General features: G+C 40.9%; 1 protein-coding gene across 1 annotated transcript; it reads right to left on the reverse strand.

The window, feature by feature from the left end:
* Positions 1–26,752: 26,752 nt before the first annotated feature.
* Iqcj (IQ motif containing J) lies at positions 26,753–49,062 on the reverse strand. Its single transcript, XM_052180961.1, is given in 5 exon segments — positions 26,753–26,847; positions 26,850–26,995; positions 35,960–36,040; positions 42,343–42,407; positions 48,925–49,062. Coding segments are annotated over 5 exon segments (525 nt in total).
* Positions 49,063–72,089: the final 23,027 nt, after the last annotated feature.

Here is a 72,089-nt window from a genome sequence, read left to right on the forward strand (position 1 = left end):
CCCAGGACCTAAAGGGTAAGGAAAATTAGGAAATTTATAAAATGTAAAACTTACCTTTGTAAGTCCTGAGGACAAGATTAATGGATATCATGGTAACTAAGATATAGTGATTAATAACATATTGCTTGCTTGAAATGTGGTAAGAAGGCAGACTTTAAGCATTCTAACCACCCAGACAAACAAGACAATAATTATTGGTAATAAGAAATGATAACCAATTGTATGGTCGTAATCAGTATATAATACTTATGTGCATCAAATCTTCATGCTGAATAATATATAGACAACCTTTTGTCAGTTACATAATTTAAAGCAAAATGCTCAATGGTTAAAAGCATTTATGGCTTTTGCAAAGGTTCCAGGCACCACCACAATGGTGGCTCACAACTGCCTGTAACTCTGTCTACAGAGGATCTGACACCCTCTTTTGGTTGTGAGCCTAACCTTTAACAGCTGAGCCATCTCTCCAGCCTGACACCCTCTTTTGATTTTGACTGGCACTACATACTTGTGGTGCATGAACATATAAGAGGTAAAACATTCACACACACACACACACACACACACACACACACACATATATATATATATATATATAATCTGTTACTATATGAACTAAGTTTGGTTTACATATTCTTGATTATAAATTATGAAAACTGCCTCCCTAAATCTTGCTTTCTTTCTTCTCTCCCAGTCTCAGGAACATCTCTTTTTATTGAAAATTGAGATTTGGTACAGTAAAATATAATTGCACAACCTGGCACACAACCCAAATTTTGGTGATATCTGAGGTAGCTAGTCTTTCTGTGTCCCCCTCATATTTATCCTTCATTTTTGCTTGAATATTTCAGCAACTAGAATACACAGGCACATTATTTATTACATATTAAGGTTAACCTAATGCAAGGAAATTCCACTAAAATGTATGCAACATTTACTCTGTAAGATTTCTCAGAGATGATACAGTGGCTAACACCCACCACATCTGCCATCGAGTCGCAGTCCAGAAGGAAGAGCCTGAACACGTACAACTGTTCACAACGTCCGTACAACACGTACACTCAAGAGAATGGCAATGGAAAGCCAGGCCTATCACACTGGACAGACAGCTCTGGGAGCAAGAGCATTTGCTGCACAAATAGAAGGACCTGAGTTTGAATCACAGTGCCTGCATAGAAATCTTCCCTCTCTCCTTCGTCCACCTCTCTTCTCACCACTCACCCCTCTTTTCCCTCCTCCCGTCCTCTATTCTTTCCTCCCTCTAGTGGTGTTCTGGTTTGAGATCTATTATAAGATTCTTAGTCCCTGTGTTCCTAACTCTATGGACCAGACCGACATGATACATAAAATATCCATAGTGACTTGAGTCTTGGTTGCAAATGAAGGCTAATTGCTAGCCTAGTCCTTTGGACCCAAGACCTACTTCTAAGTTTTGTGGGTAAAGACAGAAGCCTGTTTTTTTTTTCTTCCCATTCAGTCTTTCCTTCTTTGAGCAGTTGGGTCTTGATTCTCTCTGAAGATTTTAAAATGTTTTGAAGGGAGAATCTGAAAAATAACTGTAAATATACTTGGCAGGATTTGAATAATTTTTCAACTTTCTGCAGTGTATGCAGACAGCAGACAAATAAAATTATAAATCATGGCATGCCACTCGAGAGTTTTGTCAAATGAAAAATGTCGTCTCAAACCTTAGCCAAAAGGTGGGCTATAAATAAATGCCCACATATTCTGAAGTTAAAATTTCTGAAGCTGTTTTTTTCATGGGGGTGGTGGGTATTTTTAAAGTATCTCATTAGCAAACTTTGCTTGTAAGAGCTTATGGAAAAACCCAAACCAACATGGTGAGAATAGTATTTGTCATTTCTTGTTGATGAGAAGGTGGAAATACATAGACATTGGATGCTGCTAGGGTGAAACTTCACTGCTTTAAACAAATGCATGTGGCTTTTGGAAATGTACCAATGTCCTGGCTTAGGACACAAAGCCATCAGAGTAGCACTTCTGAAAGGTCATAAGAAGCAGCCAATCTAAACTTCTCATCATACCAGTGTCAACACCAGCTCCTGTACTGCATCAATACTTGGTCCACACTGTTCAGCACCACATGGATGATCACACAGCTCTGAAGTCACAATCACACATTTTCAGAGGCATGCTTCTGTAGAGTATGATCTCTGGCATAGGACCCAGCCTGTTCCCTGGCTTCTAAAGTGTGGATTTTAAAGCGCGGATCCCCCATTAATCCTTGGTCCTGTTTGATTCTCGGCAGTCTCCCACGTTGCTTTGTTTTTCTCTAAAGAGAATAATTACATGAAGAAAAAAGGGACATCTCTCTTCATTGCATGCTTTCTGTCTACTTCTTCCTTTCCAGCTTGAGGGGGATGGGTACTCTCTATCTTAACTATTGAATTAATGAGTCTAAAGGCATCCTGAGTATGACAGGTTCCCAATCTCCAGAAGCTAATTTGATATTAGGACAATAAACAGAGAGAAGGATGTAGAGAAAGACTATTGCCTCTGACTTTGTCTGAGATTCCGCTTGCATTAACCACCTGCGCCTTGCAGCATTTATGATTCCTCTGGACAGACTGCTCCTTTCTTTGCATCATTAACAGTGATGTCACAGGATTGCAGCTGTGCTTCAGACCAGGTTAGAACAGAAGCAAAGCTGACCATCACTCCGGGATCTTCTCCTCCACTTTACCCCTTCTTGCCTCTTCATAAACATGGGTCCTCACCAAGATGAAGGGGTGAAGCAAATTTGGCAGCCTCGGGGACATCCTTTCAGCTTTTTTGGAGATGTCTTTCTTCTCTTTGGATTTGGTAGAATGTGGAAGCACAGTCAATTCCTTATTTAACAAGACAGCAATATTCAAACAAGTAACTTTAAAAGTGAGATTGGAGTTTGTTCTAGCTTGTTGGGAGGGAATATTTTGGTAAGTCTTCATGCATCCATTAACCAGATCAAACAACTATCAAGACCTTCACACCCTTCCTGTCCCTCTTTTCCACAGCTCCCCATGATTTTATGTACATGACATGAATCCTGTGACTTCCTAAGAATTCTCAATAGAAATTGATACAAATGCTTAGAAGTCTGCATGCTGGATGAACACACCAATGAAAATTCAAATTCATAGAATGGAGTAGTCTGAAATATCAGAAAATCACTTTAGTTTTCTAAAGTTTGTTTACATTCTAGACACTACCACGAGCTTGGAAGACTAACTTGTTAGTCCTTGTGGCTTCCCTACTAGAAATATGCAAAGCCACTGCTTAGTTCTGCTCTCTTACACTACAGCAATGCAACTCCCCCTTTACTTGACATTTATTTAACTCCTCCTTTAAAACTTATCATAGTTCTAATATTGTCATTACAAATGAGTGGAAAAGACAAAGAAGATGTATATCACTTACAACAAGTTAATTATCTCAATTAACTAGTCACCTATCCAAGATCCTTAGCTCAGGGTTTATTGTTGGTGCATATCCTGTAATACCATGTGAAACATTTGTCAACTAGTCTGTGTGAGCAATGTCGAGAGCACTGTAATCTAGTAGTGTGGCTCTAAAGATCTTTCTTTTTCTTTTTTTTTTTAATGAAAAATCAGTGAAGATAAAGGAGTTGATAACAGCCCAAAGAGCATTTTTAACTGGAGTCCTATCAGTCTAAAAAAAATGGCATAATCACTAATGATTAATCATACTGAGTACAGTTGTGTTTTGTTTCATTTTTCTCTACAGTCTGTACTTCAGACTCACAGAGCAGAGGGAATAACAGACTGGAACTCCTGTGACGTGACTTTAAATAGTTCCAGTTCATGTAATGTATCTCAATGTGAAATTGAGAAGATTAAATCAGACTCCATCCATCACTCATGACACATCTCAGCTTTCCCCCCTTTTTTCTTCATTTCCTTTGCCCAGGAAGCTCCACTTTCATCAACTACACGATATTCTGACAATGCTTCAGAAATTGATTTTTGTATATAAAATGTTGCATTAAACTCTACAGAAAGCCATTGAATATTAGTCATTTACTTTCCCATTTTAAATTAGAAAATTTATTTATTTGTCCATTTTGGGGGTCTAGGCACAAAAGCAAAGAAGAAATAAAGTTCTAAGTCAGTCTACCTTTCGGTTGTGTCTCTTAGTAACCATGTAGCTAGGGAAAGTTACACTTAGATTATTCACCAGTAAGAGGAGTCTACAAGATCGACTCCACAGGACGCTGGGAAGAGTCAGTGCACATCACATACTTAGAGGAATAGCAATCCTCTATGTGGTTCATCTACTACAACTGTTACCATAGCTATATGCTAGACAGTAATTGAAAGGAGATTCTATCCTACCCTTTTATCAAAATTGTCCAAGCATCAAGAGCTCTTTTTCTTAAAAGTTCCTATTAACAGCACAAAATATCAAAGACAGTGAAAGACTTTTTATAGAATATTCAGACTCAAGAATCCTATACCAAGCCCTGATACAATTCATTCATAAAAACTAAAAAAAAAAAAACCCACATTCATATTCAAGTAATTTTAGAGTGTTTTAGAGGAGAACATAAATAGAAATAAGGATAGTAAAAGTGTAGTGTAAACAGTGGCAAAAGCAGGAGAGCGGCTGGCAGGCAGTAAGAAAGACTAAACCTCATTATAAATGTGCATGAAACTTTCAAAGAGAAAAAGATGAATTTTAAACAAAATAAATAATATATATTAAATCCAGTTTGTTATTGTGATCTCTAGAAACAGAATATAAATATCAAAAGCATAGTTCTTGCAAATGCCAAATTTACATAGTTCTTAATGACATAGGGACAATTAATGAAATCTGAGAGGTAAAATAAGCGGTAATGAGATGGGGAAATTATTGACAGGAATCAGAACAGCATCCCTGAGGAGTCCACCGGACTTCTAGCATTGACCACTGTCCAGGGAGGGGCAGAACCTCAATAGCATTCCTCAGATAAGTGAAGACTTACTAAAAATATTGCAAAGAGGTGACTAATGGGTGCAATTTCATGTTTATTTTTAAAGTCATATATGTATTTGTAACTACCAATTGGGATGAAATGTAAACAGAATAACTGCAGAGTAGCTCTAGAGTTGTGACAATATTTACGAATGTTTTGAAAATGTTGTAAAAAAAAAAACAGTCTGATACTCATGATGAGATCTTAAAACAAAATGGACACATAAAATCTAGGAATATCCCTAGTGGTATAGACATTGATTAACAATGGCATCCTTAGTTCAATGGCTTATATAGCACGTGTGTTCATGTAACTATTGTTCCTATAGCCTAAAGGATTGAAAATGTTTTTGATGGCAACCAACAAATTGGGAAAGGATCTTCACCAAACCTACATCTGATAGAGGGCTAATATCCAATATATACAAAGAACTCAAGAAGCTAGACTCCAGAGAGCCAAATAATCCTATTAAAAATGGGGTACAGAGCTAAACAAAAAAATTTCACATGAAGAACTTCGAATGGCTGAGAAGCACCTTAAGAAATGCTCAACACCATTAGTCATTAGGGAAACGCAATCAAAACAACCCTGAGATTTTACCTCACACCAGTCAGAATGGCTAAGATTAAAAACTCAGGAGACAGTAGGTGTTGGCGAGGATGTGGAGAAAGAGGAACACTGCTCCACTGCTGGTGGGAATGCAAGTTGGTACAACCACTCTGGAAATCAGCCTGGCGGTTCCTCAGAAAACTGGGCACCTCACTTCCAGAAGATCCTGCAATACCACTCCTGGGCATATACCCAGAGGAGCATGCAATAAGGACACATGCTCCACTATGTTCATAGCTGCCTTATTTGTAATAGCCAGAAGCTGGAAATAACCCAGATGTCCCTCAATGGAGGAATGGATACAGAAAATGTGGTGTATATACACAATGGAATACTATTCAGCAATTAAAAACAATGAATTCATGAAATTCTTAGGCAAATGGTTGTATTTGGAAAATTTCATCCTAAGTGAGGTAACCCAATCACAAAAGAACACACATGGAATACAGTCACTGATAAGTAGATATTAGCTCAGAAACTCTGAATATCCAAGGCACAATTCACATATCAAATGACTCCTAAGAAGGAAGAAAGAGAGGTCCCTGGTCCTGAAAATGCTTGTTCCAGCATTGTAGGGGAGTACCAGGACAGAGAAGTAGGAGGGGGTAATAGGAGAATGGGTGGAGGGAAGAGGGCTTAGGGAACTTATGGGGAGTGGGAACTGGGAAAGGGAAAATCATTTTGAATGTAAGCAAAGAATATTGAAAATAAAAAGTTTAAAAAAAAAAAAAGAAAGCAAGTACCCAGTGCAATTTAGATATTGAGATTGAGGCCAGCTGAACACAGAGCCCAAAGGAAGTGATTAAAAAAATGGATTGCAATGGTCAGTCATTATCTATTCAGCTCTTGATTAGCTTTGGATCAATGCTGCCAAAACTGAGACAAGACACATGGCAAGCAGATTATTGCAAGACTATATAGAGTTATTGGTCTCATTAATTCATATGATAAAACTATACCTATCTCAAAAAAGAAAATGTTTTTGATAACAGAAATGAAAAATTGATCTTTATTTTTACTCTTTTTAAAGTTAAGTTTATTTTATTAACTGATAAATGAAAGTGAAACAGGCTCACGTAAGTTTACATGTGATGTTTTGTTTTATATACATTGTTTAATGCTTTGCTATTGAGTAAAAAGTACAGCCCAAAATACTGCAAATACTTCCTTCAGGCCATAAAAATATAGAGATTCCATCTTCCCAAAGTCATAGATTTAATTCCAGGGAAATCTATCAAAATACTAAAACCAGTGATCCATGTTTGATTAAAGTTGAAATAGTTTATTGAGCTTTGTTTATATTTCCTGAAATGAAGATAGATACATAGTATAACTGTAAATCAATAAACATTGATTTAAATGAGACAGGAATTTTTATAGTATGGAAACTACTCTCAAAATGAATTGACCCCGGAGTCAAAAAAAAAAAAAAATCCCAAAAAGTGTGTCCACTGAAGGAAGATAGCTTCCGCTATTGACATATTTCAGTTATGAAGAAGCCCCACTTCTTAAAAAGCTTTAGGTAAATCTATGGCCACTGCACTTTTCTGTAAAATGTAAACAGCATTCTCAGACCTGGCAATCTTAATGAAGATGTGAAATTCACTTAAATTAATAAATATGATTCTGAAGGAGAGGGGTGGGAATGCTGTAAGGGTCCAAGGTTATGGAAGACTGAGGCAAGACAGTGTTTTCTGAACATAAGAAGGGCTTTGAACTCACGAACTCACAGAAGCTGTGGTTGCCTGTCCAAGACTCACACAGGGTGAAGACAGTCAATATTCCAGCATGGGTGGGAGAGAGACCATGTGGGAGATCCACATGCTCCCACTACTAAGTGAGAGGCAATGGGCAATTGATGAATGCTAGGGGAGGGAGAACCAGTTTTCCTTAGGGGTGTGGTTCCCTGTAAGTTAATCGTGCTGTGGACAGCACCACACCCAAGCTCTATGCCCAGATCCAGTTGGTTTATTTTATTAAAAATAAGAAAAATGAATTTGGGCGTGGGTCAAGTTGGGTGGGAGGAGTAGGGCATGATTATGATTGAACTATATTTGTCACATGTCAGATTCTCAGAGTTAAACAATAAAGAACAAGTCGGTTCCACACAGTGCCATGTAGCCCCTGGGACTGAGATTCTTCCTAACAGTTTACTCTCTGACAGATCAGTATTCTAAAATCTAAGTTAGTTCATTTTCAGGTACAAATATGGACACCTAAGGATTGAAAATTAATCCCATTGAAACCGAGGAAGCCATTTGGATCCAGCTCCTCTGGATCCAGCAAGTTTTCTTACTTTCTCTCTTCTAAAATCATTAAGTTCCAAAAGGATGAACATCTCTGCTGTATATTTTAATTAGCCTACTCTGTAGTTGAGTTTCCAGTGGCGACGCTCAAAAGCCTATAAAGTTCTGTGACTGTTGGTAGGGTTCACATGACCGCTCAGAAGCCACCCACCATAAACAGCCCACAGGGCACAGGGAACTTCCATGACACATGAATGTGTGGATGGCTGCTTCCCCAGCCATAGCCTCCTGGCACAAGTCGGAGGTGCTATTCCAAGTGTGATCAGTGGGCGCCATCAGCGATTTACAGGGTGTGACTGTTCTGTGACTGTTGGTGGGCGCTGAACTGGGCCTGGCACAGTTCACTCCTCACAAACGCTGAATGCCATCCCCTGGGGACAGGACCATCAGGAGCCCAGAAAAACACAGCTTTTAGTTCCTTGGTGCTGAAAACTTCAGGCAAGATTCCAAAAGCCCTCAAAGCTAACGTCGAGTTGACAAAGTGCCAAAAACCTCTCTGGCATTAAATTTCCACTCTTTCTTCCCCCCACCCCCACCCCCTTCAGGTTAACAGCTTGTGGAAATAATAATGTGATAATGCCACCCTGTGCTCCAAATATCTCGAAGCACCATCTTGTTAAGCCTGGTGTCCCTTTGAGACTAATGGGAATGGAGCCGACTTTTTCATTCTACAGATGAGAAAACCCCACAGGAGATGGGTCAAATGTCTGGGCAACAGCCAAGCCGTCTTATCACACAGGTCGCAGGTCTGAATTAAGTTCTCAAACAAGGCCAAGTGTTGTAGAAAAGTGCCTGAAAAACTCAGCTAGCATCAGAAAGGGCCAGAGCTGGACTCGCAGGATGTGAGATGGATTAGGGTAATCAAGTGGTGGAAGTGATCAAAACACATCCTAGGAGAGGCAATGAGGCTGAGGCTTAGGCACAGCAATAAAGCGGTTTGGGCGGATGGCCAACTGGAAGGGGTGAGAACCAACATGGGCCATCACTAGATCTAATGAGGTAGCAAGGGACTCTTACAGCCTCAGGCACAGCAGTGGTGTGTGTGTGTGTGTGTGTGTGTGTGTGTGTGTGTGTGTGTGTGTGTGTGTGTGTGTGTCTGAGTTCCCCTTTCTTGGGATTGCAGAGCCTATTAGGAAAATTACACTTGGAAGAAGAACCCCACAGAAACATCTTTCTCTTCCTGAATTTTAGCAATCGAAGCCAGTAATGCTACCTGGTTGAGCTCAAAAATCTTTGATCTGAATGAACTGTCTCTCAGAGAAACAAGTAACACTTTAGAATACCGTGGCCATTGCATCCAATGTACTTAAGCAATATTGGCCCTTGCCTGGGGTTCTGAGTAATCAAATTCTTTAGTTCCCATTTAAGTCTTAAGGCTCATTTCCCAGAATTACTGTTTTAAAAGTATCACTTTTTTTTTTTGTCTGCAATTAACCAGGGTCAGCTTCTGTATTTAGCAACATGACTGACTGATGCAGACACAGGACAGAGTTCAAGGTGTGGAAGAAAGCATTAAGTGCTCTAAAATGCTGTTCCTCTTCATATTGCTCTGGAAATAAGAAATGCATTTCTGAGTCTTCCCTACAGTTAGCTGTGCTGTGGGTCTGGGGGTCAGTCAGGGATAACGCGGGGGCAGTGGGATGCTTGCTTTCCAAAGAGGGTCACTCAGGCCTCCCACATGAACCACTCTCCTGTGCTGTCACTCCTGGTTTTCTGGAAGGAAGGTAACTGCATGCTGGCTTTGAGAACTGTGTGTTAGAGAAGGCAGAGCGTGTGCTATATTGGGTTTTCTGAAGAACGGCAGGAGGAGATACTGCTCTGCAGACTTGTTCATCAATCCAGTGCTAATGTCTAATTATAACGGAAACCTCTGGGTCAAGGCTATGGCTCAGCAGACAGACACATTAGCCACACAAGACCGATGACCTGAGTTCCATCCCCAAACCTGTGCCCAAGGATGGATGTGAATGTGAATCTGTAATCACAGCATTTCTACAGCAAGATGAGAGGAGCAGCCAGGAGAACTGGCCAGAAGCTCACAGGCCAGCTATCCAGAAGGGCGCACAGCAGCAGCAGAAACAAGAAAGACCCTGCCTCAGCAAGAGGAAAAGTCAGAACTGACTCCCAAAATTTATCCTCTGACCTTCATTATTCTTAGAGCATTGCAGACTTTCATTTATTGATGTCTTGGTGAATGCAATCATAACTCTAATTGAATATAGTTGCATTGATTAAATAGCCTTACCAATGAAGTGTTAACTAAGAATCTGAGTGACATTGGGTCAAGTCTCTCAGTGCATGTTATGTGTATGGAAGTGTGTCCATGCAATCATGTATGTGCTCATGCTCCTATGTCCATGTATGCATGTGCATGTGATGGAGTAAATAATCCCTAAGGTCCTCTCCAATTTGAACATAGAGGCGAAGCTATATTGTCTCACTTAAAAGATAAAGAGCGGGTGAGGTGACTCAGCAGCAAAGAGCTCTTGTGCTCTTGCAGAGGACCCAATTTGGTTCCCAGCACCCATGTTGGTAGCTCACAACTGCCTCTAACTGCACCTCCAGGGAATCTGATTTCCTCGTCTGTACTCTATACAGACACACACATTAATTAATGTTTTGGGGGTTCTATTTGTTGTGAATGAGCCCAGAATATTCCATGTATTTTAAAAACAAACAGATAAACTGTTAATCGAGCAGAAATTCACATTCAGAGCAGAGCTTGTGGATTGGTAGCACATGGCTTCGGAATTTCTCTTCAGTATAAAAGGAAGTGTGGGCAGCTGGGACTCTCTCTGTCTACCATTAGCTCTAGGCACATGGAGTGGTCAGCTGCAGACAAAGGATGAAAATGGACGCCAGGAGGTTGTGTCTACCTGAGGTGGTCAGAGATCAGGATGTTTTAGGTTTGTTTCTCTTCCACATATCCCATCATCTATGTAGTGGAAATACTAAAGACATAAATTGCATTTCTGTCTCTGCTCACTCCCTTTTATTCCGTTGTTCGCCTTTTCCAGGAGCTCCGAGTGATACATCTCACTCTGCTTCCTAGACATTTTCCAGCTCCCGAGCTTTAAAACACACCCTCGGGTTTATTTTAACTCACTTCTCAATCTGCCTCTTTCTTACTCACTCTTAAGCTATTGGTTTCTTCGGGGCTCAGGAATAGTCAGTTAGTCATGTTAGTCCTTACTTTGATACAGTGATCAGAAAACATAACTAGTAAAGGGTAACTGATTAAAGGTTTGTTTTCTATTTTTAAATTTTTATTCTCTCTCTGTCTCTATCTCTGTCTCTCTGTCTCTGCCTCTGTCCCTGTCTCTGTCTCTGCCCCCCCCTCTCTCTCTCTCTCTCTCTCTCTCTCTCTCTCTCTCTCTCTCTCTCTATGTGTGTGTGTGTGTGTGTGTGTGTGTGTCTTGTGTACCTATGGAAGCCAGAAGAGGAAATCAGATTCCCTGGAGGTGCAGTTAGAGGCAGTTTTGAGCTACCAACATGGGTGCTGGGAACCAAATTGGGTCCTCTGCAAGAGCACAGGAGCTCTTTGCTGCTGAGTCACCTCACCTGCTCTTTATCTTTTAAGTGGGACAATATAGCTTCCCCTCTATGTTCAAATTGGAGAGTACCTTAGGGATTATTTACTCCATCACATGCACATGTATACACGGACATAGGAGCATGAGCACATACATGATTGCATGGACACACTTCCATACACATAACATGCACTGAGAGACTTGACCCAATGTCACTCAGATTCTTAGTTAACACTTCATTGGTAAGGCTATTTAGCAACAAAACTATATTCAATTAGAGTTATGATTGTATTCACAAAGATGTCAAATAATAAGAGTAAATTTATATACAGTGCCTGCATCTAGAGTCCTCATAATCCCAATACAAATGAAACATGGAAAGATTGTGTAGCTTTCTCTAAGACATTGAAGTCTTTTGTCTTTGTCTAATTACTCTCAAATCTTTAGACTCAACAAATCATGGATAACTTGGAAAGCCATATTGATACATTATGGAGAGTCAAAATGCTACCTATAACAATACTTCATTTTTCCTAGTACAGTCTTATCAATCCCAACCCACCCAAAACAAATCCAAGTGGAGAAATGTTTCTTCCCTGCCATTGTGGTGAATAAATTCCTGAGATGAAAGCTTCAAGACACATCCTGGAGATGACTAAAACTGATGCCACTGTAGAGTGCTAGATTCTGAATGCATATCACTCAAAAGATGCTTTTAACAGAGCCAGGTTGTGTGTGGCAATGTGTTTGGTGCAGAAGTGTGGATAAGAAAAAGCAATCCAAGTCAGATGTGACTTCAGAACATGCAATACGTCATGTAAGATGGAAATAGTGTGTATACATTCTAAGGACTAGCTCTAACTGCTTGGGTTTAGGTTTATGCATTCTGAATTATCACTAGATGTTTGTTTATTTTTATGAGAGAGAATCAGGTTCGCTTACAGGATCCAGTATGCAAAATACAAATTAAAATGAGAAAAACGTGATATCAAGACTTAGGTCTGATTTTTAATCTTTCAGCTGCAAAGATGACCTCCATGGAAAGTCTCTAAGTTCTTTTGAGTTCAACTCTCTGAAACAGTTCAGATGACACCGTTATTTCTAATAATGACTAATATAATCCCAAGTTTATATTGCATGAGTATATTTTTAATTTATGTAGGTCTAGCATGAAAGATGAAATCAGAATGTTTCTTATGTGTATAACTGGGGAACTGAAAAAGTAGCACAAAAATTCAGAAATCAAGATAAAACTCACTGGAGAACCTGCAGTTGAAATATTCCCAGGCCTAGATTCTTCAAAATATAAGACGTTTTGAGTAGTAGCAACATGTCATGCCATGGAATTATTTAATGCAAAAGATGTTTGAAACATTTAGATTGTCTTTGGATTATATAAGTTAATTGCATGTTTAAAATTGAGTCCAAAGTTCAAAATCTGCAGTGCCGGGAATTGCAGTTAATGGGTGCTCCATGTGTGAAAGTTGAGTGACTCTAGACTGATGTATAAGTTCAGAGATATTCTTTGGAAAACTGGGTTCTGATCTTCAGGCCCCAACATTCACTGAGTGCCATTAGTGGCAGAAAGCTTTTAAATTAAGTCAAGAAATCATTTGTGACCAACCAACATCCTAATATAAATAATCTCAGGAATTCAGCATATTTGTAAATACCTATTTCCTTTACCCCAACCTATTCTCAAGCTCTCCCCCATGAGGAGGACTCTGCTGTTACTGTAACTCCCAGATATGTCACATCTGGAAGAAGCCCTGATGGAGATGGATCCAACAGTAAGAACCATTTCCAGGTTTCAAGAAACATTTCTAAGACCAACTTCTCTGAAGGATTAAAAGTGTTAAAAAAACAGGGAAAACATATCTATCATTCCCATCCATGTTCAGCATCCCTACAAAGAATTTTAACTACAGTGGATTTTGCTAAACAGATACACCCCCCCCCATTTTTTTCAGCCAAAGGTTATAGAGCCCTGCAAGGGTGGGTGGACCACAAAACTGTGAACATATTTTTACGTTGGCAAGGAAAACAAAATGTCAGTCAACTAAATTTAAGATTGTTCACACACATCTGCTACCAACAGAATGCTGTAAAAAAGGAAAAAGAAAAAGGACAAAATGGGAAATGCTCACAGTCTAAATAGCATTGCGTGTCTTCTGTTGTTTGGATGATTTGCACTCTTTCAATAATGATTGAAAGGCTATCAGACCCGAAGCTACCATCTGTTGGTGGTTTGTCATGTAGCAACAATTTCTAGTTAAGCAAATATATAAACAACCATATCTCAAACTGTCTAAGCTAGGTAGCTGTGGTTATAAATATATCACTAAAAATGTTTTCCAAAGAGGAACAAATGTAAAATGTTACACTCCTGACAATATCATACTGCATCATGTCCTTGAGAGACTGAGAGCAAGGAAAAGATTGACAGATAACAGATCTCTGGATCTAACAAGCCTCAAATACCCAATGCTGGAACGTACGGCAGGCACAGGTTATGACACCAACCTCACATTGTCTGTATTATTGAAGGATAGTCTTACCGCTTGGAGAGACTTGTTCAGGGTCCACTACCACTAGGGAATAGACATAGCTCATGATGAAAAGGATATTAAAATTTAAAGTCCCCCAGTATACTTACTATGGGGAAAAACACCACTTCCTCCTAAAATGTGTGCAGAAACATAAAATCCAAGTGAACAAAACTAAATGAGCTGGGTGATAAAGCTAGGTTTCACACATTTCAAAACACTTAGTTCTTTTAAATAGTGAGATCGATTTAGGAAAGCTCTAGTGTATCCACTAAGAAAAGCTGACAAAATATATTTAACAATATCACCTTAATGCAAAATTAAGCTATGTCTTTTAAAATTATACATTTCACATACTGTCAAGAATAAGTACCATTTATCTAAAAATCAAGTACCAAGTTACTGAAGAGTTAAGATGAACAGCAATTCAGCTGAAAATAATATATAATAGAAAGAAATATCTATGCTTGATGTTTTCAAATATAAGAACCATTGAGAGAAGTAAGTTTTATATCATAATAACATTAAAAGAGCTTCATTATACTTTAAAGTAAAGGGTTCAACATATGTGTCTGAAACTATATTTAACTGGCCTTAAAAAATATATTTCTTAAATTATGTTTTAAATGGCCCTATGTTCTCCTACACAGTTCTGCACAGAAAATCAGAATATCTGCTGGGGTCATTATTGGTAGTAATTCAGAGGATCTTCTCCCTTGGTTACGTGAGGTTATAATATACAGTTCTCCAGGGATGTTAGGAGGTGGCTAAAGAATGATTTGGGGGGAATAAGTTTGTTGCTGTTGAGTTTCTGATTTAAACAGTTAAGTTGGAAGTTTTGAAAGTAAATGAATATATATATAGTGATACTAAAATAGCAATTTCAATAGCCCATATGTAATCATTTTATTTTTTTAAAGCTGCTTATAACTTCCATCCGTTTTCACTGTGTGTATTTGATGCAAATAAACGCCAGTGCTTTAAGTCACGACCACCACCTGTGTGCTTGAACGTCAGAATAGCTAAGTGCTCTTCTGGAATGGAAACTATGATCTATGGTCTAAGAGTTTAACTGTTCTTCAGGTTAATGACAAATCAGAAATCCCCTGTAAATAGAATCTTCTGTTTACAAAGAGCAGCAAACTGCACATTTAAATTATCTACGTATGCTTATAAATTGATATTTCCAAAACATCTGGTTTGTCTGTTTGCAGTGTAATTAATTGGTGTTGGATTTTTAACTTTCTAAGCTCTCAAAATTCAAACTATAGACATTCACATCAAAGAAGGCAGTATTTTCTTTAAATTAGTGTATTAGCTTTCTCTGTAAAATAACATTTACGTGGTTGTTTCTAAACTTTAAAATGCAGTGAAGAGCCTATCTTTTATAGTGCCGGTTTTATCAGACTTCTCCCCCCATGTCTAGAATGTGATGGGTGAGTACACAAGATTGGATGTGGAAAACTTACTCTGTCAGATTGCTTGCCTGGGTCGCGGTCCCACACGGCCTTTAAACGCTGCTCAGACCTCTCCATGGTGCTGAAGATCTACCCTCGTCCATTTGAGAAGGAAGAGCGTTCACTGTAACTGGTTTGGAAAGGAATCCAGAGGGCCACCCTGTCAGCAGGTAAAGTCACCTGGAGAGTTTCTACAGCACATGCTGCAAGGTGGGGTGTCTCCCTTCTAGCTAACAACCCAGGAAGCTTAAAGAAAATTTTGAAGCAGAAATCTTCAAAATTGAAAGAAAAGGGTAAGTTCCCCAAGAGAAGAAACTACCTGGTTTTTGTCCTCATTCCTCAAATTGGGGGGTGGGGAGTGGGGCATACGAAGATGGCCAGGCTCCTTGGAGAACAGAGAAGTCCAAACAGAGAAGTTCTTGACCTTTATGAAGAGAAAAAGCCCCTGCTATTCTGAAGCACTTGATTCACTTCATCTTCATTAACATAAAAAATAATATGAAAATAAAGCTGAGAATTCCACAAGGCTCCATTGTGGAATTCCACGACACACACTGTGCAGGCGGCTCTGCCTCCCTCTAGTCACAGCTTCTGTCTGTTGAAGATTCTCACAGCAAAGATCAGGCTCTTCTGCCTCTCGTAGAGCACCTCTTTCTGAGGTTGGAATGTATAAAGAGCCACATGACGCCCAATGATGTCATCTTGAAAGCAGGTCACAGTTGCTGCCGTATGCAGATGAAATCCTTCTATTAAGTGTTTAGCATAATGATTTTCTTGAAAATCTATTTGCATCAAATAACTTGGTCTTCCACCAAGATGGTTAACCCTATCAACAGAATGCCTCAAAGAGATCGATTCACAGCTCACATGGGAAGCAGTCTCTGGGTGAGCTGGGATGAGCTTCTGGTATTGCCTCAAGAAATAAATAATTGTGATCAACTCATGAGGAGTATGACGCCCCTTCTCTGCTCCCCAGGAGCTGCCGTAGAAATGGGAAGATTTCTTCAGACACAGAATCTACTTTGAAAACAACTCAGAATGTCTAGCACATTTAAAAAAAAATGTAATCTTTTAAAAGTCGGCTCACCATGACTGCTAAATAAAAGCTAAAGCAACTCCCTTCAACTCCTAACACTATTTTATTTAATGGAATAGAACATTTCAAAAGAGTTAAAAACTTACTACTTCTGAAAAGATTTGATTTTTATTTTCAAAAAGTTGGTAGAGAACTTTTTTTAATTATCCACAGATGTTTTAAATTCAGAATGAAGAAATAATTGAAATGTATTCTATATATCCTGAATAAGTCACTGTAACAGATAACATACAGATATAGTTGTAAGGGACTTAGGATGAGAGTGTCTATTTTTATAAAGCATGCTTCTTTTCTATTTCTAGTTAGCCATGTATCCTAATTAAAGATTTTTTTCAGTCATGATTAACAAATCTTCCATTATGTGGACTCAGTAGGTTATAAGAGGGGGGTGCATGCTTGAAAGGATAAATAAAAGGCAGAGGGAGGAGAAGCATTGCAGAGGAAAAAACAGAGGTGGATATGGTCAAAACACTTTAAACACACTTACAAAATTATCAATTAAGTTGTCACAAATGTTCATATTAATACAACACTGAAATAATTAGTATATCAAATTGTATATAAACATACAAAAGTGAAAGCAAATAAAAAATAAGAATGCTTTGCAACCGGATGCAGAGACAAAATATTATTGCATGGAGTTTTGGATTGTCTTCTTCCAACCTCAAGTTTCCCTAAGGGAGCACTTTCCTAAAAGCCCCATGCCCACTGATGTCCTTTCTATCCTCCTCTCCAGGGAGCTGAGAGAAATTGTTCCGGCTGAAGGATTAGGAACTAAGGCCTCTCTGGTCCTGATTTGCCTCCATGCTCAGGACTCCCTTGGCCCTGCTTGTGGATGAGGCCAGCAGCTTCCAGTGCTACCCATGGCTGCTAGCAGTTGATTCTAGAGTCTAGTGCGACCCATGGCTGCTAGCAGTTGATTCTAGAGTCCAGTGCTACCCATGGCTGCTAGCAGTTGATTCTAGAGTCCAGTGCTACCCATGGCTAGCAGTTGATTCTAGAGTCCAGTGCGACCCATGTCTGCTAGCAGTTGATTCTAGAGTCCAGTGCTACCCATGGCTGCTAGCAGTTGATTCTAGAGTCCAGTGCTACCCATGGCTGCTAGCAGTTGATTCTAGAGTCCAGTGCTACCCATGGCTGCTAGCAGTTGATTCTAGAGTCCAGTGCTACCCATGGCTGCTAGCAGTTGATTCTAGAGTCCAGTGCTACCCATGGCTGCTAGCAGTTGATTCTAGAGTCCAGTGCTACCCATGGCTGCTAGCAGTTGATTCTAGAGTCCAGTGCTACCCATGGCTGCTAGCAGTTGATTCTAGAGTCCAGTGCTACCCATGGCTGCTAGCAGTTGATTCTAGAGTCCAGTGCTACCCATGGCTGCTAGCAGTTGATTCTAGGGTCCAGTGCTACCCATGGCTGCTAGCAGTTGATTCTAGGGTCCAGTGCTACCCATGGCTGCTAGCAGTTGATTCTAGGGTCCAGTGCTACCCATGGCTGCTAGCAGTTGATTCTAGGGTCCAGTGCTACCCATGGCTGCTAGCAGTTAATTCTAGGGTCCAGTGCTACCCATGGCTGCTAGCAATTGATTCTAGAGTCTAGTGCTACCCATGGCTACTAGCAGTTAATTCTAGAGTCCAGTGACTTCCTGCATGGCCTTGCCTTTGTCTGAATTATACCTGGGATTCTAATGTTGGTCTCAGATATAGATCCCCTTCTCCCTACTACTCTTACTTCCTTGAAAGAAGTTCCTAAATCAAGAGGGGGAAAGGTGCTATCTACTAGCTTCTGAAACCCACCTTCCAATAGCATTGATTTGTTGGCTAGACTTGTCTGCTTTAAAGCATGTATACATATTCATATATATTCTGAGTCAGTTGATGTAAGAAGTTTTATGTGCAAACTAACTAACTAAAACTTTCATTTGTATAATATAGCTCTATAATATAGGTCTATAAAGGGGGTTGCCAAAGTCTTAACTAGAACTATTACACAATGCACTATTCAACTCATATTAATGTTAGTACTGAGCCACTGAGTTCCATAGATCAATTTCCTGTTAAGATAAAATTAATGATGTCTTTTATAGAGAAAGAAGCTTGGAAATGTGGGAAAGTGGCTCTTTTTGCATATTCAAGTCTGTGATGGCACAACAGATATGTACAAAGTCCTATGGTGAATAAATTGACTATCTCATCTTCCTTCCAAGAAACATCTGCTAATATCTATAAAAAGTATTATTTCTGGCGGCAGGTTCTGGAAATTCTACTCTAGAAGAGGTTGTGGCAGTTAGATTTTATTAATAAGAAAATATTTCAAATTTCTACACAAGTAATTAAAAAAAATCTGAGTATCTCTCTTAAGTTGCTAGTATATTTGTTACAAGAACTGCCAGTCATGCCTAGGGAATTATATAGATTCTGTGCAGGTATACAAGTAGTAAGGTTTACTTGGTTTAGTAGTGATCACTGTGTCCCAGGGTCCTAGTGCAGTAGCAAGGTGCACAATAGGCCCTCAGATAGTTGCAGAAAGAGCGTGGAATTAACAAGGTAGATTTTAATCCAGGATGTGAGTAACTCTGCCTTTTTTTTTAAATTATTGAATATATTCTTCATTTACATTTCAAATGTTATACTCTTTCCTGGTTTTTCCCCTTCCCAGAAAACCCCCAACCCATCCTCTCCCCCTGCCTCCAAGAAGATACCCCTCCTCCCAACCCACTCCCACCTACCCCCTACCCCTTGATTTCCCCATGCCCTCATATCTATCAAGCCCTCATAGGACCAAGGACCTCTCTTCCCACCAATGCCTAACAAGGCATTCCTCTCCCACAATTGCAACTGGAGCCATGTGTATCCCTTGGTTGTTGGCTTAGTCCCTGAGAGTCCTGGGGGGTCCAGTTGGCCAACATCATCGTTCTTCCCATGAGGCTGCAAACCATTTCAGCTCCTCCAGTCCTCCCTCTAACTCCTCCATTGGGGACTCTGCACTCAGTTCAATGGTTGGCTGCTAGCATCTGCCTCTGTATCTGTAAAGCAGGGCCCCTCAGGACACAGTCATAACAGACTCCTTTCAGCAATCATTTCTTGACATCCACAATAGTGCTGGGGTTTGGTGACTGTTTATAGGATGAATCTCTATGTAGGACAGTCTCTGGATGGCCTTTCCTTCAGTCTCTGCCCCACATTTTGTCTCCATTATTGTTCCTGAAAATATTTTGTTCCCTTTCTCAGAAAAACGGAAGCACCCACACTTAGATCTTCCTTCTTCTTGAGGTTCATGTGGTCTGTGAATTGTATCTTGTTTATTCTGAGGTTTTGGGCTGATATCCACTTATCAGTGAGTGCATACCTTGTGTGTTCTTCTGTGATTGGGTTACCTCACTCATAATGACATTTTCTAGTTCCATCCATCCCTTTGCCTAAGAATTTCATGAATCCATTGTTTTAAATCGTAACTCTGCCTTCTTATCCCACCACAGACATCTCAGTTATAATAGGCAAACCTAGAGAACCCAGGGACCAAAAGATTTCCAAAGAAAGTAGCTATGAGAGTGGGACACATCCAGTCCCCCCCACATCCCACTGCTCTTTGGACCCTAGAACGTTCTTCATGCTCATGAAATGAACACAGTAATCTGCTGAGATTGTACATGTAAGACAAAGAGTCACCATTTTCTATCACTTACGCTGTAGAGCATGGACAAGACCATGGTGAGGACAAGTGTCTACAACCAAGTGAGATTTCTTTTTTACTGTGTTTATACTTTGTGCCTGGTGCTCTGCCATCCACACATGAGCCTTGATATTAGCTTTTAGATCCCAAAGGCACCTTCATCATATTAGGAGAATAAATGAGTCAGTGATCAATGATGTCACAATTTTGTATATCCGTCAATGTTTAGAGTTAGCAGTTTAAATTTTTTATTTATTTCTGGTTTTTAAAATATTAGTTTTAAGTTTAGAACTGTATTATTAACAGTAACAATAATTATTTTATTTTATTTATATGGGGTTTTGCCTGCATGGATATATGTATGTGAACCACATCCATGCCTAGCACCTGCGGAAGCCAAGAGGGCATCACATCCCTCCAGGGCTCATCCCATACCCTCCCAAACATGGCCTCGTTTTTCTTATTATTGGTGTGTGTGTGTGTGTGTGTGTGTGTGTGTGTGTGTGTGTGTTCATAAATATACAAATGCAGTCTGCTAAGTCAGTTTAGTGTTGCCTGTACTTCAATGATTTGGGGATAAACACTAGGTGTTGGGTAACCAATTAGAGGCCCATCCCTAGGGGAGACTAATTCTCCATCCTTCAGCTGTCTTTACTTGCTGCAGTTCCTGGTCTAGGGATGAGGCCCCATGAGAATTTTGCCTTCGATATTCGCATGTCTATTGGTGTTGCTATTGTTCATGTCTTGTTGAAGTCGCCATGTTGTTGAAGTATCATAGTTTCCTTGTTATAGCTAGGAGACAAAATCTCACAGCAGAATTTCTGACCCTTTGGCTCTTACAATCTTTTCCCCTGCTTTTTCCACACAGTGTTCCCTGAGCCTTGACATTTTTAAAGCCCCAAACCAAAACAGCTTGCTCATGTTTTAAAACCTGCCAGGGGGAAAATATCTTCAAACAATAAAGTTAAGGAATCTTGGGGAAATGAGTCTGTATTATCAGTGAATATTCAAAGATTTAAAGGGAAATGTGTGAAGACATTTTTATACAAAATATCTGTTGGACACTGTAATACATTGTTAATTATTGTTAAAATAATTTCTGAAACTTGGCAAATTTTCAATCACTCAGGTTTCAAGAGAGCTGTGTCTGCTCTATGTAAATAAGAATCCCTCCCTTTTTCTTCTTATGGTTTCTCTGTTCTCTGTGCTATTTATGGGTCTGAGACACAGGGTAGGAGATGAAATTTGTATACTGAAACACTAAGACTCAAGGGACCTAAATCCGTAAAAGCTGGATACAAGCCTATAACTTGCCCCTGACCTGGAAAATTTGAGTTGTTAAATTATTAAAGATACACCAGGCTTTCATTCTCTATAATTACAACACTTGAAATAGTATTGGAAAGGATCACTGTGAAGTCTCTTTTGGTGCCCAGTATGCATTTCTTCCCAAGTGGCCATGGCTTGACTGCAAATCCCTTTACTCACCAGATTTTTCCTGGTGTATTTAAGAGATCCAAAACGAGTAATTATTATTATTAGAGATCCAAAATGAGCAATAAAATGTACACATGATTTGAGACAAGCTGTGTCTCTGACTTCAGGGGGCGGGGCACTGTTGACTTTTAGAGTGTTTGGAAAGCTTTGGTAAATCTATTGAATCCATGAATGTCTGGAGACTCTTGCTAAAAGCTAGGTCTGCTAGAACAATGCCAATAATCAAAGGAGCTGACTGCCCCTTTCTTCAGGACAATGAAGGTCTTAACCTTCAGGTGGTCCAAACCTTTTTATCCTTTTTTTTTTAACTTGCTCAGAACTGTAATCCTTCTGCTTGGGTCTGAGGTGATCCCTTGGACCTGGGCTTCCTGCAGCTGCTGGGATAAAGATAACGCCTCATTCACATGCACAAGGGTCTCATAATACTCTAGAAAGGGAATGATCTGCAACTCCTCCACTGTGTGAAGTATGGTCTAAGGAGATACCCACTCATGTTTTGTTTCATTCTCAGAGAGCCAAAGGCTTTGGTAGGAATGACACTAAAATACATGCTTAATGATGTACATGTTTTGTAACGTAGATATCACACACATATGCACACACACACACACACATATGCATGTTCATTCTAGGACAAGCTGATTCTGATGGGTTAATCTGGAGAATCTCAAACAAGTGTGGGGCCCCAATCAGTACCAAGTAAAAAGCTCCCTCCCTATAGTGTACAACAATGAAATGAGAAGAGTGCACTGGATATTATCAAGAACAGATTCAACCATGTTTTTTGAGAGCCTGATGGGGGGGGGGGGGGGCAAGGGTCTGTCCTAAGCTTTACAGACAGCATGCCATTTAATCTTCATAGCAATGCCAACCACCTGTGAGGTAGGTGTTACTTCCAGTCGAGGATGAAGAAGGACTTCTCAAGTGATGTCTTAGACTCATGGAAACAGTGGGGACCCCTATTTTAGTCTCATGGCTTTATCATACCAAAGTCTCAGTTCCTGTACCACACTGCCTCTTACAGGCAGGAAGATGATGTGACACCCACCCAGAGGAAGTGGCCATGACTAGAAGGCCAGGAAGGGCCTTGGCAAGGCAACCAAGCCAAGCCAACTGGGATGTAAAATTTCTGAAACCTCAGCGTTTTCTGCCTTTGGCTGCATGAGTACATGCTATCGATTTCTGTACAGGTTACCAGTCTCAAAGTCTGTGTCCTATTAGACAAATCACAAATCCTTTAGAACAGAGAACCACAGGTACTTTCACATGGGAATCTGACTAATAAAAATTGCATAGCATTACCACTGTTGTTCTTGCAAAAAGAATGAATGTTTTCAAGATAGAAAAATTAACTTTTTCTCACCTTGACACTTCCAATCGCCATTCCTCAATTACAGTCACTATTCAAATTTCTTATTTCTAAACCCAAACTTTGCAGTTACCACATGATACACTACAGTATGAGGGCACTTAATATGCAAATTGCTAACATAACTTCATATTATCTCCCCTCCTGTTGCTCTTTAATTTGGCGCTGAATAGCTGAGGTTTGAAATTTTAATCAAAGAGCATGGAATAAGGCAATTTATAAAATCAAATGGGTTTTTTCAACTGTTTCATTCACTGTTTAGAGCTATCAAATTGTAGTCTTACAAATGCATTAGCTGATTGCTACCCCTCCTGCTCGACCATGCCTAAATGAAGGCTTGCTTTCAGACGGTGTGGAATGATGGAACATGGAAGTGGGCAAACTCTGGTCCAGGGTGTGACCCAAGGGTGGCTACTCATCTTTCAAGTTTCATTTCCATCATCTGCAAAATGGAGATAATAACTGTGCCTCCTTCATGTGGACCCTGAGAGGGCTGACTGAGGTAACCCATGAGAAACATTAGCCAAGAGCCAGGCATGTGGCAAGTCTTCAGTTCTTCTTAAGCAAACACGGAGAGCTCATGCTTCGACATGCCTGCTCTTACATATTTTGAAGCAGACACATTCTGGGATCTATATTAACCACTGTGTTCTGCCAAAACAACGATCAGAAGCACTCAGAAGAACCCTTCTCCAGTCAGTGGGGGGATTCGGTGAGGACCAAGGAACTGTTTCCTGTGTGATGCACAGCTAGGAGAGTGGGTGGGTGGATCGCCTCAGATCCAGCGCTGGAGACAAGACAAGCCAGTCAAGAAAGCTGATAATGGTTTAGGCAGTAACAACAAGAGGTTCAGCAAACTATGAGGGAAGCACAAGTCAGGCCTAGGGACTCTCCCGGAGGGTGACCTCATTGAACTTCTGAAGTTTTGAAAAGGTAAAGAATGGATAACACAATGTGCCTGATGGTTTGTGGCACCAAAGCTCTCAATGCGTTTGTTGGTCATGTGAGGAATCCGCTGCCTTTAAAACAGGCTTACTCCATGCTAAACTAGGGACCATCCTGTGTCTTGCATAAACTTAGCCTAACTCACAGTGGGCAGGGAAACCAAGCCTCCTAACAAGGGCCTCCTGGGGACAGCAGAGGGTCGTGTGTGTGTGTGTGTGTGTGTGTGTGTGTGTGTGTGTGTGTGTGTCACAGCCGGCAGGGAAACCAAGCCTCCTAACATGGGCCTCCTGGGGACGGCAGAGGGTCGTGTGTATGTGTGTGTGTGTGTGTGTGTGTGTGTGTGTGTGTCACAGCTGGCAGGGAAACTAAGCCTCCTAACGTGGGCCTCTTGCGGATGGCAGAGGGTCATGTGTGTGTGTGTGTGTGTGTGTGTGTGTGTCAGGCTGCTCAAAGTCGATCAGACTAATGTTCTACTTTGTCATTATGTGGTCCGCAAGCCCCAAAGGATTTAAAGAGAATGTTTCTGTAAGGGCCCTGACTGATGCAGTCGTGATCATGGAATATAAAAGAACATTTATCCAGTTATATAGACTTCAAGCGACTAAGCACAGATGAATTTTTTAAAATTATGCCTGGTATGATAGGGATATGGCTCAGTGGTAGAATACTCATAGACCTACACGGGCCTGGTGCCCAGCGCTGAGAGAACACAATTAAGTCTTGGATATTTGCCTTCCTGACAGCCTGGAGGATTGGAACCAGTTCAACATCTAATATTGCTTATGTCTTATATTTTGTGTGTATCTTTTATGTTTTATTTTGTACAGTTGGTATCACACAATGGCCAGCACTAATACCAAAGCCACCAATATAATCGATGGCCTCTATTAGAACTCTGAGTAGGCTCTGCTTGCTTTCTGATAGCAGATTGCAATGATGACTTTTGGGAAAATTTGTTTGACTCTTACGTTTTGTGCACGTTTAGAGATTCCTTTGTCCCTCAGCCTACAGAGCTAAGAGAGGACAATAGAGTGATTATCAGGTCAGATTCACCTTATGAAAAAGCCAATTGACAGGAAGAAGCTTGGACAATGCAAATGTAAGCTCCTGTATTAGAAAAAGATTCAGGGAACTCAAGAGATTGGGTGATTTAGACGACTCAGCACCAGGAGGGGACACAAGTACGCCACAAGCTCAGGAGAACAACCATTTACTGAAGTGTTTACCCAAAACACTTGAGGTGATGGGATTGAAGGAGCAGGGTGGTGAGAGGCTAGGATATGTTCTAAGATTCAAACAACTCTCAAAGGTTGAAGAACACACACACACACACACACACACACACAGCGGGTCTCCAGCCTCAGCGCAGCAGTTACTTGCCCTAAATTGGAACCTTTATAGCAGCAGAGGTTCTCAGCTGCCACATGCTGCCACCCTTTAATACAGTCCCTCATGTTGTGGTGACCCCCCGCCCCCAGTCATAAATTTATTTTCGTTGTTACTTCATAACTGTGATTTTGCTGCTGTAAATAGCTTTTGGCAGTAGAGGGTTGCCGGAAGGCCCGCAGCCCAGGGATTGAGAGGCATGCTACAATACAAGGGCAGTTTGAATCCGAATCCCTGACTCATACACAAAAATGATTTCATAGACTCTTCACAATCATTTAATTGCATTTTCTATTGTCATTCACAGCAAAGGCATCCTAAGCGCTCAATTTTCACTTTCTTTTTTACACAGAAACCAAGCTCTGCCCAACCCCGAGGCCCTGCATTTTCCAGTGTGGTTCACAGGCGCCCCCTAGTGACCGAGAGGCCAGTGTTTCTCCAAATGGCCAGGTGTTGGGCTAGTTAAAAACAGATGTCTCTTTTTCATAGCTGTAAAAACAGCTTATTCTTTCTTCTAAAAACTAACTAACTAACCAAACTAACAACAACAACAACAAAAACCCAACTCGTATCTACATTAAACTATAAGGTAATAAAGCGAAGCCATGCAATCTGCACACAAAAGTATGGCAGCAAATTATAGGAAGAATATTCTGTAATAACATGCTTTACATAATTATCTCTTCCCAACTTTTTATCATTTCAGTGACTATTTATAAATAAATGATCACAATGGCGAAACTCACTGATTTACCAGAGACTCCACAGCCCCCGCCATACACATTTAGTGCTTATAAAACACAGGCTTGTAGCAGATGTATTCATTTCATAACCCTATTCTGGAGAATTCTTAAACAGGTGGTCAATTTCAGCGTACAAAACCGTATATTTCCCTTTCAAAACTTCAAAATGGTCGGCATCACTTAAAACTCTGGACTTCAGAAGTCCAGATGTTGCACTTGTCAACATCTGCCCTGCATCTACAGTTATGGCAGGTTTCCCCCATCCACGTCGGCAGCCTTTCAGGAGGGGCCTGTGTAACCTACTTAGCCGTGGACACACTCAATCCATTTCAGCAGTTTCAGTCTGTGATCACCTTCAATTTTTCCTGACAAAACTTCTCTTTCTAATCCTAATAACAAAACTGACTTGTAAACCAGATGAGCATCACATAAGCACATCCCGGAGAAAGCACGCCGTAAGAATGGGGAGGGGCACGCCCACCTCAGTGATAAACAAGCAACATCGCCCCAAATCCGCTCAGTGGGCGCATGAGTTCATTTTTGGCTTATGAATCTTGCCTTAGTTCTACCATGTCAAGAGCCTCACTGTGGGCTCCCACGTAGCAAATAAGCAACACAAACCCCCTACACACCACCATCACAAACCACCTCAAGATCTTTTCTTGGAACCAGAGCCCGGGCTATCCATACGCAGTGCAAGCCAGTCCAGGCGAGCGGCCAGGGACACTCACGGGTGAGCTGCTGTCGGAGAAGGTGTTCATGCTGACGGAGCTGCTCAGCTTGTCTGAAGAGACAGAAGGTGGGGATGGGCTCCTCTTCTCCAGGGGGTCCTGCCTCTGCAAGTATTCTCGCCATGCTCGCTGAATGCTGCAGAAAAAGCCAGCAATATGTCACAGCCAGCCATCACCCACACACTCGGAAGGGCACGGGGGCGGGGATTGGTTTTAGAGATAGAGAAACTGTAAGAGAGATTGTGCTCGAAGAAAAGATGCTCCTCGGGCTTTAGCTCCATTTTGGCCACCAAGACTGGATTTTAAAATGAAACAAAACAGAACAAAACAACAAAATAAGTTGGGTTGCCTTTCTCGGACTTAACTAGGCTAACTCATCCTTAAAAAGCAAATTTAGTCAGGGGAGAAAAAGAACCCATATCCGTCAAAGTTAAACTGGCTCGTACACTAAGTGATTTTTGTGTTTTAATTTCTCATGTTTGAGAAAAATGGACAGGTGGATGATTACATATTTATTCATCGAGTGCATGATTTTAGAGGGTAGATTCTGGACAGAGACCACAGAGCACATTTCCGGGATTCTACTCACACAGACCTCAAGGGGGCGGGGGTGGGGTAGGCCGTGGGTGGTGGGTGGTGGGTGGTGGGTAGTGGGAGTGGGGAGTGGGGGGTGGGGAGTGGAGGTGGGGGAGTAGGGGGGTGGGATTCACAACACTGGGCTGTGTGTCTGTACGGTCAGATGCTTTGGTCTGGTGGCACTGATATAGGGACAAGACCACAAGAACATTACAGTCATTTACTTAACATACTGTAGAAAGGACATAAGTAGTAAAGAAACTGTGTCCTGTGTCCCAAAAGTGTCCTGTGCTATTTAAGACACTAAAGTAACAGATAATTAGGGGACATTTTGTTTGGTTTGGTTTTTGTTTTGTTGTTTTTGGTTGGTTGGTTGGTTGTTGTTGTTGTTATTGTTGTTGTTTTGAGACTGGGTTTCTCTGGGTAGCTCTGGCTGCCCTGGAACTCACTTAGTAAACCAGGCTGGCCTTGAACTCAGAGATCTGCGTGCCTCTGTGTCCTGAGAGTAAAGGCATGCATTTCCACACCAGGCTTTGCGGTTTGGTTTTTTGTTGGTTTTGTTGTTGTTGTTGTTGTTGTTGTTTTTGAATCTGTGGTCAATATCAGGGGGAAAAAAAAACTTTCTAAAACATAGGTGCCTGTGTGGATGTTAAGGAACTTTTTGTGAACCATTGGCTCCAGCCTCAGGCGTTAACATCTGAGTTCACGGGCAGTCACTGAGTGTACTGAAGATTTCCTTTGGCATTTGGATATGCACTCCTACTGCCAGGACTCAGTGTCATAAGATAGTAAAATACGTGCATCCGTCGCTACCTCTGTCAAATTCCTAGAAGCACCAGGCCTTCTGCTCTTCTTCCACAGCAGTTGAGTCATTAAAGTTACTGGCATATGAACAAGCAATGCCTCTTCCTCTAAGATAATCAATTCTCAATAGCCAATAGTCGATATAGTTGGTAGTTGATATAGAGAGCAAGATATGTCACCATACTATCGAATTTGAATTGCTTTCCTAATTAAGGCTTTATAAGTTATAATATTCAAGGAGAATCCCACAAAGCAATGCCGTGGATCCAGAGGCCAATTCCCAGAAACTCTGATGCGTAAGTCAGATCTGATGCTTGGAGGCCAGATCTCTCTTCTAGTACCTTCCTCTCTGTTCTTTGTGGTTTGTGTAGAATTCTAAAGATTTGTAAGGGATGTGGTGGTTTGAGTAAAAATGGCCCCCATAGGCATGTGAGTGCATACGTGCACACACACACACACACACACACACACACACACACGTTATCAAAAAGTAGCACTATTAGGAGGTGTGGCCTTGTTGGAAGAAGTGTGTCATCGGGGGTGGGCTTTGGGGTTTTAAATGTTCAAGCCAGGCTCAGTGTCCCTCTCTCTCTCCCTATCTCCCTGCTGCCTGCTAATCCAGATGAAGAATTCATGGTACCTTCTCCATTAGCACGTCTGCCTGCCCACTGCTGTGCTTCCTACCATGATGATAATGGACTGAACCTGTAAGCCAGCCCCAATGAGATGCTTTCCTTTATGAGAGTTCCTGTATGTGGTGTCTCTTCCCAGCAACAGACACTGTAAGACAAGGGCCGTCCACGTATAACTTGGTCCATCCTTGCACAGGTGCTGACCCTTTCTAGTGTGAATCGATTACTGTTGTATTACCTGCTTCTTGAACAAAATGCACTCTTACTGATTTTTGAAGTCCTACAAATGGCAGTTTGTCTCACTGTTTCCTCTGGGGCATCCTTTATTAGAGAGCTGAAAACTTTTGGATACTTGTGAATCACGTGATCTGAAGTTCAGGTGTGGGGGTTTTCCAGAACTCAGCTAACACTTCAGAAGCACTCTGACAAACTAGCCATTTAGGTCTCAAAAGATGTTCTATTTTTAAAAACTGAGAGTTTATAAGACTCTAAGGCATTCTTCTCTACCATTTGTTCCAAGCAAGCAAACAAACAAACAAAAAAACTACCTTTATCATTCAGAAAATAAAGAAAATGTACCATTTGAAGCTCATTACACTTTAGCATGTTGAACACCAGGGGGCGGTGTAACTCTTTAGTGACCCAAGCAATGTGGGGCAAACCCAAAGTAAGGAACTTGGTTAAACAGCCCCCTTCCCTCTTAGTTTCATGGAACCCAGAGAGTGACATACTAATTTTTCTTGCATCAAAAATTAAGAAAGCAGAATTCATTACTTTTAAGTAGACAGATATATTCTTTCATTGAAAAATACTACAGCAATGTTGACTGTCTTTTGAATTGTATGAATATACACAGTAAAGTATTTCATTTTTAAATGTGTATTAAAACGTTTCTATGCCCTCTTAATTTCTTAACACACATTATTTTATTTTTGAACACCTGATGTTTAGCTATTGTGCACATCAGAAACAATTATATGTAGTTGAAAGCATATTACCCTATTATTCTTTATTTTAGTCATTAAAGTTTAAAGACTACACTGCAGATTGGATAATGCATTGAAACTTACTTCAGAGGTTAAAAATAACAGGCCGTGTATGTCATATTGCACCATTATACTAAATTATGACATTATTTTTTCAATGGTCTCTGGGCCTGAGAGAAGTGTTTCTAACCCAACACTGCTCTTTCACTGTATTCCTCCAGCATGGCCTTTAAACAGTTGTGTGTTCTGATATTAGGCGTTGTTAATACCATCTGCAATGGCTGGAAGAGAAGACTAGAAGAGAACCTAGATACTTCTCACCCACGAGTCACAGCTACCACTTTCTCATGCTAACTTTACTGTAATACCAACTTGGGAGTCTCTCTTATGGATGCAAAGTCGGATACAGATAGGCTGCCTTGACGTTTTTATTTTTAAAATTAATCAGTGGCATGAGATAATGTATTTAAAATTGGCTGAAATCAGGGAATGTACATTGTTTACTCCGACATCATCTCTAACAGAAGCTTATCGTCCGTTGAAGCCATGTTTTGGCTCTCGGCTCTTACTTCTCCCTCCTCCTGGTATTTCCTGCTTCCGGCCTTGGTCGGTTTATTCCCATCTGTTTTGGGGCAGGGGCTGACCGTGGGTACCAACCTCATTGCCATCAACAGCCTGATACCTGGGAATAGAAGACGTTTCCAGAGGAGGGCTGAGATGCTCAGGGAAGGTTTTGGGTAGTTTGGGGCTCTGAATTGGGTCTCAGAGGGTGGATTAGAGGTGACAGAAAAGACATGAAAAGGAGGGTAGGTATAAGCCAGAAGACCACGGCGAAGGTGGGGAAGCAAACGGGCTGTGAAGACAGCTCCCTCGCCTCCCTCGCAGGTTAGAGTTTGGACAGTTGGGGTCTTAGTTCTGTAATGCTCCTTTCATTAGGAAGACAGAGTTCTTCTGATATGTGGTACGTAGGAAGCCAGGAGTCCAACACGGAGGAGTGCTCCCTCAAGACAGTGTGAAGCTCTGGAAACAAGCCCATCAGATTTTCCCCATTTCCTGTGCCATTTCCCCAGAAAGTCCAATTGCCTCCCAGGACACTAAAACTCCTGGAGCAATGATCACCCACATATAGACATCACTGTCCTGGTAGCTCCAGTATAATGATGAGTGGCTCATTCACAGATGTATTTTTCTAATACCATGTTCTAGAAATAACTTAAAGAAAAAGTTGTATCTCACAAGGACGTGTGTTTGGCATGATAGATGTTCTTGCCTGGTTTTCCTTCTCATTAGCTGTGGCCTTAAGCAAAATGCTAAGCAGTCTGGCCTACATTTTGCTCTTCCACAATAGGCACATGCTAATAAATTCTTTCTAATTATTTCAAGAGGTCGACCAGTGAGATATGCACACACACCATTTAGCTCAGCACTTGACAAACAGAGCAGGTCTTGATAGGCTATTATTATTATTATTTAAGAAAACAAAAGACATAGCAAACACTTTCAGGTTCTGTGAAAATCACATTTGCTGGATTCCTGAAAATACCACAGGCTTTGCTTTGAGGACCAGGTAGGCATATAAATATGTTTGGAAAAGATACACTTGTGTAGGGAAGATACTAGGCTAAACATCTTTCTCTGATGTTCTCCCAGAAAGGTCATTAAGACCCTGTTAGGGATGGAGTGTGAGGCTGGACAGAGGCTTCCAGGGTTCCTAAGACCACATGGTAGCTGAGAGCGGGGCTGGGATTTGAATCTAAATTGCTCAGTTCCAAAGTCTGTACTCTGGAGCATCCTTCCCACATATCTCCTGTAACTACACTTTTGCCTGGAGTCACATTTTAGTTGATATGATAAAATATTGACCCAGAGCAACTTTGGCAGACGGGGATTTATTTCAACTTATGAACCCATCATTGAAACAGGAGCTCAAGGCAGGAACCTGGACGCGAGAACTGAAGCAGAGAACATGGAGGATACTGCGTACTAACTTGTTTCTCTGGGCTTCTTCTGTTTGGTTTTTATAACTCAAAACCACCTGCCAAGGTGTGGTGCCACTCACAGTGAACCAGGTCTTCTGACATCAATCACTAGTCAAGAAAATGCTCCCACAGGTCCCTTTGAAGGGCCACCCCCTCTTCTCAGTGACTCTAGCTGTGTCGGTTGGTATAAATGAGCTAGGACAACTAGGCAGATACTATCTTTTGACAATGTGATTCAACAAAGCTTTTCAGGAAACATTTCCAAAATTCTGAAAGCTCAGCAGGTGTCTTCTTCTGCAAGTTATCCAGTTTTGTCAAACATATTTTAAATGAAAAATGATGGATGTTCAATATGCCCAGATGTTGTTCTATCAGAAAGTATTGTCAAGGCTTAAGTAATGGTTTAAATTGGGAGAGGTTTTTCGGTGGTCACTTATAACCCGTTACCTGGCCCAGACATGGAGAATGGCACTTGGAGCTACGAGGTGGCTCATTTTCCCGCAGGGCACCGCCACTCATTTGTCGCCCACAGATCGTTCTAGCCTGTAGTCGGAACGCACTCAGCTGTCCTCCCCAAGCTGGGCTGGCATCTTTCATCTGGGTGCTTTCCATCAACTGTGATAGAGGCTCACCTTCTCCTGATGTGGAGGGAATCTGCCTTTCTTTGTCTCCAAATGCCTTCCATAAATTTTCTGTGGTTCTGATTTGCTTCCCCTCTTGACACAGCCCATTGATCATCTAAGTCTAAAACTCAGAATGACTTCTTACCAGGTGTGTTTGTGAGCCAGGTGACATAATCCTGATGACACTTCACACACACACACACACACACACAATCACACTCACACTCACACACACACACATGCATGCATGCACACATACACACAGTCACACTCACACACATGCATGCATACACATGCGCACACACACATGCATGCACACAAACACATGTGCACACACATGCATACACACACATGCATACACACACATGCACACACATGCATGCACACACACATGCACACACATGCACACACACACTCACACACACATGCATGTACACACACATGCGCGCACACACACACATGCACACACATGTGCACACACAGGCATACACACACATGCATACACACACATGCACACACACATGCACACACATGAGTTTTGTCACCTGTTCATGCCTCTGCTTCTTTCTTCTGGCTTTGCCCTACTACACTGTGGTCTCTTTCTCTGTTTCTTTCAAATGTTTCCCTCCTCACAATGCCTAGAGTGTGAGAAGCCAACTGAATGGACCTTGTGCTGCCCCATACCCTATGCTGGGGCTCACACTCACTCGACCACAGAGGACAGGTTGCCTTCGCCAAAAGAAGTTCTCTTCTAGTTTGCTTTTTACATTTGGAGTTCTGTCTATCAAGGTCTCTCTCTGCCTCAGCTTTTTGGGGTTCCTTATCAGCCATGTGACCCCCTGCACTGGAGCCTACAGTGCTTCTCCATCAGGGAGGAGAGAGAAGCCCCCAAAAGTGTAGGTTTTATGATAAGATGACCATTACTTTTCTCTTTTGTCAGCAGATGTTTACAATGTCACCACCAACAGAGGTCAGAGTCCCTATGACAAAGCCCATGGCATTGCAGGGTGACCCTAAATGCTCAGTCAAAGGCTACATTTATATCAGTTCTCTTTATGCCAGAACATTGTCCCTTGGGAAGCAAGAATGCATGTGTCCTCTCCTGGGAAGATACCAAGGTCTTGCAGGAAGGTTGTCCTAAAAGATGTCTGTAAAAGAGCAAAAGACCCAGCCAGTGAGAGGTGAAGTCTCCATCAGGGGTGAGGCCTTGGGGTAGATCCTGTGGTCCCATCCTCCAGGATTCCAAGCCTTGCAGCTACCGTAAAGGAGGCAGAGGTCTAGAAGCCTGAGTGCCCATCATTCGCAGGAGACTTGGGCGACCTCTGGGAGGTTAGCCCAGGGGAGGTAGGAAGTCTGCAGCAGAAAGGAGGACAGGGGGGAGGGGAGAGAAGGAAGGTGGGAATTGACAGGGTGAAGGTGCAGGCTATTGGGAGCTCTCTGTCTCTGTCTTCCTCTCTCTCTCACTCTCTCTCTCTCTGTCTGCCTCTGTCTGTCTGTCTGTCTGTCTCTCTCTCTTTCTGTCTCTCTCTGTGTCTCTGTCTCTCTCTGTCTGTCTCTCTCTGTCTCTCTCTCTTTCTTTCTCTCTGTCTCTCTCTGTCTCTCTCTGTCTCTCTCTGTCTCTCTCTCTCTCTCTGTCTCTCTCTCTCTCTGTCTCTCTCTCTCTCTCTCTCTCTCTGTGTGTGTGTGTGTGTGTGTGTAAGGGAGATGAGCAACCTGCCCAGGGAGTTAAGAATTTAATAACCAGATTAGACAGGACTCACTGAGCTGGAGTGAACTCTCTGATAGGACTCAAATTCCATTATTGGGCAAGATGAAGTTCTCTCCCCCATCCCCCTTCAGTGACTGGAAATGGGGTTCAGAGCTATTATGAGAGATAAAAAGCATTCATTTATACTTCACTGAGCTGAGACTCCTCCAGCAAACCAGCAAACATGAAGTCACAAAGCCTCAGCTCTCTCTGCTGACTGGACTCACAAACCCAGAGAGGTGATTTTTCTCCAATTATTCCTCTTAGCACCCAATTCCTCTGTTTTGATATATTGGAGATGATAAAAAAAAATAGGACCAGGCATTTTCCTAACTTAATTCTACCATGAAGCACTCTCAGTTTCCCCACACAGCAGAGTCCTATGCAGCGCCTTTTCATTTTACAGGACTCATTCTAATAAGATTCCTAATAACCCAGTAACCTGTGCCTGCATTCCTGCATGCTCTGTAGAAAGCAGTTCAACAGGCACAGCCATTCCAGACAGGAAGTGAGGCACAGGACTTCCTCGTAAGGTACCTGGTCAGTTTAGAAACTGTGTCTGGGCTTATCATGAAGGGGAGGCTGGATACTCACACTGTGGCAATCTTCTAAAGGATGTGGATGGCGGGCACAGATTTGTAGTGGTGTGGACGGCCATTTTCTTCCCTTAGCAGAACATTATAAACCTGTCATTTCATTCCTGTTTAAATTCCTTAAAAAGCCGCTCGCCCCCCCCAGGCACCCGTCTTCAGAATGACTTCCTTGAGTTTCTCCACAAATGATCTGTGGTTCTCAAGTTCAAACATATTTAAACTCTGTGGGTGTTAAAACATCTTAGAGTTTTAATGGGATTGGGGAAGAAGGAGAAATGTGCACACCAGCATTGGCAATTCTTATTTGTGCCCCAGAAGGAGATTCAGAATGGGGTAGAATCCCAGAATTAGTTATGAATGGACCTCTCTGGGCACTACCCAGGATCTGAAAGTTTCTTTCTCTACTTAAAAATACTTTTGTATTGGATATTTTATTTATTTACATTTCAAATGTTATCCCCTTTCCCCGCTTTCCCCTCCAGAACCCCTCATCCCCACCCCCTTCTGCTGCTTCTATGAGGGTGCTCCTCCCCCCACCCACCTCCTCCGACCTCAATGCCCTGGTATTCCCCTACATTGGGGTTCCTTGTCAATAGAGTTTGCTTCACTTTGGGGCTTAGCAGCTTCATTTTATTAATGGCGCGGTATAGTTAGCACTACAACAGTCATGTAAAACAGGAAGTGTGGGTCATGTGGGTCTTTCTTGGGTGGGACTGTGCAGAAGCATCACTCACTTCATGGGATCAGGAAAGATAAGGGTCATTTCCCCCAACATTGGAGGTAGGACTGGACATAGGAAGAAAAACGGGCTTTACAAAAACAGTGTGTGTGCGTGCGTGCGTGCGTGCGAGGCAATGTCTCCAATGGCAGGCAAGATAAAAGAATGAAGGTTGATACAACGACTTGTGTTAGCCTTGAAGGGAAAAACAGAAACTGTAATCTGGAATTCCATAAAAACCCAACCTACCGTGGCCAGTAATGGTGGGTGTGGGCCAAAGGCACCTTTGTTGCTGTTTAGGCCCTGTCTGAACTGGTAGCACACAAATGTGAAATAAAGAAATGTATGATTCTATTCTGCCACACTGCTCCAAGTCTGTTCACAAGTACCCAGGCACACACCTGTACAACTAACTGCTTCCTGGAACTCCGTGACAACTTACATTTTCACCTTTGATTCCAAGGGCTGTAGGCTGAGAGGGTAATTCTCAATGTTATTCTCCACATCCATGGACAGCTGGTGACTAGAAAGAGAAAGAATGTCTCTATGTAGTTTAGTCCCGAAAGTGTTGTTCACAGTGATAATATTTTTAACTTACCACGTTTTGAAAAAGGTGATACTGATTTATTAACAAAATCTTAAAAGTGGTTGGTAAAGGACCTCTCTCTGGAAACAAACCTTTGCCTTCTCTGCTGTGTTTTCTACTCATTTCCGCTATTCAGGTGCTAAGGCTTGAAAACTGACCCTTTTGGATAAATAAAGAGGAAATGTGGGTCCTTTCTGGAGGGTTAGACCCACGGGAAGCAGCACACACCTTGCAATGACTTCGTAGTTCCAGAGGACTTGTTTTAACCCCTTTCTTTCTTTCTTTCTTTTCCTTCTTATTTCTACCCCTTATTCATCCTCAAAGATATCACTGCCAAGAATCTTTCCCCTTTCATCCTATAAGCCGTTTCTGAGCTCACAATCCCCACGGCCACAGCCTCTTGCAGACATGGCCCCTCCCTGGGTGCTTACTGGTCGGTATAAACGCTCTCCGTGGCTGGGTTTTGAAGAGTGAATAAGAAATGAGAGTGAAGCAAAACAAAAATAGAAGTAGAAAATATCAAAGGCTATTTTTTCAGAGATAAAGGGCAATTTATCAGAAGTGGATGATAAAAGGGAGGTATATAAAGAAATGATTTGGAATAAACAGGAAATGAAACAATTTTGTGGTCATAACATAGCTGGGAAATTTAAAGCTGGGCAGAGCCCATTTCACATTGCAGACAACTGCTACTCGGTCCCTGAAAGACACTATCTGGAAGATCTGATATCAGGCTTGAGAGACTTCAGTTCAGAGCAGTTTAGAGGTCAGGTCTTTTATAACACTGTCTGGGATCCTGACTGGCTGTATATCAACTGGACGTAAAGATAGAGTCATGTGGGAAGAGGGAACCTCCAAAGAGAAAATGCTTCCATCCGATTGGCCTGTGGGCAAGATTGTGAGGGCGTATTCTTGATTAATAATTGATGTAGAAGGGTTCAGCCCATTGTAGACAGCATCACCCCTGGGCAGGTGGTCATGGAGATATAAGAAAGGTACCTGACCAAGCCTGGAAATAAGCCAGTAAACATCATTCATTCCTCTATGCCTAGGGTCTCTGCTTCAGTCCCTGCTTCTAGATTTTTGCCTCAAGTTCCTGCCTGATTTCCCTCAACGATGACTGGTTAACTATGAGTTGAAAGGAACCCTTCTCCTCTCACCCCCAAGTTGGTTTTAGTCACTGCTTTATCATAGCAATAGAAAATCAAACTAGGACATCAGTCATAGAGTATATACAAGGGATGTGGTGTGTGTGTGTGTGTGTGTGTGTGTGTGTGTGTGTGTGGTTAGGTGGACCAAAAATGTGTGTCATACTTGGATATTTTTGTGTGTCTAGGTTTTGTTAAAGGCCAGTGGTAACCAATCAAGCTATAAGGAGCCACCAGTGTATGGGGGCCACCAGGGAAGCAACGGATTTAGAGAAGGGAGCTCAGAGGGATGTTTAAGACTGAGGCAGAGGGTGGGCAGGGAATGTGAGGCAGCTACCTGAATTTATGTGAACCATGACTGAGAGAGCAGGAAAGACCAGAGACACATGAGGAGGAGGAAAGTGTCCTAGATCTGCCCCACTAGGGTCGCATACACATTGCTTTCCTTCAGCACCAGTAAGAAAGCATGACAGGGCAGCTATGGCCACTAGGTGGTGCCACGAGCCCAAAGGAGCTCTGCCGTTGTTCAGTCTAATTGTTGATGGGTAAAAAACATTTTCCCTTCTTTCTTTCTTTTCTCTTTCTTTTCTTTTCTTTTCTTTTCTTTTCTTTTCTTTTCTTTTCTTTTCTTTTCTTTCTTTCTTTCTTCTCTCTCTCTCTCTCTCTCTCTCTCTCTCTCATTCTGTGGCAATGGTATTCAGAATTTGCTATCAATTCTTTATTATTCAGCCACGTGTGGGCCAGAAATAAATAATTCAGTGCATGTGGCTAAAATGGTGAGAACACCAACCACAGCCCCTGTTCTTTCCGTCTAGAAGGTGTGTGTAATGAGTGTGCATGTATATAATTGCGGGTGTAAGTGTGATTGATTATTAAAGAGGAAACACAAATGGACCCAACCCAGAGTATGTGAGCATACAAACACTCACTTCATGATCACACAGTCTTATAGCACAGCAGCCTTAGAATAAGAGTGTTTTAAAGTTTAAGTCTATTAAGCATACCATTAATTACAAATTAGCAAACTGGCAATGAGAACCTGCAATGCAGGCAACAATATCACTTCAACAATCAAAGACAACAACAGCAATATTTTAATAAAGAAAATATGTACATGACCTAATTTGGCCATATAACTTATACATTACCACCAAACCTATAAATAACAAGCATCTATTGGCTTAAACTGGCTAGTGCTAGAGCATCTCATCAATAATTTCCTGTGGTTCATCAGGTCGTTATATATCAGCACAGTGGTAGAACATAGAATGCTAAGTCTCCTACCAGAGACAGAGAGAGACAAGTTCAATAATTACAACTAAGAAAGGCACCTAGACTAAGATCTTACTTAAGTTAATATGTGATTATCATAAATAATAGACTCCCAAGACGCCTTCTAATTAATAGCATTACTAACTACCTGTCTCTGGTTTTGGACACTTGCCAAGCTCTATTGTGACTCTGTGTGTGTGTGTGTGTGTCTGTGTGTTTGTGTGTCTGTGCGTGTGTGCATGCATGTGTGCACATGTATGCATACATACACATGTGTATAAATGCCCTCAACTGGCTTTACACAGTGTGGAGTTGTAGCTTCCCTGCCCTTCACACTGACTGTCTACCACAAAACTCCATTGGGTGTTTAGGATAAGTGTAATGTTCCAAAGGGGAATAACCAATCAACTGCTATGACACGATGATCACTTAACTTACGGTCATTGTGAATTGTGGAGGTGATTTACATCGGTGCCTGTGTCAGCTACAGCTGTAAAGAAATGCCTCATCTGCTCACTGAAAGCACCCCAGGTTTTTCAATCAACTCTGACAGTTTTCAAGGACAGAGTCCTGCCTGGAAGCAAAGCAGGAAACATTTCCAGCAATCTATGCAAATGTAAGAAGAGATCCATTGAAATGCTGGGTCTTGGCACCCACAGCATTTGCTTCTCTCTGTCATTGACAACCGGGAAAGAGATGGTTTCATTCGAAACTCTTCCTTGCATGGGAGGACTTGTGCCTTTCTATGTGCTTCGAAAGGAGCCAATTGCCATCCCTGGAGTATCCCACCCTCACAGAGAACACATCCAACTGCAAGACAGACAGGTCGTTCCCAGCCGCTTTTAGCTGTACTGGGTCCCCGGATGGCACAAGGGAAGTAGTAAACTGGTGTTGGGGCAGGGAGGCCAAGCCCACGCATGCTTCAGTGTCGCTCACGTCTCCCTGAGAGCAGAGAGCTGGGGAACTAGCAAGCTGGTGGGAGTGAGAGGCTTGATCCGGAGCTGTGGTCAATTAGGACGGGAGAAAAAAAGCTTTTGGAGTTCATTTCCTACGTTTAAATCAATAATGAAAAATGTAGGTATCAAGGTTGACTAAGTGTATGGGCCAAACATCACAGAGGCACTGACTCCTAAGAGACTACAGCTGCTTGGGGAGTTTACTGAGAAACTGCAAAGACTGGGGTGTACCTCCTCACTGGTCCTCACCCCAGCTCCCGCTCAGGACCTTTGAAGGGAGCAGTTAGATGCTGCTTCTAGGGCTAATTTGTCTGCAGTGGGGCTTGAGCCAGGACATTTTTAGTAAGCTCTCTCTTTCTGACTAAATATTGAGGCAAAAGAAGTATGATGTAGCCCTAATCTCATTACAATATCCATAGAAGAAATTTTTTTCTAGGATGAGCTAAAATCTTTGTTGTTTACATGTAGCCAGTGAAAGTGTTGATAAAAAAAGAGTTTTTTAAGTATAAGCTTATTTTCAACTAATAAAGGAAACTTGGGGGTTGAAAGGTGGTTCAGCTGTTAAAAAAATGCTTGACATGCTACCATGGAGCCTAGAAATCAGATCCTAGCACTCATGTGACAAATCTAGAGTCTGAGGCATGCCTGTAAGCTCAGCCCCAATGTGCTAGAGAAAGCCAGAGCTCTGGGGCCCTACGGCTTCCATCCCAGCCAAGAAAACATGGGCCCCCAGCCCCAGGTCTCAGGAGAAACCCTATTTCAAAGGAATAGACATTTAGGAACCTCTTGTTCCCATCCAACAGTAACTAACACACTACCTACTCCCCTATCTTTCTCTGTCCCACAACCCTCCCTTCCCACCCCTGGAAATTTCCACTCCACTTTCATGAGATCGCACATTTTAAATTACACAGATGAGTGGTTTAAAGACTTTCTTCAGTGTCCAGGTTGCTTATTCCATACAATGTCTCCAAACTCATTCACATTAAAACTCACAGTAGGATTTTATTCTTCTGTAGATGCGTAATATTCCACTCTGTCTGTGCCACATTTTCTTTATCTGTTCACTGCCCCTGAGGCTGTCTCCATGTCTTGGAGATTCTGAGTCATGCTGCAGTCGACATGAGAATACAGCATCTCTTGACAGACTCTTTTCAGTTCCCTTGAATATATATCTTGTAATTGGAATTTTAGGTCACAGGGAAGTTCTCCTTTTTAAATGTTTGAGGAAACTCTATAATATTTTTCATAATGAATAAGTTTCTGCATTCTTGTTTACTCATACTATGAGACCAGGCATAACAATAATGCCCTAAAGCAAATGTGCTTGTAACTCAGAAAGTCCATCCACCAATAGTGAGAAACTGTCCTTCAGTAGATATGGCAAAGCCATACACAACAGACATGGACAAACCTGAGATGCCCTGTCCAAACACCCACCAGATGAGAAGGAAGGGGGCTGGCACTGAGGGTGTCGTCTGTCCTGGGCTATCTTTATATCATCAGTAACCTGGGACTTGGGTGGTTAAATGATGAATCCTGATTCACAAGGCAAGGGAAAGACAGAAAGAGAACTCACACCTAAGGTGTTCCACTTACAGAGATATTTCCCACATCCTGGGTGTTTTCACCTCTTCTCTCCTAGGGTGCTCCTTGTACCTGTCACCTCATTTCTTAACAAAATGTCTGCTCGGGTGTGGTGCAGGCTGGCATTTCAAAATGGTTGTCATTCATTTTAATAACATGGCTATTGCTGTAAACCCTGTTCGGTAACCCATGTTCTGCTTTCCGGAACAGAGGAGTAACTTAGCTGCTCCTTAGTGACCATGCTCCCTCCCTCAGAGTGTTTAATGCCAGCCATTGTCTTCCTTCTGAGACTCGTTTACTTCTTCCCAAGCTACTCCGACTTAGTTCTTTGTAGTAGTGTGTGTGACTTGAGAACTCTCGAGGTTGTCATTTACCTACTTTTGTATTCTCAGGAATGCTAACATTCTTTCCTAGTGCCCAGAACCATGCAAGACACCCATGCATGTTGGCAGTACATGAGGACTCAGCTGATGGTTGCTGACAGGAGGGCTCTGGAGGCCTTCAGACCCAGTTTTCACTGCCATTTTCGCACACCAGCTGAGGATATGTAACTTAGATAAATGCCTGAAACCTCCTTTCTTATCTGTAAAAAGGTCATAAGCCTGCCTATGTCAAAGGTCATAATCAGAGTTGGATGAGGCCTGTTAAACTTTAGCAATATAGACTCTATTGTAAGCCCTCAGTAAAAGAATGGCTCCTTTCTCTTCCTTTGTCTTGACAACACATGTTTGTTTAACAGCTGAACATACTAACGTTTTAGAATTTTTATAAAACCAAAAGCTAAAGTTAAAAGCTTGAAGCCTTTGACCTCAAGTTGAAATCAGGATAGAATTCTCATGTATTCTAAATAGTATTCATTTTATTTTAAGTGTAAGTATAAAATAATTTATTTTTCTGTTTTGCTTTTTGTAGAGCAAATTTATAATTTTATTTCACGATGGACTATTATTTCAAATGCATACTCGATTAGTCCAGTTTGTCCTTGCCTTGTATCAAAAATTATGCTTGCCTTCTGGGATTAAAACCAGAGAAAAAAAAGGGTTAAATTTCAAATTCTAAGACCTACACAGCATCCATCTACACATTTTGTTGATTGGCTTAATCAGTAGAACTAGCCCTAACCTATCTACCTGTGTCTCAACTGGAACACATTTCTTATCCCAAAGATACTATGAGCAATTGTCAGATTTACTTATTCATTTTGGCCTTGTCAGAATTTGTTTTTCATCTTTCCAGGCTAGCAAATAATGTAACTTACTTCGAACATTTTACTTACTTCTCAAGCAAATATTTTCCATCATCAACTTGTTCTAAAGGATTCTGTAATCTTTTCAGTTCTTCCTGCAAAAAAATTAAAATAATAAATCAATACCTTTTAATTTTGGCAATAATTGGGATTCATTGTTATCAACAATGAGACAATAATAGTTGAATTCTGGGGAAGTGACAATAGTTAGGTCTGTAAACATTCAATATAGTTTAATCTGTGATTTAATTAGAATACAATATTGTCACGTAAACAATTTGATTTTTTTCATCACTAAGAAGAATGCTTCCTGCTCTTTTTCCAGGGTAGGTATGTTTTTATGAGTCCACATACACACACTTTTTCCAAATTTATGAGTCATAATAAAGGATATAAATGTTAGCTTGGCTGACTGTGATTCTAACGAATATCTGCTGGGTTTGGCCACGCAACAAACATTTTCTCTTGTGTCATGGTAAGCTTAGTCCACATGTGCACTTACACACACACACACACACACACACACACACACACACACACTTCTGAATTTTGAATATCTGTAGTCACTGTGGTCTCATTTCTACAGTTATAGATATACCAGAAGTTGATGTGAGTACTTGAGAGACTACCAAGAGGTCCTTGGTCTTAATGATCACAGAAGAGGAAATGTAAAGGAAGTGTATAGTATTCCATTCCTGGGAAGATCATTTCCTAGGGTCATATTATGTAGCCTGCTCTCAGAAAGTGCTGAAGGGATAGTCCCAAAAGAAAGGCACAATCAGAACTAAGGGGATCCCTCACTGTCTAAGGGGTATTGATTTCTAAGCACTGAGGTGCCCAAGGCTCAGTGTTGACATATCTTTGTATATACCCTACAAATCTCTTGGCACACAGTTGAAATCATACCTGCATTGCTTTGTGCATTCCATAATTTGATCCTACCCTCACCTCTCTCCATTCCCTTTGACCTTACTATCTGGTGTGCAACTTCAGCCCATGGTAAGCAAAAGCCTCTTCCTTCAATTCCTTTCAACATTCCCTAAATTGTCCTGTTTTAGCTGAACCATGCCTTACTGTTCTTGGAATAGCTAAGTTCTTGTGAGAGCAAGATCAACAGACTATTTCAAGAACAGCTTCAACATTTAGAGGATTTTACTAATGACCAACTTGGCTGAGACCCAAAGTATGCCTACTTACTGATACTCTCTTAGAAGGGAACCATTTCTTCTTGTGAACTACACACAACATGGACTAGAGACAGGGTGATTCCTCTTTACTCCTGATTATGTCTTCTAGATTTTATCTATCCTTACATAGCCTCAGTTTCTCTGACAATATGCCAGTTATCCATTCTGAGCTTTGTTTGCCCTGTCTGTTATTCTCAGTACTGTTTATTTCTACTTCTTATGAAATTTAACCCAGTCTAGATAGATAGGTAGATAGATAATTGATAGGTAGGTAGATAATAAACAGTCCAGAGCATCCTTCTCAATGAAGAACTTAGCATTTGGCATTTACAGTAAGATTCCATCTTCAGTATTATATACTCATTCTTTACATATGTCTTCTGTTCTCCGAAGCTTCCCACTTACTCTGTCATATCTCACGACACCTTTAATGTCACAATCAGTAGATTCAAGCTATAGAAATGGTAGTGTTGACACTGGGTTTTACGTAGAACCCATTTGTAAGAACAATATCTTTGTGTATGTTTCGAATTTTTAAATTGTGACCATGCAAAAATATTAATTAAGATTTTTTAGACAGCCTCCTATTAGATACAAGCTTTGAATATGAATATACTCTATAAATTACAAGGTAGAGCCTGTAAATTATGGAGTAGAGCATCTGTGATCTTAGAACAACAGTACCAATTGTTCTGGGTTGATGATATTACTTACATGTGATAAGAAGATGAATTCTAATGTACAAATATTGACTTGCTTAAATATCCACCAATAATTTTTTGTGATTGTTGTTTTAGAGTTTTTTGTTGTTTTGTTTGTTTGTTTTTGAAAACTTCATAGCTATATAACATTGCATCTCCATTTTAACTGCTTTTGAAAGCCAGAGTTCAACTTTTAGGCTTTGCATGTTCCTTTTTATCCTCCACACTATGGTTAATAAAGAGCACCAGCTCTTGGTAGTCTTAGCAGTTTCTCATCTACTGTGTTTTGTGATGTGTGCATTGCTATTTTCCTTTTAGGGGGCACTCAAAGAAAGAGTAGGAAGGAAATAATTTGTGTGCTCTGTGCCAGGCACTTTCCTCCTTTCCTCAACTGTGGGAGTGCCCTGGGTGGGGCGGGCTTTGGTGCAGCAAATCATTCAACCTGACCATTGATGTTCTAGGAAATTATATCAAACATAAGGTCAATGACTACCCCGAGCTTTCTGAACAGCTGCTCTACTGACTATTTGGAGGATGGATTGTGTCATTAGATTATTAATGCCAACTACACAAAGCATCTTACATCAATTGGCCTGGAAATTTCAAACCATCTCCTCATTTTCTCAGAGATGAATCAGGAAGTTGTGTTGCTCAACAATCCCCACTGGGTGTTTTATCTTTGTGAAAGTTCTGTTCTGTCATTAAAAGCACACAGAGTCTCTGTCATTAGTTTCTCTCACTAGTCCCCTATGTGTTTAATTTTGTGTCTAGCAATGCCTATTTGTTTTGTTTTTGTTTTTGTTTTTGTTTTTGTTTTCCCCCCGAAACTGCAAAGTAGCTCCTTGATGCTGTGGATATGAATTCCACGCCCACCACTGAGGTCTTAACACAGTTGAACCCGCTTGCCCCTCTCTGCTTTCCCTCTCTTCCAACTCCTCTAAGCCTGCTCAGATACAGAATGCCAGAAACCACATTTTCTCTCCATGGGTTCAATAGCTAGGTCTTCTCAACTCTTCTATTAGCCCATCCCATTCTTGTTTGAGGATGCCTCTAACTCCTCCGGCCATCCACAAATATCTTCCCAGCCCTCAATAAAGGTTGTGTCTCCTGCCCCAGGTCCTTAGCATAACACCAACATTCCAGTTTTTATTTGCTTTCAACTCCCTCCCAACTAAATTTCTGGAGGTCAGTCAGGGCTGCTGGCTCATCTACCGGGTATACCTCCCCCGCATTTGTGGGTGGTCTCGGCTCTTCCAACTATTATTCCTTTCACTGTTCTCCATTCTCCTCTGTGTCCTGAGGAGCTTGTGGTTGGGTTTTTATCATCTGTGATCCTTTGTTCACAACTCTTGGGAGGGAGTCACCAAGATGAGTGAGAGAAGACGAAGACTTCAGGGGTGTACATTCTTGCTGAAATGCAGGCTGGTAGGAGGTAGAGGCCACAGCTCCCAGGGTCCTTTCATGTGGCCCTTCCATCCCAGCATATCCCAGTAAGTCCTGCCTTCTTCCCTTGCTCTCAGCGTCTTCCCTTCCCTCTATCCCTTCCCTTACTTTCCCTCACTTCTTTTTCTCCCCTCCTCCTCTTCCTTTCCCTTCCTTCACATTATCAATAGCTCAAGATTCTTCCCTAACCTGGAGTGTCTCCTCGACCCTCCCTCCCTTCCCTGTCAGCCATCCACTTAAGTGACTTATCTGTTTTAGCTCTGGGTACCACCTAAAATGGCAAGAATCCTAAGATACTTTTGTTTGCTCTACCTGGCAAGCCCAACAAATTCAAGGAATAAAATTGATCAGTCATCTTGAATAACAGGGTAGCATATCTATGCAGAGCTGATCCCGTGTAGAAGAAGCTGCCCCAACCCAAAGGTTCAAACTTACTTTATGGCTCAGTTTCACTCAAAAAATAATAGGGCAATTCCTACCCAACTCTATTTGGCTACTATCTTTTTGGAAAAAAAATTAAGCTCAATGCCTCTGTGAAACACAAGTTGAATTATTTAGGTACAACCTATATACACAGCACTGCAATTCTTCTAAATGAAATCTATTATGAGTGGTGAGGGAATATAAGCTATACCATCATGGTGAATAATTGACCAGCTCCTTCTCATGCTTCCCACTGCTGAGAGAGTTTTTCTGAAGTAATTTGGTTGTGAAATATTAGAATGAATGGCCAATAGGGTATTTTGTGTCCAGCTTCTACCTTTCAAACACAGTGGGATACAGCTAAGAGATCGGCAAATTCATTCTCAGGCTTTAGCTATGGGACCTACTCAAGACTCAAGCAGTTTCCTCTGTTCCTTTGTTTTGTTTTCTCTTTGTCTTTAATCCATTTATTTTCTAAATAAGTATGGTATATTGTTTGAACAGATTTAAAACCAGGAATCTTTTTAAATATTGGTTTTCCTCTAAAGTGCACTCATGTCAAAGCAGAACCTTTTAGCTTGTCTGAATTGCACAGTAGCCATGCTATTCCCAGCATGCACCAGAGCATCTAGGGAAACTTAATGTTTGACCACAATCTACACTTTACTTCATCCTACAGCAATGGGTGATAAAAGCAGTAAAACTCACATAAATCGTATGTGTGATCTGTAACACATAAATTGTGTGTGTGTGTGTGTGTGTGTGTGTGTGTGTGTGTGTGTGTGTGTGTTGGGAATAATTTCATATTAACCTTAGGGTAACTATTTAACAAAAGTTAAAGGCCAAATGTACTTTTGATGCTTTTGACTATTTAATCATTCAATTAAATATTAATACATCTCTTCACCAATCCCCCCCACCAAATTCCTTTTTTAAATGGAACTATAATAAAGGCACTAAAAGGGGCTTACTAATGTTTGCATAATTTGGAAAAGTAGAAGACATAAAATCTATACTAATTTTAGCTCTGCATCATTAAACATGAAATATTGATTATTGCTCTTTGTAGCCTGCTTTATGAAGCTCGGCTGCTGTGTCCACATAAAGTGAGTATGGTGCTTTGCCCTTGGACCCTGGTGGCTATAAATGATGCCCCTGGTGACAGCTGTGAGGCAGGCGTTCTGATCCACAGCCCTAAGAGATGCATTTCCCAGATTAGACCAGGGATGACCCGACTGCACAGCTCAACTTCAGAAAATTAAATTGGAGGGATTCCAACCTCTGTTGAAATAACTGTGTGAATTACAACACTTCCATGGGCCTTGTTATAATGTAAATGTGCTTACAATTTACTGCCATTCCCCTCTACCCCTGCTGTGAATATGGGCATTAATAGTCATCCCATATATTTAAAGGCAAAAGGGCATCAAAAATAAAATCGCAAGACTTATGCTTTCTTCCTTTGGAAGAAGGGAGACTAGTTTTCTTTTTCTTCCTTTTTCTTTTGACATTGTCTTTCTTTTTATATTTTCTGTAAAAAGAACAGTTTATGTATTATGCATTCACATTCTTTATGGCTGGCACACCTGTAAATTCCACACAGGGAAGTTACCTAGAAGCTGAACATGAATTTCCGTGGGAGGAAAAAAATGGCTAATGTGACATCAACAGCTCACTGAAGGGACTCATTCGGGTAAGTTATGGGCACATAGGTGAGGTAGTAGACTTTAAAAGGCATTTTCCTGATTCTGACACCCTAAGGACATTTTGAGAGTCCCTTTACTTGCAGAAGGGCTGTGACTTTATGGCAGTAATCTTCAGGTGAGGGATTGAGTGAGTGGGGTGGGGGGGGACTCTTGTGCCTGTTTGAAGCACAGTTATTACTCAGTAAACACAGAGACTCACTAACATAAGACACTTATGTCAGGAATTATACTCGTTCACTGTTTATTCCTGAATGACCACCCGTGTCACACTCACAGGGCACCCTAGCCTTTCACTGCAAAATATGAGTGTCCAACACCTGAAGTCATTTGAACAGATGCCAAGGTTTACATAAAATTCAATTAATACTTCTGAGCCATTGTCCTAGGTCCCTGGGTCTGAGGTGATCTCAGTCCGTGGGATTCTCTGGGAGAACAAGTTAATTTTAGAAAGATCCACTGAGAATGATGTCACTCAGGCCAGCCCTTAACCCACACCCAGATATGCTGGTGGGATGAGTCAGCCTCACATTATTTTGAAAATTATGTTTCAGGATGAAGTGCCCTCTCTGTCCTTTTCTAAGCTGGAGTGAGGTCTCGTGAGTATGCTGACCTCAGGTCACAGATATTCTAACACTATCCCTGTAAAATGGTACAGAAAACATTTACTGTAAAGTATCTTACACACTATAATAACTCCAGAATATAAGACAGTTGAACATTATTAATAATGATTTTAAAGTTGTCACTTTACTCAAAGATTATTTAGGGGGCTGATGATGTGGTTCAGAGAATGATGGAACTTGCTGCCAAGTTCATCATTGCGAGTTTCATCCACAGAGCCCACGGGGTAAAGGAGAAAACAGACTCCCACTAGTGCTCCTTTGATTCACACTCCTGCCTTGGTATTCATGCACATGCACAGAAGCAAGTACACATGCATATATACACATATACACACACATGCAATTTTTTCAAAAGATATATTCAGTTTAACAGCAGGGTAGCCATAAAAGAAAATCATCTGAAACTAAAATACTAGGTACAAATATTTTGCACTTTATTTATTTTTGCATCCAGAGGCAGGGGATGGGGTTGGGAAGAGCTTGGTGGGGGGAATTCCAGACACATGCTTCAAACTGAGAACTCAAATACCAAAAGCATATCATCCCCCGTGTAAATATCCACAAGTAGATGTGCATGGAATGGCAAAGGTGGATAAGTGAGCCTGGGCTCCAGCGGCTGCAGGAGCACAGCCCAGCCCCGGCCATCAGCACAGCATGTGGCGCCCATCTGCGTGTGCCTGGTTTAGGACTACTTCTCTTTGCCACGAACCATCACCAGGACGTGCCTTCCTTAGTCCAGTTGGAACGTGAATTTACGTGCTCGCTGAGTAATAGTGCGGACACCACCACAGAAGTGCCAGAAGTGATGATGGGATGATCACTGCCTTCCAACCCACCCACTCCTCTTCCCCTCCTTCTTCTGGACCTCATTATCAGACATCTAGATGATTCACCAGAGCTATCACAGGGAGGCCAAGTCACCTTTGTTTCTAGTAGTTTAATTATCTTATCTTAAAACTTACTGTTAGCCTAAATAAAAATAATCATCAGGATTAAAAATACTCTCGACTCCCCACAGTTTTGTCCCTTCCAAATTCATTTCAAAATGTGGTCTATATATTTGAGTATTTCTTTCTGTGGCTAATTGCATGCCATTTCTCTGAACTATGGTTATTGCTGCTAACATGTGATGAATTTTATTACCCGCACAAACTACCTTTTCAAACCATATCTGCAGGGAGTGGTTATCGACTCAGTCAGTAAAGTCTTTGCCATGCAAGCTTGAGACCCTGAGGTCATTCTCCAGCCATCACCCAGAAAACTCAGTATGGTCATGCGCAGTACTTCTAGTATCAGTACTGAGGACCTGAAACAGAGAGATCACTAGGGCTTGCAGGCTGTCCAGCCTAGGTTGACCAGAAAGCCTCAGATCCCCAAGATTGATTCTGTCTCAAACAATAAGATGAGCAACTTCTAAGAAATGACACCCAATGTTGGCCTCTGGTCACCAAAACAGAGATACAAGCGTGCACTATGCATGTATGTGGGTATACACACAGATACCTGCACATATATGGACACTCACATATTTCCCCCCACACTCAAAATCATGTTTTGGAAAAGGATGCAATTAGGTAATCTGAGCAGCCTTATTCCAGAATCTCAACCTTACACTTACCACTCTAGTCCCACAAATGTGCCAAGGCAGGAGGCAGTGTAATCGTCGACATTACTCCACCAATGGTGCTCATGAAGAAGACATTACAATGATTTGCGATATACTCATGTTTACTGTCCATCATATTCATGATACCCGCCTGTTTGCTGTCTCCTGTTTACTCCCTCTAGGTCTCAGTTTCATCATTTACAGAATGATGGTATCAGTGGCTACTATAAATTAATTATAGTGACAAATTTAAAAGTGTTGAGTATAGCCTTTGGTGCCGACCATCCCGAGTGATAGTCCTGAAATTTCACAGTGAAGATTGGGGCTATGTCTCACTTACCATTGCTGTGGTGTGCTGCACTGCTCACTTCTGGCTGGGTGACCACTCTGAGCCACAACTCTGAGAAGTTGCATCTTCTATGAAATGGGGCTATTACTTCTACCAAATTTCAAGAGCTATGTAAGACGTACGATGCTCTAACATCGTGCAAATAATTTTCGTGCAGTAGAGAGTGGACTCACTTCACTGTTGTTTGCACTCTTTATCATTATCCCTCTCACACTTGGTTAAAACATTGGCATGTGCACAGATACCCTCTCCTGGATCATGCTACACCCAGATCTTTTCTCTTTATTTCCTGGCTGTTTGATGTTATTCAGCATTCACTTTCCTCAGTTGAGAAGTTATCTCTGGCCAGGGTGAGCAACCTTATAACAAACCTTTGGGCAGTTGCCTGCCTCAAACCTTTCTTTATCCCCATCACTAGCAGGTAGATCGTAAAGCCCTTAAGCCTCACAGGACCCCAGAAAAGAGTCAGAGAAGAGTCTTTCCACCTTGCTATGGATGCCCCTTCAGTCCCTTCTCCTGACATTTCAACCCTCACCACATACAAACCTCTTAGAGCTTCAGAGGGTTAGAGGTCAGACTCTAAGAATCTTGGAATGAGTCAGTCTCAGTGTTAGGATTATATAACAGAATGTGATATCCAGGTATGGTGGTGCATGCCTTTAATCCTACATCTCTAGAGGTGAGCCAAGGGATTACTGTGAGTTGGAGGCCATCCTGATCTTTGAGTTTCAGGCTACATATGAGCTAGGGCTACATAATGGGACTAGAGCTCAAAAAAAAATCATTACTAAACAAGAATAAAGAAAATCCTTAAAAAGAGAAACCAGAGAGCAGCACACACTACAATATGCAGTTAAGCACACAGATCACCATCAAGTGACTCCCCTTCATCCCAATCACTTTCCTTGTCTTTCAGTTACCTGGAAGCCAGGTTCAGAAAGTGCCATATATTGAAACACACCTTTGAATCTGCATGTGAAGGCACAAAAGACACATAGAGACAGCTACTGTCCCAATCCCACCTACATTTCCTTGAAATTGTCATTTAAATCTTTCCCTAGAAAATAATTATTACCATTAAGAGAGACAGTAAAGGTTGTTATAAATCAGTGAGCTCTCTTCAGCCGTTTGATCGCTGTTCTAGTCATTATGTAGCAAATGCAGTAGTCAGTGGTCACACGCTGCCCTTTGTATGAAACTGCAGTGAAAGACAGTAGACACAGCCCCCAATCTCCCGCAGGGTCCAGCATCAGCCAAGGTAGAAAGATGACTGGTAGGAATTACTGAAAATGTTCATATTCAAAAATTGATCTCCCCATTTTTTAATGTGGCTGGGGGCAGAGTGTGAGTCCATTATGTAAGCCTGTTTGTTTCAAGATGTTATTCTGGGGAGGGCTAAGAAAAGCCGACTCCTGAGCACATGGGAGCTGCTGCTCCTCACTGGCTAAGCTGAATGGCATACCAACATGTAGAAAGTGGAAAAAGGCAATGAAATGGCCACCGAGTTCAAATATTAACTGACAACGTGACAATTAAGAATGATGAGTATATTTAATGACCAGGAAAAGGTATCAGAGAGCACTCTGTCATGAACCGTGACACCACTGCCAATAAGAATGCCCACTTACTCCCAGAGTATTTTAATTTATTCGCAGCTGCCAAGTACCTTGCTGTGGCTTATAACACCTGGAAGGCAAAGTTTGCATAAGACTAAGCCCTTAGACTTATACATCTAAATCAGCTGTTGATTTTCTTGAATAGACAGCTCCACTCAAGGACAAAGCAGTTTAGGATTATGGAAAAAGAACACCACCATTTGAAAACGGTGAGGTGTTTCCAGCAAAACAACCTTATTCTGTTCACATGGAGACCCTCCCCGCCTCCTAATGCCCATTACACCTTTAGATCTTAGCTCCTCCCCCAACTGCATCGCAACAAGTGGGTGAAACACTTTGGTGCAGATAAGCATTTTATCATAAAACCAAGATTTATCAGAATTGACAATTTTTCTCCAGAGTATGATAGCAGAATGTGTGGAAAGAACGTCTCAGTCTCAGGAAACATCAAGCCCTGTTTGAGCCCTTTGCTATCACAGCTTCTTCAAAGGTGTTTACATATTATATGTGCTCACAAGATTGACACAACTGGTGCCTAAAAAAACAAGTTTGTGTGTGTGTGTGTGTGTGAGAGAGTCATCTAAGGATGGAGAACAAGATCAGGAGAGAGAAGATGAGGAGCCAATGCATGAGATGCTGTTCCCATTACCCTGCCCTGACCAAGTCCCTGAATGTGGCCCTGATCCTCCGCTGCAGAGTTCCCAGAGCACTCATTCTCACGTTGGTTCCTACACTTCTTTCTCCTCTCAGTTCTTATTAACTGACTTCCAGGCTATGTTTTCTTATTCTGTATTTAGTATGAAATTGTCACAGTTAACACAGTTATGAAAGCCTCATGACTAAGTTCTCCAGTGACTGAAGCTTCTTGAAGCCTTTGCAATGACATCACATTCTCATGGTGTTGGGAAGGAAATGGCCTCCATTTTTTTCCATGAAACAGCTGCAATGAAGTCTTCACTGAAACTGTCTAATTTTCTCTATGGAATCTGTCAGAATCCTCTCCAAGGAATGCTCTAGACAGAGTCAGTAAGAAGACTCTGCTTCACATAGTGTTCTCAAGGTAGCCAACATCTGTTGAGGAATACATTCTGGTCCTGACTATCAACAGCTTTGAAGTAAAGAGACAGACACTGAATCCACAATGCCACATTTAGAGCCTATTATATTACTTAGCATTAGCTCTGTTGAAAGCTGAGCAGAGTCAAATAAAGGCATTCTGGGACATTCCCTTAAGGAAAAGAATCTGATATTTCATCCACCATGCTACACATTGAATAATAAAGATGTTTATTTAAGGCAAGAGGGTTTTAAGGATATCAATAGAAGACGTATATGCTTTAATATACCTTGGAATTCCATTAGTTACAATTTCATGGTGGCTAAATAATTTATGATAATTGACAATTCATTAGACTGTAATTCACCCCTGCCAAACCTACAGATCTCCTCCTCATATCTTTAAAAACACACATTTGCAAGGTGAAGCGCAGCATGTGCTGTGTTCAATGCTCCCACAACTGCCTAATTTTATTAGTTTAGAATGAATGCTGTTACTTAATCCTGGATGTTTGGAGGTTTTCCCCTAACCCAGAGCAATAAACCTAAGAGCATCACACTACTTCAGTAAACCTTCTGATTCCAGCAGCTGTCAGAACAATTTACTCTGTGAGTTTCACTGGCACTCTGAATACCCCACTCTGCAAGCAAAAGCACAGGCAGAGAGGAGACGCCTGCCAGTGCACATAGTATTTACAAAACACATGGAGCCTTGTGGATTACTGGGTAAATTTTTGTAACTGTTATCCAAGGCAAGAAATAAAACCTTGCTAAATATGTCCCACCCCAATTACGGTTCCCTCCTCTCCTTATGGCCTCCTTATATACCCGAGGATGACTTTGAACATCTATCTGATCATCCTACCTCCACCTCCTCAGTGTGGATATTACAGGCTACTAGGCCTAGAGTTAAGCAGTACCAGATGTTGGGTTCATAAAAAGAGAAAGAGGTTTAGAGAATGTGGCATATGGTGTTTTGGGGAAGGGGGTGCCCCAGTGGGCCCATGCCCAGGCATCCCTTTCCCCTGAGGGACCAGACACACACAGACATGGTATAGAGTAGAATTTATTCGGGGCAGAGGATGGGAGTCAATGGGGTAGTGGAGGCAGAGAAAAGGCAGAGAGAGGGAGAGAGGGAGAGTAGAGAAAGTGGAGGCCGGCCATGACCACGTGGAAAGAGGGGGGAGGGGAGGAGAGCCCAAGAGGGGCAGAGAGGCAAGAGAGATAAGAGAGAGAGAGAGGAGGGGCAAGCATCCCCTTTTATAGTGGGCCAGGCATACCTGGCTGTTGCCAGGCATCTGTGGGGAAGGGCATACCTGGCTCTTGCCAGGTAATTCTGTTAGACAAAATTCTAACACCAGGGACCAAATCTATTTTGCTATTAGAGCAAACAAGGCAAGACTTAGCAACTGTGCTACATTCTTAGCCCATCAACTAATTTTTTTGAAGTAATTAGAGATAGGAAGAAAATTCTAAAAAACGTTCAATAGGATCATTTATTTTGGTGGTGGTGGAGGTGGTCTTCTTTCTTTTAAAGTAGAGTATTACTGTGTAAACTAGGCTCATCTTAAATTTGTAGCAATTTTTCTGTCTCCACCTCCCATGGGCTAAGAAAACAGGCTACCACTGTTCATGGGAAGCATCTTTTATTTTAATAACTGACCTAAATCCTGACTCCTGATACAAGGGATTATAAGAGTTTTGGCATCTCTAAGTTATAAGAACTCCTTTCATATGTTAATGGGATGACTGGTGACTGGATTCCTAGAGAGCTTCAGGTGGGGCTAGCTGCTCTGTTAACTAGTGATCATTAACAAATGGTTTAATCAATCATGCTTATGTAATAGAGCCTCCATAAAAATTATAACAAATGAGGCTCAAAGACGTGGCAATGATGTGGAGATCCTGAGAGACTTATCACCTGAAGAGGGTTTGGAAGCTCCAAAGTTCTTCTCAAAATGCTTTGTTTAATTCATAACTCCTATTTTCCTGTGCATGAAATACGATCTTGATAAGAAATCACTGAAGTGCTTTCTTGAGCTCTCTACGAAAGTATCTGTCCGAATTGGGGTTGCAGGGTCTCTCCATTTCGACTCTCTCAAGATGGAGCTATAGAAAGCAACCTGGGACTTGTGAACAGCCATGGTGATGGGAACAGTCTGGATTCCTGGGGCCCTTTAATCTAGGGGGGATTTCATGCTAACTCCATGTAGGCAGTATCAGAGTTGTATTGCATCACAGAAAAATACCAAAATATACAGTTGCTGACAACAGAGAAATGGAAAATTGTTGGGTGTCAAACCTAACTAAAACCAACCAATCAATCAATCAAACAAACACACAAAGAAACATATACATTTGATGTCAGAAATGCAACTATAGAGAGATGGGTTTGGTTTTACACTGATAACTCACAGAATTTATTTGAATTCCATCAATTATATAGATACTCTGTATATTCATGGGGTCTACATATGCAGCCTTGGGTAACCACGGCCTTCATAATACACAGAACCATTCTCCTTTCATAAGGCTGCTCACAGTATCTTCTTATCACTCCAAACACCCATTCTCACCCTAAATTTCCTGACAAGACAATTATTCATCTGTTTTTCACCTTTATGACTTCTTTAAGGATATCAAGAGTGAATTAATATAGCACATGTCTTTGGGACGTCCTTTGCTTCATAGTATCATTTCTTTTGGGCCCATTCTCTTTGTCCAACAATAGCTGTGGCTGTGTTCCCTTGTTAGCCAGCTATCTTATGGTTATGTTGGTTAGTGTAAGGATGGACTCATTGAAGAATATGCAGGTTGGGTCCAATTTTTAACTATTCTAATAAAGCTGCTATGAGCATTTATGTATGGATTTTTATATGAAAATAACATTTATTTCTCCATAATAACCAAATAGTAAAATTTCTGGGTTGTATGCTCAGTGTTTCTGGTTTTTGTTTCTGTTCTTAAGAAAAAAGGCTAAGCTATTTTCTGGAGTAATTATATCATTTCACACTCCTCTCAGTAATACAGAAATGATCCCCATTTGTCTGGGTCCTTTTTAGTATTCTACACTTTCTACTTTATTGCACTAATTCATAAATTTCCCAGCAGTATTTTTCTCTTCTTTCCTGTTAGTTTGTGAAGATCCCAGGCAGGTTCATCTATGGAGTTTCCTGGTCTGGTTTTTCTGAGTAGATGCTCATATGGATGTCAATTAGCAGCTAGATCCAGAAACTAAATCTGACCCTCTAGAAAGATATAGACTGTTTCCCGGGTGCGTTCTTTCATAGGAGGCTCAGAGTAGTCTGGTGGCCTCTGTGTCTCCAATGACAGCAGAAGCACGGGGCAGAAATCTATTTATTTGTGTGTAGGAGATGTGGACAAGTTTATGTATTTATTGTACATTTTTATGTATTGTGTGAAACAGTTCTGTAAAATCCTGTTCTTTTCTCATTTGCAGCAGAATGAATGCTGGTATTTTTCTTTCCTCAGCTTTCAGAATAATATGATTCTTTGCCATCTTGCCCACTTGCCCAATTATTTTTTTCATATCACTAGGACCTTACAATTAAAACAGGTTCAATCTTTCTTTTCTTACTATGCTGAATATTTATAATAACTTGATTTTCTTACTATTAAAACTCAGATTATAACCTGAGGATTCAGCTCTGCTGCTAGGGTGCTATCCTGGCTTGAGCCAAATTCCCGAGTTTGATTCCTAGCACTCCAAACTGAGCATGGTGCTTCATACTTGCTGTCCCAACAGTTTGGAAGTCAAGGCAGGAAGATCAGGTGTCCAAGGCCATCTTTTGCTACATAGTGAGTTCCAGAACAGTCTGGGCTACATGAGATCCTGCCTCAAAACAAACAAGAAAACTCAGAAATGATTCCACTTAGGGATAGTAGTTAGCCCTTGGATCTTTTTTAACACAAACCTTGTAATATCTGGCAACTTCCTGATTATTAGCCATATGAAACTTGTCTGGATCCACAAACCCAGAATTGTCCATTTTTCCTAAAGAAGCACTGGATCCTTCTACTGGGAAAAGATTTGTGCTTGGTAGACATCACATTTGGGTGTGAGTCCGGCATTCTTTTCCTTTGTCTTGCTGTTCTTCCTTGCTGAGGGAATTCCTTGGATCTCCCAATGTGTTTTCAGTAGTTGGCATGTTGTCTAAGTTCCCCTTTATCTCTCTCCTTTAATTTATTTTGATTTTCAGCATTTTCTGTTTTTACTTTTTTTCTCAAGCATGAAATCACCTATGTGCTTGTTCTGGCTCATGCATCTAGTAGCACAACACTCAACTCTAGAATTTTAAGTTCTTTTTTTCTTCTGCCACCTCTTCAGCAGAGACGAGGACTCAAACAAACCCTCCAAGACAAAACAAAGTAAATAAAATTGAAATAGCTTTTAAAAATTGCATCAGAAAATCCTTTTTGGTCTGCTTTGGAGCTGAGACTTCAGGTGTCTGCAGCTTAGAAAACTCCAGACTGTGGGAAAGTTGTGCAAACTGACAGGCGGTCTTTATCGAAATCTCCATGGAGCCTTTGAGATGACGAGCAGGACCTTAAGGCCTTTCAAAGCACTGGTGTTTGTCTCTACTTAGAGAAAATTGTTATAATTTATAATGACTTTGCTCTCTGTGGGAAAACACTCAGGAGCAATCACCTGCTGGCCATCCCTTTCAGAATCCTAAGGCCATGGCAGGCCCATTTAAGAACAGGTTTTCAGAGAAGTATTACTTAACCCTTGAAGGTCTGTTGTCAAGTCTCTGTGGTATTGGGGAAAGCAGCCTACAGAATATGGAACATTTGACATCAAACTTCTATAGTTATATTAATTAATTGGCTCTGAGGTATAAGAACACTATAACAAGGGACACTTTAAAGAAGCAATTATAGCACCGAGAAATTTACCTGGGATCACACAAAACAACCCAGCTCTTGCATGCAGGCTTGGTCTAACTCCATGAACATAAATTCCATTACCTTCTGTTTGAAGTATGGAAGAATCAAAATACATAGACTGATAGAACAGAGAAGAGAGTTAGAATCCAGCCCACACACGGGCAGCCAACTGACCTTTATACAGTTGACCTTATAAGAATAGTGACTGATAAAGGATGGCGTTTTTCAGGAAATGGGGATGGAAGACAGCCACATACAGAAGAATTAACCAAGACCTTTATCTCTCACCAGTTATAATTTAAAAACCCTCAAAATTCTTAAATATAAAACACGACACTATAAAACCACCAGAACAGAACATAGAGGAAATGCTTCAGGACATCCAAGTGGATAGTGATTTTATACATGACCACCATGTATAAAATTAGTTAAGTTAAATTAGTCCAAGTTAGGGAAGACAAGCAAAAATAGACAAATAGGATCATATCAATCTAAAAGCTTTTATATAGCAGAAGACACCATCCACAAAGTTTAGAAATAATTTATAGAATGTTGGAAGATATTTGCAAACATTAAGTGGCAAAGAGTTATTATCCAGAATATACAAGGAGCTCTTAAAAGCTCAATAGCAAAATCAAACCAATTAACAAAGGCCAGTAGAACTAGTTAGGAAATACAGGTGACCGACCAACAGGCCCATGAAAAATGTTGCTTGATTTCACTAATGATCGGGAAAATGCTAGTCAAATCCCCACCATTGCTCCAGTGATAATAACTAACCTCAAAGTACTGGTGAGGATGTGGGGGAGATTGGACCCTTCAGACTACTGATGAGAATATAAATTAGTATAATGATATGGAAAACAGTATGAAGGCTCTTCAAAAGATTAAAACTGTGATTATCATATGACCCAGTAACATTAGTTCTTGAAGTGTAGCCAAAGAAATTGAAATCAGTGTGTTGAAGGGACAATTGAAATCTGTTAGTTGATGAACTCCTCACAAAAGACACGAGATGAAAACAGCTTAAGTGTTCACTTGGTGAGGAATATGTGAACAGTGATACAAATATACAGTGGAATACTATTTACTCATAAAAAGAATGAATTATTCTCATAGTGGCAATGTGGGTAGAACTGAAGATTACTAGGTCAAATGAAATAAGCCAGGCACAGGAGTATAATGTGTGTTACTCATTCAAGGAACCTAAGAGTTGGTTTCATAGGCATTAAGAATTGAATGGTATTTATCAGAGACTTCAGAAGACAGTAGGGGGAAGGGATGGAGAAATTCTGGTTGATGAGGGTACAGATTCAAAGGAGAAATGAGTCCTGGTGCCCTATTAGAATGGTGAGAGACAATGGTGTAGGCAGAGAGAAAGCAGATATTGATTTTAGCTTCAGAGAATCAACTTCTCTCAGCTGCTGTGCTCTACATTTCAAATATGTTGGTGACTATTTCTCTTTTCAGAGAAAAGAGAAACATATATGGCCTTCTTGTATCATGAGGCTTCTTTCTTGAAATCAAATTCTAAAATAACCAAGCACTTAAAAGACATGGGATTGCAATGGAAACTTTAGTTCCTGAAGACTATTTCTTAAAAACCGGACAGGTAGGTAAGTTCCCTGAACTACCAGCCTCATTCTAACCTCTAATTCTAGTATTGCAAGTTATCCAGGTTGATACCAAGAATTCATCAGTCAGCCCTTGTAGCAGAAATCTGTGAGTGTCAGCTTCAGAGAGAGATGTTGTTTCGAAAGATGTATAATTGTAGAAGACTTTTGACACCCTTGTGTAACTTCTGAGCACACTTACATGAGTTCGCTTTTGTTTTAAGCTTCACTTGCTGGCGAAGTTCACAAAGGGCCTATGTAGCAATCCCTCTGCTACAGCTGGTGGCTGCTTTTTTTCCTACTCCCTCAGAGAGCAAGTTGGCCTGGTCATAATAAGATTTTTGCCTTGCAGTCTGAATCTCAACTGCAACACTATAACACACACACACACAGAGAGAGAGAGAGAGAGAGAGAGAGAGAGAGAGAGAGAGAGAGAGAGAGAGAGAGAGACAGAGAGAGACAGAGAGAGACAGAGAGAGACAGAGAGACAGAGAGACAGAGAGACAGAGAGACAGACAGAGTCAGAAGCTAAGCTATGGAAGTCTTGGTGTTTTAAAACCACATGGCCTGTTGAGTTGTATGTTCACCATGGATCCACCTTGAGTGCTGGGTTTTCCCCACATTGATGGTGGAAATGAAGTATCCATCACCCACAGAGTTTCCATTCCTCAAGACCAAATAAAAAAGCAACCACACTAGCTTCCTGGGCTGCTCTAACAAAACACAGCCATTTATTCTTTTATAGTTCTAGAAGCTAAAAGCCCAGTATGCCAGTGGGATTCGTTTCTTCTGAGGCCCCCTTGACTTGCAAATGATTGCTCTGCGGTTGTGTCCTGCCAACCTTCCTGCTGTGTGCACACTTCCATTCTGTCTTTTTCCTCTTCTTATTAGGATACCAGTCTTTCAGGATTAGAGCCACATCTTTGCAACCTTAGTTAAAGTCTGTGTTTAAAGCCTCAGTCTCCAGATATGTTCTAAGATACTGGGGTTAGGCAGCAGCACATGACACCAAGGAAGTGGCAAGGCTCAGTTCACAGATACCCAGGCACACAGTTTGTCATTCAGCTCTGTCCCATAAGCTCCCTTCTCTTTGTGCCTGCTGCTGAAGCTTCCTTTCAAACTCTGACAAAGAGAAAGTAAAAAGGATCATCAAAGACTCTTAAGGGTGCACATGTCATAGAAATCTGGGCTTGGGGAAGAATGGCGGCACACTGCCTGGGTGCTCATCTCTCATCCCGGAGGCGTCTTTCATGACTCCACAGGGAGGAATTTCAAAACCATAAAAGACAAAGAGAAATCTGTGAAACGTCTTCCCGTCTTCCCGGAGATAGCACTGGGCATGAGGAAACCTTCCTATTAGGCAGGCTTTTGTCCTCACCTACCTGCCCCCCCCCCACCCTACCCATGGCCATCAAGGGAGAATTGGAGGTTTGGGTGTGAAGTGGAAGCTGTGGGGAGTCATTTCAGCCTGGCTCACACAAGTCCTTTCTCACCTATGAACACATGAATCCCCTAAGACTGCTGTCCTAATAAGACAAGTCCTTCCAAATCATCAAGACAGGACAACAGGCCCAACATTCAGAAGGAAAATGTTAGACTCTCTAGCAATACAGAGATTATTCATAGTTTACTTTAAAAACATTGTGATCCTTTTCAAAGATCTTTGACATGACTTTCAAACATTAGCAATTCACAACTAAATGCTTTATTTATACCTTTTCTCCAGGGTATCAAAGGGTCTCCTGTCTTCTAAATGTTTGTCCCCTCTGCTGACAGCTCAGTGATTACAATAGACAACTCTCTATTCTTATGTAGAAGCATGCTATGCAATTGAAACACAGTGCTTCTTCCCTGGCAGAGACAGAAACCCTCTCTCCATCCTGCAATACATTTAAGCACATCTTTTCTGATTCAAATCAAAGCTTGGAGAAAGGATTTGGATTTTGCTTTTGTTTTCTATTAAACAAAAGCAGACTCTTCAAACTGGTCCTGTAAATGGGTAGCCCCTGATCACAGGTGCTTAGTCATTTCAACTGAAGTTTCTAGGAGAAAGAATAAGGCTAGGCAATTGTTTCCACAATTGTGAATGCTCTAAGCTATAAAGCAAGGGAACTATCTTGGGTCTGCTGAGATCACATGATGTCAAAAGGGTCAAAGTCAGATAGAGCTCGGGGGATGATCTGCTGCTGGCTTCATGGAAGGAGGAGCCACAAACCAAGAAAAGCTGAAACAGCCCAAGAAATAGGCTCCCCGAGCCTCCAGAAGAAGGAACGCCCCACACAGATCTTGATTTTAGTCCAGTGAAACTCATCTCATACTTCTGACTTTTAGAACTGTAGTCTAATACATTTGTGCTAGCTTAAGCCACTTAGAAGTCATTTGATCTAGAAGCAATGGAAAACAAGTAGAAAGATTCACCCCATAGAGCCTTCAAATAAGACTTGAAATATAGAAGGTTATCTGCATTATATTCATCCACTGGCATTATGAACAAGTCTTAATAGTTCCCAGATCTAATTGCCCCATCCAGGTTATCCACAGAGCATCATATTAGTCCAACTAAGTCTTAAGTGGATGCTGATTCAAGTTCTTACCTATTATATGTATAACAAAATGCATAAATTTATGACATAGTACCACAGTGCTACCTGTCTGACATTCAGGCCCATCACAAGCATACGCCTAATGACTTGCTATCTACTCATGTGCTCAAATGGAATGCTCACTAAACACATGTGAGTCTCCATTGGGAAACTATCTACCATTGTAATTAAATTTCAGCATAATCTCTGAGGCATCCCTTGGTGAGAGCCATATGCCGTGTCCTAGGCCTCGTGATTACATTTTCTTAGATACAGTGTTTGCTCAACAGTATTTAAGAACCCCATGGGCTTTGGGCACAATACCTGGATTCAGGTCTCAGCAACTCTGATTGACAGCACTGCAGCCTAGACTATTTAATGTAATCAACTAAGTGACGGAGAGGTGAGTGCTCATTTTATCACGCTTTAGGGAATAATAACAATAATTATACATAGGGTTGTTTTTGATGGTTCTATGAACAAATAATTAAAAGTGCCCATAACAACTACTTCCTTGTGGTAAGTACCACCAGGTATTTATTTTCACATTATTTATTGTAGTTGTTAATCACTGCTGCCCTGCTGTGTGGCCACCATCAAAGACAGTTTAGTCCATGTCCTCAAGTCACCTTCCTTCTAATGGGAGATCCAGGAAGGCAAGGCAGCCAAAGTGACTTAGTGAGTGTGTCAACATCTGAGCAAGACCTACAAGCATGTATTTGGACAAAGAAGCAATGAAGTGAGAGGGGGAACAGTCTTGCATGCCAGTCAGCCTGGACAAGGTTGCTTAAGCTGTAACCTGGGGGAAGGAAGGACTTGGTTGGTATCATGGTTTAGATATAAAATGTCCCTCAGAATTTGTGTTGTTGAATACTTGTTGTCCAGCTGGCCCACTGTTATAGGACCTTCAGGAGACACCAGTGAAGAGAAGGGCATCATTGAGGGTGGGCCTTGCTGTTATATATCCTAGCTTCATTTTCTGTCCCATTTCTCTGCTACCTGATTTGTCTAGATAAGACCACACAGTCTTAAGCTCCCATCCTCATCTGTGAAGAGCTGCCATGTATCAGAAGAAACCTTCCCCCATTTAAGTTGCTGCTTGTTGGTATTTGGTCACAGTGGCTAGAAAAGTACCTAACATGAGAGAGTAAATGAGTTGTCAAAAAAGGACTGTGAGGCACTCTGGAAAATGAACATGAATGTTCTAATTGGGGAGACTTAACTGGGGTGTCCACTGAAGGAAACAGAATGCTTTAGGTAAGAAGCAACTATTCTTGATTTACTGAAGCCTTGTGTTTTTAGTTCAACATGCAAATTCAAGATCATTATTCTAGATAATATATGGAAGACAAAATCCATACTCCAGAATAAGGCCAAATAAGCTTGAAAGAATGCCCAGCAGACCCATGACAGAGTTTAGCTTTGCTAAAGAGAATGTCTTGAAGAACCATTTTGAAATCTGAAAAACGGCTTAGTCATTTGATAATAAGAAAATAACAACAAAATGTTCTAAGAGTGGTTGAAAACCAAATTTCTAGAAAAATTCCAACCATGGTTCATATTGAACTCATGTAGACACTCATGTAGAAAATCACAGGCTCCTATCCTAAGCCTGTTAAATGAGATTATGTATGAATGAACTATGTTCAAAAGTGACAGATACACAGCTAGGAATAAAAACTACAAGCTTAATGTCTATAAAATGTTAACAGTCTTGGAAGAGTCTGAACTTTCTATTCAATGACCTAACTCAGAAGAATGCTTCAACTCAAAAGTTGTTGAGTAAATTTGAAGAAATAATCAAGCTGTTAAATTGGTAAAATGGAAGATACTTTGTCAACAACTAAACTGACCCTGAGATCTGGGCTGTCTCCTTACCTTCATGGGTCATTGACCTCTATGTTTACGTCACATTATTTTGATTTTAAAGATAACTTTAGGTGTTGTTTTGATAATTTGCCTGTGACCTTTTATTGTACCAACAAAATGAACATACCATTAACAGAAGATGGAAAATGTGCTGTGCTGTGCTGTGCAGTGAGGTCATTTACTTTTCAAGAAAGAAATGCATGTATGTCAGTCAAGAGACAAGTCACAGGCTGCAGAAAAAAAAATGTCCTGCTGAACAGAAAATTAGCCAATGGTCAGGAAACAACGGGCACTGTAATGGAAATCTTTCAAGCTTGAATTAGGTTACTGACTAATGAAGCTCCTGCAGGGAAGGGTAAGAAGGGGGAGCTGGATGCTTATTAAAGAACCATTCATGCAAATTACCTGACTGATGGTGTTTCTGGCAAGGCCTCTAAGATGCCTCTGATAAAGCAGGACCTAAGGGGCAGCAGCCATTAGGCAATTTAGACATGGAAGTATCTGAGGGGGAAAAAGTAATTAAGAGTTTTCTTTACCTGGATTCCAGGAAGGTAGCATTATTTATTAAAAGAGGAAGATTTCAGCCAATGTAGCTTAGAAATTAGACCTGACTGGCAGTTGAAAAGGAAAGATCTTTCTTTCATTTGCTGTTTATCAACAAGTATATGACAGATTGATGACAGAAGGCCAGGGGCCAAGGCCTCTATGTGTTTGGAGTTAGCAGGAGGAAACAGTAGAGAATAGAAGAACTTCCAAGTTTCTTTTCTATCACACACACACACAAAATAAATAAAAGTTCCATTTATTTTTACAACTACCCCCCTTTTTAGGAGAGGGGAAAAATTCCACCAGTTCCCACCAGAGGTGGGTGCACTTGTGCATTTCCACACAAACAGTAAGACATACCCATGTAGCTAAGTTGTAGGCTTCTCAGAGCTCTGGAGACTCTAATTACTTGAACCAATCCAGTTCCTACAGTCACATAGGGACAAGACCCACGACACAATTATAGCTTAGAGGAGGGGAAAACTGTGCTTCAGCCAGGAACCTGTGCTGCAGACATATTTAGCACATGCTTTTTCTGGGATGATATCAGGTCATTCATCATCTTTGAGGTATTTTACAACTCCATAGATCATAGAAAACTGACAGCATTGCAGAATAATCCTCTATAGATTCATGCATTGTCCTGTCCAGTGCAGGGTCAGCTAACTTCTCTCTCACTTTGGAAGAAGGCAATTTTACTTCCACTTAGACTCACACTTCAATATTTCTGACTAAATGCTCTTCTTGCCCCATCTCCTATGCCTTCTTCTCTCTCTTTTTTTTTTACTTTGATTTTTTAGTATTTTTGCTAGTTTTTTTTTTTTTTTTTACAATTTTAGATTAATGGGAGCTATGTTTTTTTGTCATTGATCAGTTCAGGTCATGCTACTCCCTTAAATGGCACTGGGACATGCTGAGTATTATATGTTGAAGGGTTTGTTTAAGGAATGAGTGTGGAGGAAGGGCTTTCTGACTTTTCTATGAAAAGAAACATAACATACAAGAGAAGAACCAGCTTTATTGCTGATGATGAAGGGAGAGGGTGGAATTCAAGCAGTCTTGCTACCCCTTAATGGTTTATTACATTTAACTCAGATCAAATTTCTCCATGGTCTACATTTCATCAAACCTGAACAAAACACCTCCCAGGATTAGCCACATCGCCGGGCTTCATTCCATAAGGTCTCTGTGCCACGCAAAATTTATATTAAATAAATGTACTTAATGTTGTACTTTTATTTTACAACTGTCTTTTTTACTGGAGACCCAGTCATGGCCCACACCACAGTAAATATTTTGTGCTGGAGGAATTTAAGATGAGAATATTATAGAGGAAAAAGTTGTTGTGTTCCACACCCCCCCCCCATCTTCTTTTGAAAAGACTATAGAATAGTAGGTTTCCAAGCAGAGTGGCAGGCAGAGGAGAGCTAACAACCCACCCTCTGAGTCCAAACATGTGGGACTTTGAGTTGAACTTAAAGAAAAACTTCAGACACATAGCCAAACTCCAAACCAAGAAAGGATAACCTCTAGTTGCCAGAGAAGAAAGACAGAGAATCAAGAACCACAGCATGAGCCATCAATGGAGTCTAGACATTCACAAAGGAGTAGAAGGCACACCTCTCACTGTGCAGATGGCCAACCTGCTAATTAGGTGGGAAGGGTTACTTTCACAGGCTGGAGGCCAGCAGGCAGGTCTCCTGCCTGTGAAAGGGTGGAGAAAAAAATGGTTTCCATCTGCCTGCTTTGTTACATAAAGAAATCAAATCATCAATGGAGGATGAAAACATACAATCTGGGTTTTGTATTTTGGAAGCTTTAATTTGAAACAATAGTTAGATGGAAACCTCAAGTGAGAAAATTAAATGGGAAAAATCTGTAAACGAATGAATTCTGTGTAACTCTAACAAGAAGACTTTTGAAGAGCTCAAGCAAGGCAGACTGAAGGCTGTGACAGGGAGGGTCCAAAGCAGGCAAGATGGAGTCTGCAGCTCTTTGGAAGACCAGAATAAGCTAGTTTAGATTGAAATAGGAAAAAGGAGAGCTATCTATGATACTTGAGTTTGACTCCATTAATCCTGGAATAATGAATGTCATTAACAATAGGAAGAAAAAGAATGAGAAGACAGGGTGGCCTCCAGCAGAGGTGGCAATGGCCTGAGTTTGTATTTGAGTCATCAGGGAGGTCTGCAATCAAAGACATAAAGCTTTTCAGGACACAGACTTGTGGAAGCAGAAGATTGGAACAGGAAGAGTGAGATTTCCCAAGGAAAGCAAAGGTAGCACTCTGAATGAAGAAGGAAAGCCCCAACTGTTGCATGTAGTTTTATACTACCACCTTTACTTCCACCACACTACCAGCTCCCACCTGGCTTCCCTTGAATCCTGGGACAAAAGGCACACACACAGTTTATTTCTTTTCAACTTGCTTTAGGACACAATTGCTGTGTGTTGCTATCTCCTGCCTGGAGAAGCCTACCCTTAATAATATTTTTATCCCTGCTCCTCCTACCTGCCATAAACTTCAGTGCCTAGTCCCACCTAGCCCCTGCCAGAACATCCATGACCACCCTCCTATAGTAGTAGCCACAGACCCCAACTCCTCCAGAGACCCCACATGGATACTGGATTCTTCTCCCTCCAAAGCATGGCAAAAAACTCTTCCTCTCCTTCCTTACACCTGTCTTTTCCTTCTGGGACCCAGAAGTACCACCTGTACCTTCTGCTCAGCAATTGGCTCCCAGCTTTCTTTATAGACAGATCAAGAACCAATTGGGAAACAGGACCTTAGCATCAGAACCACTCCCTTCACCAAACCACCAAGCTGAAAACATGGTCTATTCAAATGAGCAGACTATAATAACAAAGTTAAACCTCTGATCTAAGCACATATAGGAGGCAAGAGCTACATTTCTGTAGTTGAGCAAATTCTTTGTGGAGAAACCCTTGTCCAGATAGCTCTCTTGAGCTAGATACACAATAGAGGATTCCCTTTACCATCAGGGTTTCTCCTCTGACCTTGTCTGGGAAGCTCAGAAACATCCACACCCTTTACTTGAGGAGTGTCTGGGAACCTTGGTCAGGTTACAGGTTAAGCTTCCTCTTTCCTGATAAGAACCTATCCAGCAAGCACCTGGAATTGCTGGAATCCCTCTCCATACAAATGAAGTATGTATGGAGAAGCATTATTCTGTACTCTTAGCTATAGACAATGATAAGAACCCTAGAAGTTTCTACTCTCTTCCCCCAATACTATATAGCCCTTGAATCACTCCAATCAAAGTTGAGCTGCCTCTCTTAAACTGATTGGGAAACAGTCATTTCTGTCATACCCTTGGGCCATTCAAAACCCTGTTTTTTAACTCTGTTCCTATTGTCCTCTTGGGCTGGTGGCCAAAAGTATCCATGGAGAAGAAAGGACCACAATTCCTTTTTCAGAGTCTTCTGTCATAAAATGGCAATGTCTTCAAGAACAACAGGGTCCAAGACCTGGAGATATGAGTCATTTACCATTAGGCCAGTATTTATTGAGCACTCTCTCTGAGAGCCAGTTGCTCTAGTCCACACAGCATCTACTTTCTTTGATTATTAGGCTTTAAAACATCAGCACACAAAGTATCAAGCTTCATTGTGGGATTTTCATGCATACTTTGCTTATATTGGGCTACTTTCTTTGCTGATCTCCCTAAAACCCTTGTCCCCACTCTTCCATTAATTCTCCTGCTTTCAAGTCACATGTATTCTGTTGCACTCTATTTCCTCCTTCCCCTACCCTTTCTTAAGATCTCTTTTTCAAATACCACAGTCCCCTTTCTAGTTTCTTGACTAAACACATACTCAAGAACATGTTCACAAGCATGCATATGCACACACACACACACACACACACACACACACACACACCTAAGCTCCACACATGAGAGTTTATCTTACTAAACTTGAGATATTTCACCTAAGACAACAATTTCCAGTTCTATCCATTCTCCTGGAAGTATCATGATTTCAGTTTTGTTTGCAGCTGAATAAAATTCCACCATGTGTTTGTACCACATGTTCCTTACCCTTCATTTATGCATGGATCCAGGCTAGTATCATTTCCTAGCCATTGCGAATAGTGTGGCAAGAAGCACAAATGGGCAACAATGTCTATGGTAGGACTTAGAGTCTTTGATGTGCTGACCAAGTAATGGTATGGCTGCAGCATATGGTAGTTCTCTTCAGTTTTCTGTGAGGCTTCCATGGTGAGTTCACCAGCTTATACTTAAACTGAATGAACATGGGTTCCTCTTTTCCCGTGTCTTTAGAAGCATTTGCTGTGTTATTTGTTTGATGTTAGCTATTCTGACTGAGGCAAGATAAAATCTTAAAATAGTTTTACTTAGCCTTTCCTGATGATTAAGGATGTAGATCACCTTTTCAAATATTTACTATTTATTTCTTCTTTTAAGAGCTTAGATGATAGTGTCTTAAATTGTGAGTTGCCCCATGTGGCATCATATAACTGAAAGGGAATTTTGTAGAAAATGTAACAGTAAAGATTTTTTAATTCATCAAATATGAATTTAAAACTAAACATGTAATGAATCCCAAATGTATCTTCTGGCAATCTTGTCCATGTTACATCTCCTGGCTTCATTGCAACATTCTATTCTAAACATATTACATGCAACCGTGCATAACATCTTATCATACAACATTAATGAATGCTGCCTGAGACATCTTGGCTCAAACTAGAGACAGTTGTATATATAAGTTGCAATGTTCTATTACACAAAGTTTTGTGCTCTTATAGAAATTGTTTTCATTACAGAAAACAACTTAATATTTTCCTATTGTCATTTTTTGGTATGTATTGAGTGAGTGTGTCTTTGGACGGTATTGTTTAAATGTTTGATTTAAAAACTTCAGTTTGACTTGTTTTCAGTTTTAAGAAATGTTATAAAATGGAGTTTGACTTGGAGTTAGAGATAATCTTCAACTATTTACCTGAAATGGTCCCTATGAGACCACCATTGTGCATCATTGTGCACTACTATATAAAATTTTCTCTGATCCCTGTACTAGACAATTCAGATATATGAATCTGAATCACGATTTTTAGTGACAGGAGTTTAAGCCATATAGAAAGTATATAATATAGCACAGGGCAAACTTAACCAGGGTCTTAGTGGATGATGCCCTATGATAAGTTTGAAAATGTGATCAGAAAATGTTCCCAGAGGGATTGATTTCTTGACTTAGTCTTAAGTAATTGCTAGCATTAACATGGCATTTTTCAAGTGCTGGATTTTATTCTAAGTAGCTATATTGAACATTTAAATCATTTCATCTCTGGAGCAACCCCTAGGGTAACCATGACTTATAGAACACAAGGCAGTTGCTGAGGGTCACTTTTCTGCAACCACCCAGGTAAGAAACAATAGTTCTGGGAGCTGAACACAAGTGCTTTGTTTCCACAGTTCATCTTAAAACCTTCATAGTCACATGTGTTTAAAAGACAGCTCAGAAATTCAATGAAAGGAGCAGGATAGATGTTTCCTACTTAGAAAAGGATAAGACAAAAAAAGTGTAGGAGGGGAATGGAAGACATGGGCAATATGATGGGTTTTATCTGCAGTTCCCAGGGTGGGGCTGGGGATTGCTTGTGACTATCAGATCTGTTACTTGATACTGATATTAAGCTGTTTTATTCAAATTTGGGTTGTGATTTATCTTATCAACAGTCTCTTGTGTAAGGAACTTCTGTAGCCATTATAAACACCCCCTCCACATGAACTGTCTCCCCCAGTACCTTATATGATCTCCCTTTTAAGTCTTTCTAATCTAGCTCAGGCTTTAATAATTTTCAAATGTCATTCCCCATCCTCCCTTCCATAACTTGTGTACCATCTCTGTCATTCTTCTGAAATAAAAAAAAAAGCAAAAATATAGAAGCTCAATGTTCCACACTTTCTAAACTACTCATCTGCAAGTCCAGTCAATGAAATATTTGCAATTTTTGTCTTTCAAACAGACTCACAATTCACTATATCTCTATACTTGTTATTCATTATTATAACAGCTCAAAATTGATAATAAATAGGTAGCCGCCATTCTTAAACCATAATCTTCAGTGACTATATATTTTGAACTAAAACATTATTTTATATTCTAAACTTTAATTTGACCTTCACCTAAAGGGTCACTTTTGAGAATAAAATGGACTTCTTTAATTGAGACACTGTGTAATAACCACTTTAAATTTTCTGGAAGTTTCTGGTAAGATAATCATTAAATTAAACAAGCTAACATTAAGCAAAACATTTAATTTTGGGGAGACAAACCTACTACCTACCACCCTTCAACTTTCATTTCCTGCTTTTCCTTACCTTCAAGAAAGGTGGGCCCTACAGAGTTAAAACCCACAGGGCATCATTTTAACAGGCCCCCTACACACAGTAACATAATTTATTGTAGTAACTATTTGATAATTTATCATTCTCATATTGTTTTCATGTGATTCTTATTCTTATAAACTTAATTCTTAGTTTTCAAACAAAAGCTTAAAGGTATTTCCTTTCCATTTTTAAAGGTATTCAAGGGCTGGAGAGATGGCTCATTGGTTAAGAGCACTGACTGCTCTTCCAGAGGTCCTGAGTTCAATTCCCAGCAAACTCATGGTGGCTCACAACCATCTGTAATAGGATCTGATGCTATCTTCTGGTGTATCTGAAGACAACAACAGTGTGCTCATATAAAAAAATAAACAAATAAAAAAAGATATTCAAGCTCAGAAAAATATTTTATATATGAAATAAAATAGTTTACCTTGTAATTGTGTTGTATGTGATTGGATTATACAGTCATAAATACAAACCTCAAGGGGCCACACAGAGTGACAGAAATTAAATAACTTAAATTGCCTACCTTAAATAATCCATACTTCAGGACTAGAAGCCATTAAAGGATAGACTCACAACCAAAAATATAAGAATCAATACTTAATATGAGCCTGTTGTATTCATCCCCTGATATGAATGTAATAAAGTATCATGAAAAGCTCCCAAAGTGACTGGATAATTTCTGAAGATTATATATTCTTAAGACAAGCACATATAGCTGAGTTTGTACACATCAGTGCCCATGCACAACTCAAATTCAGTCCTGTGCAGAATATTTTATGTACAAAGGCAAAGTGACAAAAATGTGCTAATTTTTGATTTACATGCTTGGCATTTAAACTCAGCAGTTTTGTAGAAATTGCAAAGTATTATTATCAAAATATTGAGGGGGCTATTTTGTCACTGATATTGTTTAAAATTGCTGATCTGTGAAAATCTTTTAAAAACTGATTTTAATAAGTGACATAACAAATTTAGTGAATTTTGTATAAACAAGATGGCCACATTGTCTATGGTTACCATGACCACTCCCCTTGATGCACTTTTGCTTGGACTCAGCTTCTATGAGGCCATGGTATCCCTTCTAGCACACAGCCTGTTCCTTTCAGAGGTTCAGAGCCTTACTTCTACTTATCTTTGTCAGTGTTTTTTGGTATACATTGTGCCCT

The sequence above is a fragment of the Apodemus sylvaticus genome, chromosome 4 (genome assembly GCF_947179515.1).
Source record: "Apodemus sylvaticus chromosome 4, mApoSyl1.1, whole genome shotgun sequence".
In the NCBI taxonomy this organism is placed as follows: domain Eukaryota; kingdom Metazoa; phylum Chordata; class Mammalia; order Rodentia; family Muridae; genus Apodemus; species Apodemus sylvaticus.